Source organism: Papaver somniferum, chromosome 6 (genome assembly GCF_003573695.1).
Source record: "Papaver somniferum cultivar HN1 chromosome 6, ASM357369v1, whole genome shotgun sequence".
Taxonomy (NCBI): domain Eukaryota; kingdom Viridiplantae; phylum Streptophyta; class Magnoliopsida; order Ranunculales; family Papaveraceae; genus Papaver; species Papaver somniferum.
The window spans coordinates 104,545,644-104,617,732 of record NC_039363.1 but is presented as its reverse complement, the minus strand read 5'-3'; the positions used below and the strand labels follow the sequence as shown (position 1 = coordinate 104,617,732).

The 72,089-nt window shown below is 37.4% G+C and overlaps 1 protein-coding gene across 1 annotated transcript; it reads left to right on the top strand.

Annotated features, from left to right (window-relative positions):
• Window positions 1–49,007: 49,007 nt before the first annotated feature.
• LOC113288685 (bifunctional nuclease 1) lies at window positions 49,008–53,115 on the top strand. Its single transcript, XM_026537804.1, has 11 exons — window positions 49,008–49,303; window positions 49,547–49,869; window positions 50,058–50,228; window positions 50,345–50,394; window positions 50,518–50,574; window positions 50,719–50,784; window positions 50,882–50,956; window positions 51,479–51,597; window positions 51,822–51,913; window positions 52,745–52,805; window positions 52,889–53,115. The coding sequence occupies exons 2-10, from the start codon at window positions 49,566–49,568 to the stop codon at window positions 52,798–52,800; spliced, it is 990 nt and encodes a 329-aa protein (XP_026393589.1). The 5' UTR covers window positions 49,008–49,303; window positions 49,547–49,565; the 3' UTR covers window positions 52,801–52,805; window positions 52,889–53,115.
• Window positions 53,116–72,089: the final 18,974 nt, after the last annotated feature.

Below are 72,089 nucleotides of genomic sequence, written 5' to 3'. Positions count from 1 at the left end.
TAATACCAAAAATACCATCGTTGTTATCTGGAAGGAGGTCTGCAAACTCTTCGACATAAACACCAATGCCAGATTTTGCCATTTCTATAAAATCTGGCATAGACAGCTTTTCAATGTGTTCCAAAACTCGACATCATAGTAAACAAAGGTACATCCAGCAAATGGAACTCTTCCGCCGCCAATCCGGCGTTATACTCTGGAAATTTCTGCGAATTAACTACAACTGAAGACTTCGTTTCTAGCATAGTTGTAAGCAACTCCTTTGCTGCTTCCTGCCTAACTTCAAGTTGATCAACTTGCAAAAATCAATTGAAACTGTCAACAAAAACCTACTTAGCTTGAGTTTTTGCTATGTCTACCACCACAAGAATGTACTGTTACATATAAATATGTTCCACTACAAGAATGTACTGTTACATATCAATATGTAATGGTAGATACCACTATATATTGATAAGTAACAGATAGATATTGATATGTAACAGATAGATAGCGGTATACAAGAATGTACTGTTACATATCAATATGTAATGGTAGATACCACTACATATTGATATGTCACATATAGATATTAATATGCTACTTACCTGTGTGTTTTCTTTGCCCTTTTTCTCTTGTATCTCTTTGACTTTTTGCTCCAAATTAGATTTAGCCCAATTTTTAACCTCAGAACGCGGAACTTCAACATCATGGAACTTCAATACTAAAGTTGTTGACAATTCAACCTCAGAGGTGGCATTAACATGAGTTTGATCTTTCGGTGTTGACAAACCAACTTCAAGAATGTTGACATTAACATCTGTTTGATCTTCCGGAGAACCTTGCATTTTGTTCTCAACTATTTGGTCCACATTCAACTCTTCATTGGGGTTTCTTGGAGTAGGTGTACATCCCAAGCTAACATAATCTTCCTGGTTGGCTTCTCTCTGCAAAGGGAAAGCTTTCCGGTAAATATCATGCAACATGAACTCAAGCTTTGAAGCGTCAACCGGTTCGCCCTCTTGCTGCATTGTGTTGAATTCACTCCATTTGGAAGATATTGTATTCCTCAAATCATCGTATTTAATCTTCCAATCTTCTCCTCCCAATACTGAGTCCTCTTCTTCTTTCTCTTCTTCCGATTCGGAATTCTCATCTAAACAAAAAGCATCATCATTTGCTTCCTGTTGAATCCTTCTTGAAATACGATTAAGGATTTGTCTTTCTTCGTGTGTTATATCATCTTTGAAATCAACATGGAACTGGTACAAATCAAATAAATGTAAAAAAGCAACTACATATTAGATATTACCAACAAAAAAAACATGTCGTAGTTCTTTCTCTATTAGATACACAGGGAGAACTACATATTCATATGCTAATAACTACATATCAATATGTATCACCACAAATTGATATGCTAATAACTAATACATATTTATATGCTAATATGTAGTAGAATATTGATATGCTAATAACTACTACATATTGATATGCTAATAATTACATATCAATATGTCAAACTACGTGTACTTATCAATATATATTTTTATTATGACAAAATATGTACGGAAAGTTTACCTGATACTCAGAAAGATCAATATCCTTTAGGAACTCAGCACATATCTTTGTATGATTCCACCTAGCCACTCTTGGCACATACATTCCTGCAGGTTCTGTCACTATATCCTCGGGCGCCACCAAATGGGTATGCTCCGCAAACCATGGCTGCAAAATATTGATATGCGGTATTAGATATACTATCAAAATGTAGAAAACACATAAAACAAAAACATTTTGAAGTAGAATAAACAAATAAATAGATTCTTACCAACAAATAAATAGCACAACCATTTGTGCGTTCTACGGATTCCACGTTTTCATTCAGCTCTTTCTCTAAACGAGAATGGATGAGGTCAGGACATGAAATATTCTTAGCCTTCTCAAGATCAAGAACGAAACCAATATATTTTTCAGTCAAAGCGTTTGCATCACTTGTAGCGAAAAATAATGAAGTGCACATATACAAGCAGATAAGCCTAACAAGATCTTCAGCATCTTCCTCGCCTTCTTCAGAATCTTCATTTGATTGATCACCCACACTTTGCAGAGACTCTTCATCAGACTTCTTCTTTTTCAGATTAATCGGTGTTCGTTTAAGGATATTCAAGATTGCCTTCACAATCATTGGCCTAGTCACTTTATCACCAGCTTTCATATCAGTAGGAAAAGTCCTTTTGAAAAATTCTGTTTCACGCCATCCACTTTTTTTATTGACTTGTGTAAGCCTATAATCAAGATATTCCCTATCTGGAATTCTCGTCATCCCATAAATAAGTTCCATTTCTTCTGGTGTGGATACTAGCTCACTCGGTTGGCCATGCCTTTTAAAGACAAATCTAAGCTTGTTTGGATCTTGACCCCTAATGTAACAGCGTAACATTTTCGTCATTGCATCTTCAATCTTCAACCAATGTTCCAACTCAAATCTTGTGTACCAGAACATTAGGAACAGGTTACCGAATGATGCTTCAGAAATCATCTTCAGCTGCAACTCACTCAACTCAAGGTTTTCAGTGGACTTCGCAATAGCCTTCTTAGTGGTCCTAATAGTCTTCGCAAGCCCCCACAAGCCCCTGAAACCGCCACGGTATAAACTTCGTGGTTTTCCAGCTCCTTTCTTACGCTTATTAGCACCTACACAATAAAAAGAACCAAAAACTAATACAGTACATATCAATATGGTATATCAAATATGTATTTACATCATCAAATGTAGTTGTAATATCTACCAAGTCTTGAAACTACATATTATTAACAGTACATACGAGAATATAAGTATCTACCTCTACATATTGATATGTAAGATGTTATGAGAATATAAGTATTTACCTCTACATATTGATATATAATAGTAGATACCACTACGTATTATTTTAACTACATATCGATTTGTAATAGTACGTATGGCATATGTATCTGCTTTGATACAGTAAAAATGTAAAAACACTTAATACCAAAAACAAGCACAACAATGCATCATTACATACTCATAAACACATGTTATTAAGGATACATATTATTCATACGCTTTGTTCTTATATGTAGTTGTACTATATACCTTCTACATTTGCTTTCCCCCCTTTTGTTTTTGGTGAAGGAGCAGCAGCTCTCAAGGCAACTGCTTTCTTCCCCTTCTCTTTCCCTACACTAGTGGAAAATGAGGTTTCTAGGACCCACATCCGAGACCCTCAGTAACGGTAGTTGTACCCTTGACCAAACATAGCGGTCTCTGATATGATAAAAAAAATGGAAAAATTTCGAGATGACTAATAGCGGTCTCTGAATAATTACTATTTTGCCCTAAATATGCGGCCGATCCCGCGACCCATTAAAATCGATTCACATATGATAATATTTTATTACTTGATCGAGGATATCAATACCTCTTTCTCTCTCTCCCATTTCTCATCTCACTTTCTCTTTCTTCTTCTGCTCTCTCGGTCTCCTCCTCATGCGCCTCTCTAATCCATCTTCTTTATCCTCACCACCAAATCGAAACTGAAAAAAAAAACCATAAGAAATCAATTAAATCATTTCTCTTAAACCCAACCCGTTTCACCATCTTTTTCATCTCTTACAAAAAAATCATCGAATTCTCCAATAAAACTTGGAACCACAGACGTAAGCAAATAGGAAGAAAACAATTGTTCTTGAACCATCTTCTTCTTTTCATCTTTGTGTTAAGGTTGTAACTAACCGATCTACTTTTTTTTTGTTCGGTGGGTTTCGTTTTGTACAACTTTTATTCAGATTTGAAATGCAATTAGGGTTTCTATTTGAGAGTACTGTTAGGGTATCTATAAATTGTGTTTCTAGAACAATCCTGTCTATTTTCTTTAGCAATCGCTCTCTTTCTTCTTCTAATTGTTGTTTTTGATTTCAATTTTTAGTTATAAAGATGGAAGAATAATCCTGTTAAAAATGGGTGAGTTTTGTTGTTGAATATTGAAATGAGTTTGTGTATTGAAATGTCCCCTGTTTGGTTGTTTTAATCGACTTTGAATTGTTTTTGTTTTGTTTTCTGTTGATTGCAGTTGGGTCATTCTTAGATGCCATGGCAACAAACTTAAAGTGGATTGTTTTTAGGAGCTGTTGTTGTATCAATTTCAGGATCTGTTGTATTTGATTCATATTTAGATTCTCTCTAGGAAGTCTTTCGGGTAGGAGAGAAAATTTTCTGAGTCGCTCCAGCCATATATTATATGTCTTACAAATTAAGGTAAGTTCAAATTTTCATTGATACTAAAATTATGCTAATTGATTTTGTTTATGGAGTGGAATATTGAAATGAGTTTGTGTATTTTACAGGACTTAGGTTTGTGTAGTACTGGATACTAGTGTTGCTGAACATTTTCTCTGTAGTTTGCTTATGAAGATGCTAGAAGTTGAACATCCAGGTGCTAAGGTAATATCGATACATTAGGAATGCATACATTTTTTATTCTTTGGGTTTGTTTCTGTTCTTGAGAAGGATTAATTTTCAATTTTAGTTTGAGTTATATGCAAATGGATCCACTAAATGGTGATTGTAATGTCGCTTCAATTTATCGTACATTTATTGAGGAAGTTCCTTATGTGAATGAGATTAATCACAGGGTTTAAGCAGTGGCTCTTGCTATGTCACTTTCCTTGTCGAGGAGAAGGACGTCAGTATCTCAAACTTGTGGGAATGCAGGGCTATTCTGCGTAGAAGTGGTGTGGCTGAAGCTCTCACTACGAACCACAGTTCGAGGAGAAGATGAGTGGAACAAAGAACAAGGTAGTTATGTAGTAGATCACGAACTCCTTAAGAAGCAAAATTGTTGAGCTCTTGTAATGTTTTTGCCTTGTAGAATATGGAATGAAGTCACATGTATTAGAAAGCAATTAAATTCATGTCATATGTTTGTGTAGGTAATTTCTTTAGTCATTATACTATGTGGTTACTGTACTAGTTATGTGCTATAGGTTCATGTCGAATCATAACTATTCAATCATGTTGTTGGTTTCAGGGAGCACAATCTTAGGAAGGTGCTTCTGCGAAATTAATAACTTGAATTGTGTAAGCTCTTCTTCTCAAGCACCAAATATTGTCACTCGTGCTTGATACAAAGCCTAAAAGATATTAAAAAAAAAAGGTAATGTTCTCTATTGTTTTCTTTGATATATTTTAGAATTATTAACTTGAATTGTGTGTGCAGATGGTTTTTATGGAATCTTCTTGTCTTGGTTCCTTTTTCGAACTAACTTGAATGGCTTGGAAACATAGGCTAGTTTAGTTGCTTATATACATAGTTAGAGACACTTTTCTTATATGGTTTTATAGATGGTGTGATTTCTGAAACGCATTTTACTGTGTCTTATAATTGTTTGTTGAAATGTCACAAAGAATTACTATTAAAAGCATGATTGTATAAATGGGTTATCCTCATGTCATGGTGTCTTTAAACAAGTATAAAGGTTCCATCATGACATGGGTTAGCCTCAAATTGAACTAGATAGTTATAGGTAATTATCCAACAACTTTCGGAAGATATTTCTCGTCGATTTGGATGAGCGCCTAGGAAAATATACATGCTTTAGTATATGCAGTGAAAAGCAACAAAATGATTAATACCTACAATTGCGTGAACAAAATGATTCAGTACATTTTTATTGGGATTTTGTCAATGCTTTCTTCACGAGAAATGTTTATCTAGATCTCCTCTATAATCTGTTAAAACAGCATGATGTTTGGACTTAAATTAGAAGTTATAGCTTGAAACGTACATGTAGTCACAGTTGAGTTTTCCTGAAGGCAGCACCTGACACAGTCTTGTCTTGTGATTTTGAAGCATTGGCACTTTTAATTTGGCATGAGTTCCTTCTAGGAAGTTGTAAAGGGTTGTGAGAGCTTTCGGGAAAGGTGTAGCATGCTTGATTCAGGTCATTAATTTAGGAGTTATCGCATTGCAAAAACAGCATGTTGGTGCTGAAATTTCTGAAAAACGGCTCTGTTGGGATTTTCTCATGATACGTTCCCACATTTTGAACAACTTAGAGCATGAATTAGCTCGGGACTTAAACCAAGAACTTTTAGATATTTATGAGAAATTTTCCGTGAATAAAGTAATTAAGAGACTTTATATTGCATTAAGGTAGATGTTTTTAACATGTAAATGGCTCTTGATATACTGTGTGAGTAGGGAAGAAATTCCAAATAATTCTTATTTTGCAAGCATTTTATTTAGTCTAAGAAGATTATAAATCCTTGAGTTTGGTTTACTTTGCGTACCTGACTTATCCATTCTGAATTTGGTATGTATGTGTGTATGGTTGTCGTCTATGGTGGCACAGCCAGGTGAAATGTTAATAACTTGGTGTTTTTAATCTGATTATTGATTATAAAATGTTTCATGGAATTATATTTGAGTCATGAGATTGTCATTTATAAACAAGTGCTGGACACATAATACCTTTATCTGCATTCATAATAGGAGAAGACACTCGGACATTGTGGAGTGACAAGTGACAACAGACTACATAAGCAGCAGAAATCTCAATGATAAACAGTAAGTTCTGTCCCTAAAAGACCCTCTTCATCTTTACCTAGCTAGAGCCTTATTGGTGCTTACTTAGACTTGATCATCTTGTTAGTCAATGTAGCCTTATTCAACCCACCTGGTGCTCTAAATAGCACAAGTTTGGTGTATTCTATGAAGCATATTTTATTATATTAAAGTTTTGTGAGTTCATAATTCTGTTAGAATGCGAATCTTTAGTCCTTAGAGGTACCCGAGTGTTGGCATTTTTTCGATTGATAATTACTTACATGAGTTTCGTTGTGTGTTTGTCTTGCAATGGTTACTTTAGTGTTCATACTTAAATTCTGAACTTCATTATGAAATGTTTTCTTGGAAAATGTATTTCGATGCAACCTTTCTTGATAATATTACGCTTAACTTTTGATGTCATTGTGACATTCTATTTCTGTTTACATCACTGTATTTTTTAACCAAAGGAATACCAAACAGATAAGGCAGCCTTAGAATGGAAAAGTAGAGATGCCTCATGCACCTTATTCTTTGTCTAAGGCAGAAAGGGAAGTCATCTGTAAAACTCTTAGCACACTTAAAGTTCCAATTGGTTACAGTGCGAATTGGAAAAGGAAAGTATGCTTGAAAGACTTCCAATTGACCTGTTTCCTGTTGATACGAGCTTGAACATTATTCCCCTTTGACATTAGTATTTGCATACCAAAAGCATTCCACAAAAGTAATTCCCTTATAGTCCTTTTCTTTTCCATTCCCAGCTTTCTCCATTTATGTTTTCACTCTTGTGTTTTGATATGTAGGTTCTATTGATATCCTGGTTACTTTGGAGCTTACACCATAGTGAGAGGCATGGTATTCTCAAGGCATGTTTTATATGTTTCTTTTGGTTTGGAATTAGCTCTGCAGCTTTAAAATTTCGATTCTTGCCTATCACACATTGTCGGAACGTCGTCTATTAGTTGAGCATGTCGTTAGAACTTACTAGCTAGCTTGGACATGTGTTGTTCTGAACTAAGAATTTCATTCTTATGTGTAATTTAAACCCAATGAATGAAAGAATGAAAGTTGAATTCTCAATTGGAGTTTAAATTTGAGTTAAATTTGAATTTCAGTTTGACTTCGACTTGACTTTGCTGTGACTTTGACTTCCATTTGATTTGACTTTGACTTGAGTTCAATTTGACCTGACTTGACTTTGATGCAGTCAGATTTTTCAGATTTAGCCATTCAGCCATTTCAGCAAATCTGAATCTATATTTTTTTTATATTATAATTTAAATCTGAGACCCGCGGTTAAGGGTCTGTACCTCGTTACCATTAAAATACGTCGTTATTTTGAGACCCACGGCTTAAGGTCGTACGAGACAGCGACGCTTTATCAGAGACCCCAACAGAGACGGTTGGAAGTAGTCGTATAATACGTATATATGACTTGTTCTGACGGTCGCGGAACTTCTGTTTTCCACTAGTGCTACACCATATAAAATATGTAGTTAATGTATCTACCATGAACATGAAACAACTACATATCAAATACCACAACATACTGGTAATTTTATAACTACATACTGATAACTACATATGAACCACAATTTACGGGGGTCGAGGGGGCAGTGCCCCCTCGTTATTAAGAATTATCTTCAGTTTTAACATTACAAACCTTTTTTCAGGAGCTCTTTTGCTTTCCCCCTTTTTGCTTTTCCCTTTCCTTTTGGAGAAGGAGTAGCAGCTCTCAGGACAAGTGTTTTGTCCCCCTTTGCTGGTGGTGAAGGAGTATCAGCCGTTGTCGCTGTTTTTCCTTTTGCTTTAGTAGTTGCCGCTGCTGTTTTTCTTTTGCTTTTTGCTTCAGGAGCAGCAGCTGCTTTCTTTCCTTTGGTTTTTGCTGTTTTTGTAAACCAAAAGTTTTGTATACATTACATATTACAGGCAGATAATAATATGTAGCACACATATCAATTTGAGATGCTATCATTACATATCAATAACTACAAATTACAGACAACATATTGATATGTAGTACAAATATAAAACATATGAATCACACACTGCATGTCAATATGTTGTGTCTTACATACACAACAGATGAAAAACATGTAAAACATATGACTCACAGAGATGTTGTGTTTCTATTGAACAAAAAACATATGAATCGCACATTGCATGTCAATATGTTGTCTCAAATTACATATACAACATATGAAAACATGTATACCAGACACTACATACAAATATCTAGTGATTCCATTGAGCATAGAAACACACACTTCATGTCAATATGTAAGAGTAAATTGCATATACAACAGTTGAAAACATGTAAAACAAACACTACATACAGAGATGTAGTGATTCTATTGAGCATATGTAGGATATTAGTTGAACATCACTACATATCAACAATTTTTCATAAGCACTACATATTGATATGTATTGCATGTCAATATGAAATTCAACAACAGTTTTCTAAGTATTGCATGTCAATATGAAGTACAAAATTAGGCTTTACTTTCTTCTGATTTTTGCTTACCTTCTACCTGAGGAACATTTGTTCGTGACGGAGTACCAACTTTACTCATACTCCTTGTTGTCGGAGATTTAGCAGCAGGGGAGAATTGTTGGTAAATCATCAACATTTTTTCTTCTTCTTTTTACCTGGGTTTCTTCTACAATTTATTCTGTAATTGTCCGCTTGATAGTTCTAACCATTTTTTCTCTTCAATTGAATGAATAAAAATTAGGTTAGGAACTGATGATTTATGTAATTGATTAGGTCAGGAACTGATGATTTTTCTGTAATTAATGATTTCCGAAATCGTTTTTCAGATGAGTTTGATTGAGAAGAAAGAATAGATAGAAGCGATTGGCAAAGAAGAAATTGAAGGAGCGGTTCTGTAACTGAAGAAACAAGAGAGAGAGAATCGAAAATGAAACTGAAAATTACTTTTAACGTGTCTATGGGTAGATAGGTAATTTTAGGCAGGTTTAAACTTTATTGGACCAACCGATAAATGTGTTATCCCTCTGGACTAGCCAGTAACACGGGTCGGAATTACTGGACTAAATAAGAAATGTCTCAAACAAAATACTAAAGAAAAATTAAATTTGATTTATGTTTAGCAATGACATACAAATCTAGGGTTTTGGATTCCACTAGTTCTAATGTTTGTAAAGTCAATGATAATAACTTTGAACAATACTCCTAACTTACTCAAAGCAATTTTGAACTCAATCTCATGCTTTGTAGGATAAACGTTACAAGCTCTTTTTTTATGACTCTCATCGTTAATCTAAGGCTAATTTGCTTATAAAATATCAATAGTTTAAAACCATTCCGCACAATTAAAATGAAGCATATAAAAAAGACTTTTTAAAGAAAAAAATTAAAAGGAAAAAAATTAAGTAAATATGTCAAAGAAATTAATTATTGAAAATTACTCATCAAAAATAGCTTTCTTCCAAAACCCTAGAAAATAAATTTAGCTACTCATGAATCGAAAATTGGAGAAAAATTAATCAATCATTGTATTCAATGGTCCTTTTGTTAATTCCTATGGAAAATTTTACATCTTATTAGTTGTTGATTAAGTATCTAAGTGGGTTGAAGCAATAGCCACAAAGATAAACAATCACCATATTGTGATCAAGGTTGTTTAGATAATATTTTCTCTCGATTTGGTATGTCTAGAGAAGTCATTAGTGATGGAGGTTCCCAATTTTGTAACCGGTCTTTGGAAACACTCATGAAGAAATACTCCATTACCCATAAGGTTTGTACACCTTACTACCCATAAACTTGTGGCCAAGTAAAATTTTCTAATAGGAAAATCAAACAGATTTTAGAGAAGACCGTAAACCCTACCGGAAAGGATTGGTCTTTGCGCTTAGTAGAAGCTTTATGGGCTTACCAAACCAATTTTAAGACTTCATTATGAATGTCTCCGTATATAATTGTCTTTGGTAAAGCCTACCACTTTCCTGTAGAATTAGAACACCGAGCTTATTGGTCCATTAAACAGCTAAACTTTGACCTATATACTGCTGGTGATAACCATAGACTTCAACTCAATGAGTTAAAATAAATTCGCAATGATGCTTACCAGAGTGCGAAAATTTACAAGGATAAAACTAAATTTTTTCATGATAAATCGGTTATTCGAAAGACATTTGAACCAGGTCAAAAGGTTCTCCTTTACTTGTTCACATATTTTCCCTGGTAAATTAAGATATCGGTAGTCTGGAACATACTTTGTCAAAAAGAAATTTCCTCATGGGGAAGTTGAAGTTGGAAATCCGAAGAATGGAGAAAATTTCAAGGTTAACGGCCTAAGGTTGGGACCATTTTTGGAGTTACCCAATCATGCAATAGAAGAATCTGAACTGAAGGATCTTGTCTACAAGATTAATTTTATCAGGTATCGACATCTGGCTAAAGACACTAAACTTAGAGCTTTATGGGAGGAAACCCATACTTTTGGTGATAAAGTTCCTCTGGAGGACCCAATTGTTGTTGTAATTAGTAAGTTTTTGTTTTTATTTTATGTCTTATTTTCCAGCGAAGGATTGTTACACTTCATCCAGGTACTATATTTATGACTTTCCTCTTTATTCCTTTTGTTGCCTATATTTTTGGTATTGCACTTTAATTTGAAACATTGAGGACAATGTTAGATTTAAGTTTGGGGATAAGGGAGAAATTTTTTAAAGTCACGTAGTATCCGTTTAGCTAAGTTTGCATACTTTTTCTCACCGAAAAGATGGAATTTAAAATTTCTAGGGAATTGGACTTTCTAGAGAGGAAATAGAGAATTTGACATTATTGAGAGAACATAGAGAAATTGACATTTTGGAGAGGAAAATAACCATTGAGAGGGTCGTGATGGACCTAACCATCCATACTGGAGAGGCAATTAATCCATAAGGAAAATCCTGAATGACAGAGCAACCTCATCATGTAGTTTTTATTACTGGAATACGACTTCCTCTCAAGAGAAAACAATCATCATAAACAAGCGGAGCATCATCAAAATTTGTGAAGAAAGTTGAAAACGTCCAAGGTTTAAAAGAAACAACACAGGGAAGAGCATAATTCATAATCAAAGTTGAAGACTTAGTTATAAGAGCGAAGAAAATCAAAGGACATAAGTTGTTGAAATTAATTTAATTAATTTGAAAAGAAAAGAAAATAAACAAAAGACATATTTTCATTAAAATTTTGTAATTAGTTCAAATAAGGTGATGGAGAAGAAAAATCTATAAAGAAGTTTTAAGCAAGAATAAATTGAGAAGAAAGTTTAATATAATGTTAAAATTCTATGAAGTTTAAAAGTTTATCATCAACAGTTGAAGCCGGAGATGAGATTAAGCACTATAAGAAAGTCGAGGATAAATGCATAGTGGTTGCTCTGTTAGTCCTTTTTCCATCTGTCACTGGTTCAACTCGTCATAAATACTCTCTTTCTATCTATTGTTGGGTGGATAAGACCATCTGTTGAGTGGGTATCTCTCCTGATGTTAATGCACCATGGAGTGGGCATCTCTCCACTGTTGAGCGGTGAACTATCTCTTGTTGTTGTTCCAGTTGTTTAACGGAATCCCTCCCGCTATTTAGCAGATTCACTGATAGATGCTTTTCTCTTACACTCTAATTAATTGTCGAAAGGTTAAGAAAATTTATGTCCTCATACCTCTATGGATGCTTGTGACTAGTTAAGTTTTGTGGGTACACCTCTTGTAAACCCTCTCGAAATTATAACTCAGCCACTGGGCCCACCTAGGAGTTTAAAGGATTGTTGCACACTCTAAGTGCAATCGCGATGCCTGCTACAGTGAGTTAGAATTTTATTCTATAGATTAGATTTGTTCGAAGACTAGCAAATAATAAGTTTGGGGGTATTTGATATACACATTTTTGTGTCTGATTTGTGTCAATTCTATATTATTGTTAGTGCTCATTTTTGTACTTATTATGGTGTTTTATGTGAGTTTAGGTATTTTGGAAAAAAAGAAATTTTTTTTGAGAAATCGACTCGGAAAAGTACTAAAGACACCCCAACTTTGGATAAGGGCACCCCAGGAAATGTGTTAAAACACCCCAGAAGAGTTAACAATGGCACCCCATAAATTTTACTATTTACAGCCCAAAATTACATCTTTTAGACCATAAATTGTTGTTCGCACCCTAGGAATTTCTATTTGTATCCCAAATTGTTAAAGGGACACCAGAATTGGATTAGGGGATGTCATTTTTAACCTTTTGAATTCTGTTTTTGGCGGGAAAATATGCTTTTAAATAGCCATAATTAGGGTTTGTGATTTGGGTTAGTTAAAATAAGACTAAATCACTGAAATTAAATGAATTTGTTCTAATGGGATAGACAGGGCTAGTAAGGGTCTCTGTTTCGATTGAAATTGGATATATAATCAGGAACATGGATGGTAAGTCTTCAGTTTCAAAAAACAAGGAATTTTACGTGAGTTTACAGAGAACATGGGAGCACGCTTACGGATGGAGATATTCACGGGATTTGCACGAGTTGCGGAGAGTTACCGTGTGACTGCAGCGTGTTTCACGTTGTCTGAGTCATGAAAAATCATGCTGGAGTGTGTTAATTACCAGAAAACAACGTGAAAGAGGAAAAGAAGGAAATTATTCTCGTAAACGACAGAAAAATATTCTCGGATTAATGCAAGATCTTTTTGGAGTTATTACTTATTACGGTTTTGTTGGGTATAAAAGAGTTGCTTGGGGATGAGAAAGGGGATATCGAGAGTTTGGAAGAAAGTTTACAACTAAAATGTTTTCAGAAAGTTTACTTGTTGCTGATGAACCAAGAACACGAAGAACAAAGGTACCTCTGAACAATCGCAGAAACAGTTGTTATACAACCACGCTGTATCGTTTTCAGTTTCAGTTGCGGTAGACTTATAAAAACTAAACTGGGTTTTGGTAGCTGGATACTTTTAGCGTCTAATAATTGTTGTAAGCAAATTTTCACCTTTTTTCGAATACAATGATTAATCAATTTTTCTCCTTTTCGATTCATGAGTAGCTAAATTTATTTTCTAGGGTTTTGGAAGAAGCAATTTTTGATGAGTAATTTTCAATAATTAATTTTTTTGGCATATTTACTCTATTTTTGAGCTTTTAATATATTAAATTTTTCTCTTCTTTATGTGATTCGTTTTAATCGCACGAAACTATTGATATTTTATAAGCGAAGGAAAATTAGGATTAGATTAACGACGAGAGTCATAAAAAAGAGCTTGTAACTTTATATCCTCCAAAGCATGAGATTGAATTCAAAATTGCTTTGATTAAATTAGAAGTATTTTGTCAAAGTTATTATTATTGAGTTTACATGACATTAGAAGTAGTGGAATCCAAAACCCTATATTTATCTCTCCTTGGTGAACATAAATCAAATTTAGTTTATCTTTAGTATTTTTTTTTATTAGTCTGAAACAAAATATTTAGAAAAGGTCCGAGAATCGAATCGATTCTTACCACTGTAAAAAACTGCATCAGTAGCTTACAAACAAAGCTTAGTTCGTGAATTTGTTTCCATGTTTACGAATCATTTCGTTACCAGGAAAACTTAACTTCTTCATATCATGTGAGAAGTTTGTCTTGAATTGCAAAGATTAATGTTCAGCCGCATATTAGTCAAAATAAGAGTTGTGCACCAAGTGGCTAGCCTAAGAACAATGGTTAAGTTGTTCGTGGACCTTCAAGCATAAGTTGGAGTATAATAACTCTCAAGAAAAAAACAATTCGTGAACTATCCAAAATAGTTTTTGAACATATTTATCGTTCTGGAGTTCATGAACCTTTTGTATAGATAAGTTAGCAAACTGTCCAAAACAGTTTGTGTACCCAATTACAAAAAGTGTCCATGAACCTGTTAAAAACAAACATTTTGCAAACTGACAAAATCATTTCGTTTTAATTAAAAATATCTAGTAACATATCAAAATCAACCAGTTCGCAAACTGACCAACTCAGTTTGTGTACACGAGTTAATCAAAGAATAATTCATCAAGTTTCCAAGTTCGTGAATTAAGCAAATCAGTTTGGGAGCATAAAAACTAACTCGACGACTCCTTATGAACTTAATATGCAATTGTGATATGTCAAAAAATAAATTGATGTCAACATATTATGCGATCCGTTCGATATTGCTTGAATTCAAGATTCGAGTTTTACCAAGCAAGAGCTTGTACTCAAGATTTATTTTCTGCAATGTTCATCATAATATTAAAGTCACACGACATGTATCAGTAAATAAAATGGCATATAATTTGAATAAATAGGATAATCCGTCTTCTCAAACCTTTGTTGATGAAGTTTCCATAGATGTCTCCGTTGTTCTTCAGTCTTCAATCTTCAATCCTCAAGGTCGACTGGTGAATTCTTCTACTTAACTACCATGTATTATTCCAAGTTATTAACTGGCCTTAGAGGACTATAAATCAATATGTGTCTTTGATCAAATAAAATTGACAAAAAGCTTGACATACCAAAACTGGTGAGTTTGACCGAGCGATGTTCTAACACTTTTCACGAGGGATCGGTCTGAGACTGGTCCTTTCCATAGATCAGTCTTGAATTCAGATTTCTACTACAAAACAAGGATCTGAAACTACTTTCAAACATAATTCATGGTTTGAATTCATTCATAAGATTAACGAACTAAATAATAACGAGCTTGCAGTGCAATGTCTAAAACATGAAGTCCATATTTAAAATATACTTCATAACACTTATACTTAAGATGTAGAAATAATTAGTATATTATTCCTTCATTATACTTCGATCATAGTATAATAATAAAGTCACCAATACTGAAGTCATTATAGACAAGCTACACTTTGTATGTTATGTTCTCAATGTATATAGACTTGAAAGAACAAAAGATAAAAGTGGAACAAGTCAAGTCTGTAGTTACTAACCTCAAACTGAAGGATGATGTCTTTGTTAGAGCATTGCTCGGTCGAACTTGCATGCGTTGCTATCTCAAGCATGGTTGTCAATGTTAGTGATCAAAACTATAAGTCTTGATTTCTAGTCTACTATAGCTAAGTCTCGGACTAGGATAGAAAGTGTAGTTGAGCTCAAGGACTTCATGGCGATTCATCATACAAGTAGAACAACTACTCAAGGAACCGGTGGAACTTCACGACAAAAAGGTATGTGAAGACTTGAACTTATCTATCACTCAAAATTCTATCTACTCTATCTCCTACTCTTTGAGACAAGAAGTCGTATGCTATATATATAGACTTTGATTATACACATTTGGTATTTCGATTCGAGTATACCTCGCCTATCTATATCTCGAAATATGTGTTGGTAAACTGCTTCGATCAAGTTTATCTTTACCATGTGACGAAAGTCATGATATGTTTCAATCATCTTGAAAATTGCTTTGACGAGAAATGGTGTAACAACTATATACCGTCCTCTAAGAATGTTTCAATGATTGAAATGAGAGTTTAGATTACATAACCAATGGTTAACATAAGCATTATTGTGGAAAAACATTTATGTATAAGTCTTATTCCTTGAACCAAAGTTTGCGAACTTTGTTGATCAAGAGAACCGGAAGAATGGTGAGCCAAGTCCGCGAACTCAATCCGCAAACTGCTGAAGTTCTCAACCCGAGAATTTATGCTAGAGTTGACAAACTACTTGCATGAAGCTAAGTCCACTAACTCAATCCGCGAACCCAGTCCGCGAACCCAGTCCGCGAACCGGCGACGTTCTCATACCCGAGAATTTCTACTGGAGTTTGTAAACTCTGCCCGGTAACTTAAGTTCGCGAACCTAGTCTGCGAACTTGAGAAGGTTATATGTCTGAAGATGATTTCTGAACTTAAACTTAAAAAGACTAAGGAATGCAGTTTGCAAACCGTGGCTATAAAAGTTCATGAACCGATTCAAGTGAATCAAATCATCTTTGCTTCAATTGTGTCTTGTGTAGTACATAAGATTTTCTTGAAATTGAACAACTCTCTAACTAGTTCATTTGAAGTCATTTGAACTCGTTATGGTGAAGAAGAATGTGGTTGATATGAAATGCTCATATGGCTAACCTTTTGGTTAACTATTGTTGAACCAACAAGTGCATACGTTTGGGTATGGTTAACAAACCTAGAAGCGTGCATTGTCAAGTGTGCGTAACAAGCTAAGTTTTCGATCTAACGGTTGAGAAATATTATCTTGAATCTAAATGAGGTTTTCATCTAACGGTGAATATTGAATTCTTTGTTACTAAGATAACATTGATTGCAACCCTTATTTGAAAGACTATATAAAGGAGACATCTAGTATTGTGCAAAACTAATCCCCACACCTTACGTGTGATACTAGTTTGCGTGCTAGAGTCGATTCTCCTTTAACCTTTGGTTTTCTTCTTCTAAAACCAGGTTAACGACTTAAAGACTTCATTGGGATTGTGAAGCTAGACCGATACTACTTTTATCGTAGTTGTGTGATCTGATCTTGCATCTTATATCGTATGAGTACAATCAGATTGATTGGCTTGAGATTGGTATCTCTGATAGGCAAGATATAAAAATTAATCACAAACATCTTCGTCTCATTGTTTGTGATTCCGCAACATCTTGTTTCGCTACCATACGTTTAAGATTGTTGTAAGGTGATTGATAACTCTGGGATGTTCTTCGGGAATATAAGATCGGATTATCAATTGGTTCATGTTCACCTAGATTATTATCAAAACACGGAACAAAACCTTTAGGGTTTATCTGTGGGAGACAGATTGATCCTTTGATAGACTTGTCCGTTTGAGACAAATTTGTTTATTGTCAAAGCCTGTGATTTTGGGTCTTAGAAACTCTTAGTTGTGGGTGAGATCAGCTAAGGGAATCAAGTGCGTAGTATCATGCTGGTATCAAAGGTGTAGGAGCATAACTGTACCTTGGATCAGTGGGATATTGATTCGAGTTTAACTACAGTCCATTCTGAAGTTAGCTTGGAGTAGGCTAGTGTTTGTAGCGGCTTAATACAATGTGTGTTCAATCTGGACTAGGTCCCGGGGTTTTTCTGCATTTGCGGTTTCCTCGTTAACAAAATTACTGGTGTCTGTGTTATTTCAGTTTCCGCGTTATATTGTTTTATCTTTATAATTGAAATAATTCAGGTTGTGCGTTAGATCATCAATTAGAGTAATCCAACCTTTGGTTGTTGATTGTCATTGATTGATCCTTGGATATTGTTCTTTGGTACCATCCAAGTTATTCCTTGTGTTTGATTAAAGACTCGCTGATTTCTATTAGCTCGAGTAAATCAAAACAAGAGAGAGATATTAACTCCTTGATATACTTTAAGCTAGATTGAGTCTGACTGTCTAGTTGATTCTCTGGAAAAGTATATTGGATTTAGTCCATACAGATTGCTAAGAAAAATATTGGGTGGTGTTGTTAGACCCCCGCTATTTCAATTGGTATCAGAACAGTCAAACACGTTTAAGACCTCAGAAGTCTGTGTTTGTAGCAATCCGACTCTATGGATAAGAGCATCTCTGATAACGCAACATCAGTTCAGAGACTTTCAGATATGTTTCAAAGACCTGAAACTTCTGAGAAAATCCCTTACTCTCGTCCATCAACTGAATCTACATTCAACTGGGAAAAATCTCTTGATGAACGGTTGGATGATCTTTCAGAAGATAGTGATTCAGAAGAAGCACAGAGTATTTATGAGGAAGTCTCTCAATATATCAAGTTGTTTGACCGTGCTTTGAAAGAAAAAAAGTCGACAACTTACTTGAGAAAATACGTGGGTCCTCTTTGTCAAGAAAACAGGAAGTTGAGAAAACTCTTTAAAGGTTATGATGGTGGGTACAGGCTCTTACAATCTACCGTTAAATATCACAAAGGAGAAGTTTTCTCAAAAAGGATCGAATGTGATAACTGATGAGTGCCAAATATTGTATATATTTATCCCTTTTTGTTGGCAATTTAACTCATCTTTTATGCATTAATTCTACATTTTATCCCATATTCTGTATTTTCATTGTTTTCAAGAATAAATATTTTTCTTACTTAATTTTGCATTTTTAGGTAATAAATAAAGTTCGGATGAGTCGCGGAGCGAAAAGAGCAGAAAAGTAGTGAAAAGCCGTGAGAAATTACGCAAGGAAGCCGCGAAGAATGGTGCGCACAACCTCATTTTCTACACACAAAAGCGCCTCCGTTCTCAGCCGTCAGATCAGTTCTCAGAAGCATCCGACGGTCGCTCCTTCATAGAGCATCAAAATCTGAAGTCTCTGCCAAGCACCACAGCGCTGAAATTCCAAGCCTTCAGATTAGATGGTAGTTGAATCCAACGGTCGCTCCCTTGCTGTTCATCAACGTTTGATATCTCCGCCTTACACTACAACACCTAACCCCATCTAGAGCCGTTAACTTCGTTGTATCAAAAAATCTGACGGTCGTTACAAGCTTCACTTCACATCACCGTCCGATCTACCTACCAGCTTCGCATCCAGTGACTCAGAGTCACAGAACATCAAGACTCGGTAGATCCGCCTAACACCCTAGCGACCGAACCCATCCACCTAACCAAACACCCCCTTCTCTCCCAAACCATCGAGCCCCTCTTCCATCACCTCCCCTCTGCAACTGAACACCACCTGCTCCGCCACCCACTCCATCTGCCACCACCACCAGCTCAATACGAGCTCTCAAATCACTCAACAACCCTAACCCACATCATTACTTCCCCTTTCACCAACTCTATGTCCTCCTAATCACTCAATTTCACGCCTCTCCCATGTCAGGAACCCTAGAGGTGAAATTGACAAATTAGGTGAAATAGAGTTGCAATTGGAGGCGTGGATAACATCAGGAGAGTCAGAGGAAGGATGGGTCGACGTCAATTTGACGATTAGGTGAGCTAATTTCACTGTTGGAATTTGGGGATTTTTCTATAAACCCTAATTGTATAATTTAGGGATTTGGGGGTATAAATAGACTGTGGGGGTTGTGTTAGAAACTATGCTTGGAATAGCCAGCATCCAGGACTTTCATGTCCTGTTAATTGTTATGTTTGTGTTTATTGTTAATGTTTGTGTTAATTGTTATGTATGTTTGGATTAGCCTGCATCCAGAACTTCCAAGTTCTGTTAAAATGTTAATTTTCAATTTCAGCTCAGTTCAGTTTCATGTTCCTGTTATGCTTATGTTTATGTTATGCTTGTGTTGTCTCCTGTTAATTGTTTGTCTCCTGTTATTTATAGTTAATGCTCTGTTAATGCTCCTGTTATTTATGTTAATGTGATCATGTTCTGTTAATGCCATTTTCTCCTGTTGATGTTTGTAAATGTTCCTGTTGTGTTTAATTTGCTGTTACAATTGATGGAATGCTAGGCTAGATACATTAGAAGCATTGATGTGATTGTGCAATGGAAGAAATCAGTGCTCATAGCAAGCTGATTTTCTTGCCATTCTTGTTGTATGCTTAGGTTGCAGTGTTGATTGAGCATTGGGAGAAACTAGTGCTCACAGCAAGCTAGTTTTCTTCCCTTTCTATATGTTTGCCTGTATTCTGCCTTAGCCTTGCTCCATTGCAGTTTCTCCACATCCTTGCCCTTGGCCTTAGGCCTTGGTTCATCTTGTTTTGTTCTTTGCTTTTGCCATGTGTTGCCCTGTTTGTGTTTCCTTTTGTTTATTTTGTTAGCCATCTTCTTTATTGCATTATCTTTGCTTCACTGCCATCTTTGCTTCCACTGCCCTGCTACTCTTTTGCTTCTTTAGTTCACTGCCCTGCTGTTTAGTTTTTGCTTGCACTGCTCTGTGGCTTAGGTCTTTGCCACTGTGTTGTTTTCCTTTGGCTTGTTCTGCTGCAGTTGTTGTTGCTGTTTCTTTTGTGCTGCAGTCTTCTTTCTTTGCACTGCTGCAGCTGTTCTTGCTGCTACTTGCATTGCCTTGTGCTGCAGTACTGCTTTCTTTTCTTGGACCTGTGTACAGCTGCTGCATTGCCTTCTCTGCCACTTCTGCTGCAGCTGCTGTTGCTGTTGCCCTCTCTGTGTTGCCCCTGCCAAGCTGCTGCTGCTGCTGTGCAGCACTTGTGCTGCTGCTGCTGTTGTTGCTGCTGCTTCCTGCAGCCAAGCAAAGGCCAATCCAACTGAGCCCAAAGCTCAGCTCATTCCAAAAAGCTAAGGCCCAGTCCACAGTTACTAAGCCCAGATTTGAACCAAAAGTTGAAGCCCAGTTCATTAAAAATCAAAGCCCAATTCAACCAACCTGTGGGCTTAATCCATAAGCCTAAACTCAAAATCCCAAGACCAAACCAACTGAGTCCAAGGCTCAGTTCACTTCACAGGCCCAAGGCCTAAAGTATTTCATTGTTAAAAAAAAAACAAACCCATTAAGCCCAACAGTTCCAAAGGGTATTCAAAGCCCATTGATATTCAAGACCCCTTTGGTATTCAAAGCCCATTAGCAAATTTAGAACCCAAAATAGCTAGAAACTCCAAAACACACCCAGTCTCTGTGGATCGACCCGTACTTGCACGAGCTACAACCGACGACCGTGCACTTGCGGTATTACTGTAGGCCCGCGTTTCATTGCGCTTAATTTTATACATATCTCCGGGTCCACCAAGTTTTTGGCCGGGGATAATTTTTTACACCTTTTAGAGGCCTGCCAATAACCTTCTTCGAAGTCTCTTCATGTTGAAAGAAAGACTTGCAGAAACTGAAGCAAGATGTGAATCTCAACAAAAAAATTTTAACGACAAAGAACGCAGTCTTCTTACCAAAGAAAAATCCTTGGAGACTAAACTGGCAGCTGCCCTTAATAAAGTGAATTCACTAGAAGAGATTCTGGAAAAATTCAATTCTAGCTCCACAAAATTATCCTCTATGCTTGGAGAATGTAAAGAACATCGTGATACACGTGGTCTGGGCTATAAAGGAATAAACGCTCCAAAAACTGGTAAGATCAATTTTGTTAAAGCTTGTGATAATTCTTCATGTGAAAAACCCTTGGCAGTCTGCAATGATTCTAAAAAACAGGATTCTACTCCTTCTAAACCTTCTCGCAAGAGAACAGTTAAAATTAATTCCTTTAACTGCTATTATTGTGAAAATAAAGGACACTCTGAGCAAAGATGTCGTTATCGGTTGAGGAGTGAAAAACTTCATAACATTCTTGCATGGATGTCTAAGGAAGTTATTAAACCGGTTTCCCACATTGTTGGAGTAAAAGGAATTTTGAACAATCGAAGAATGCACTGTGATAAGTCCCTTCTTAATTCCATGTTCAAAACGAAAAATGCTTACAATAATAGAAGAAAGTGTGGCAAAAGAATGACTGATCAGGTAAATCACCCTGACAAAAGAAAAAGGCATAGGAGAAGAAAAGAAAAGTTAAGTTCCTCCTCACTCCCTGAAGGAAGCTGCAAATCCAAGACTTATGCTCCAGACTTCATTCATATCAATAATTGCGTCTCAGAACTGAAAATCAGCGTAAATCGACTCAAACGGAACATCAAAAAAACATGGAAAATTGTCGACTCAGGTACTCATATCTCTTCTCTTGATAACACTTCTTTTGATATGACACGTAAGTTTTCTCTAAACACCCTTGAAAAGGAAAAAGAAGAATAAGTGAATATTGATGAGCAAGATGCTCATCTTATTACACCATGACTGCTTTAGACTGCATCCCTCTTTTTATTTTAAAGAAGGATGCTCATGAGTCTAAAGAAAGTTGTCTTGAGAAAGCTGTCAAAGTTGTTATGTGTTCTTTGTCAAAGGTCTTTTTCTTTTCTTTTAGGATTTCTTGTTCCTATTGTCTGCCTCTCGGAATTTCAATCTCGAAATTGTTTCGTGCAATTTGGCTTCTACGGTCTCACATAGGCTTTGACCTAAAAGTACACGTACCAAACCCACACATACTTGACGGTCTCCAGGGTTTGTTTGGGATACCTTAAACATTGTGTTCCATAAGATGAAAAGATTCTATTGAATTCTTTTGGCGTGTGCACAATGGATAGAAGCAACAATATTGATGAAGACGAGAAGGGCAAAACTAATGAGTTGATTCCAGTTTCCATAACATGCTTTCATGTTGTTGATCATGAAAACAAACTACCAGTTCAGATATCATCACAGCTGGTAGGAAACCTTCTTCGAGACTTTGAAGTAGTTCGTGAACAACTCGGGATTGCAACAAGGAATCTTGATTTTCTGAAGAACAAATTAAAGAAAGCAACTGATGAAATCGTCCATGTTCAATCTCTAGTTGCTGACAGGATTTAGGGTGTTTCAAATCTTGTTTCTTGGTTCTTTTTGTTACCTAGTAAGTCTTCTTTTTGGCTTAGTTGGAAGAATAACCAGTGCTTTGAATAACAACGATTGTGACTACACATAGCTATTATGTTTCATCTTTTTTTTTTAGGTTTATTGGTTTAAATTCTAAAAATATTTGGAGGATGATGTTTTTGCAGTATTAATATTTATGATTTTATATATTGCAATTTGATATGGGCTTTTGGTGTTTACGTCCATGAACTATATTTGTCCCATACTTTGTCAAAAGTAAAGTCGTTCGTGTTCGGTATTCACATACTAGTAAAAGAATGAATAGAATTTTGACAAATACAAAAGTTAAGCCTATATTGTCAAACATTTGATGGAAGGTAGGTTAAAATCTTTTGTTTTCAAGGATTATGTCTATTAATTGTCGTTATGCAAATAATGATTGAAGATAGAATGAATCCTTGTGTATTCCGCAGTATTGATCATCCTTGATCCATATTTTATGTAGTACTGTGAGGCTCCGTAATGTATCTTATGTTGAGCACTATACAACCAAGTTTATCTTTTATCTTAGTTGGTGTTCCGTGAGATATGTTATGTCGAGCATATTGAACTAAATTAATCATCTTGCTTGATTATTTAGTTATTGCTCCGTAAGTTTTCTTATGTTGAGCAAAACAAATGACAATTAAATTGATTATTTTTGTGATTAGTTTGGTTGTGTATTCCAATTAGATTAATTATGGGTTCTCTTGTAATTAATCTAGTTGAGTATTTTCGTGTCTCCATAAGTTATCTTATGTTGAGCATAATCAATTGAATTGATCACTTCTTGTGTTTAATTGTATTGTGTATTCCGATTAAATTAATCATGGGATTACTTGTGATTAATTTTATTGAGTTTTTTGGATATAGAAAATCGTTCTCATGGTTTTTCGTGTCCAATAAAATTCTTCTTTTCTTTTGAAATTAAGGTCGCTTTTGTTGTTCTTTCGGGAATGACATCTAATGGGGGAGAGTTCTTTTGAACTTGTGCTTAATGGTCATATCTTGAGGGGTGTGCGGCTGTGGAATTTAGAGGGGTTATCTTGTATCTTTAAACTCCTTGATGAATGCATTTATCTTCGGCTTTATGATTGCATCTAAATTAGTTGGTATGTATTTTTTTTTCTTTTGTCATGAAATGTCTGTCTCGGAAATTTCATTATGATCCCGTTCTTGTACCTTTGCCAATTTTATTGACAAAAAGGGAGAGAATTAATATGTAGTTCATACTACAAATACATATGGTTTTCGGATCATTATGTAAGGGGGAGTGGTTTCCATGTGAGATAGAGTATTGACTAAGGAGAAGTGATACATATCACCATAGTATTATTGTTGAAGTTGTGATACAATTGAACTTTGACGTTGTGTAATAATACTATGACATTGTATATAAATGATCGAGAACTATGTTTTCCCATTGTTATAGCTACGGATCTTCAACAGCGGTGATGCTAAACTGACAACCTTTGGGATCATTGGAGTACTTGGAAGTGACGAAGATTTCGAGGAATGTTGAAGATTAGACATGTGGAATAGGAGCTACTAAAGTTTCTTTATCTTTTTTGTATTCCATATATATTGATAGTTTTGTCACTAAAATTGACAAAAGAGTAGATTGTTAGAGCATTGCTGGGTCGAACTCGCATACGTTTCTATCTCAAGCATGTTTGTCAATGTTAGTGATCAAAACTATAAGTCTTGATTTATAGTCTATTATAGCTAAGTCTCGGACTAGGATAGAAAGTGTAGTTGAGCTCAAGGACTTCATGGCGATTCATCATACAAGTAGAAGAACTACTCAAGGAACCGGTGGAAATTCTCGACAAAAACGTATGTGAAGACTTGAACTTATCTATCACTCAAAAGTCTATCTACTCTATCTCCTACTCTTTGAGATAAGAAGTCGTATGTTATATATATAGACTTTGATTATACACATTTGGTATTTCGAGTCGAGTATACCTCGCCTATCTATATCTCGAAATATGTGTTAGTAAGCTTTTCGCTTTGATCAAGTTTATCTTTACCATGTGACGAAAGTCATGATATGTTTCAATCATCTTGAAAATTTCTTTGACGAGAAATGGTGTAACAACTATATACCGTCCTCTAAGAATGTTTCAATGATTGAAATGATAGTTTAGATTACATAACCAATGGTGAACATAAGAATTTTTGTGGAAAAACATTTATGTATAAGTCTTATTCCTTGAACCAAAGTTTGCGAACTTTGTTGATCAAGAGAACCGGAAGAATGGCGTGAGCCAAGTCCGCGAACTCAATCCGCAAACTGCTGAAGTTCTCAACCCGAGAATTTATGCTAGAGTTGACAAACTACTTGCATGAATCTAAGTCCGCTAACTCAATCCGCGAACCCAGTCCGCGAACCGGCGAAGTTCTCATACCCGAGAATTTCTACTGGAGTTTGTAAACTCTGCCCGGTAACTTAAGTTCGCGAACCTAGTCTGCGAACTTGAGAAGGTTATATATCTGAAGATGATTTCTGAACTTAAACTTAAAAATACTAAGGAATGCAGTTTGCAAACCGTGGCTATAAAAGTTCATGAACCGATTCAAGTGAATCAAATCATCTTTGCTTCAATTGTGTCTTGTGTAGTACATAAGATTTTCTTGCAATTGAACAACTCTCTAACTAGTTCATTTGAAGTCATTTGAACTAGTTATGGTGAAGAAGAACGTGTTTGATATGAAATGCTCATATGGCTAACCTTTTGGTTAACTATTGTTGAACCAACAAGTGCATACGTTTGGGTACGGTTAACAAACCTAGAATCGTGCATTGTCAAGTGTGTGTAACAAGCTAAGTTTTCGATCTAACGGTTGAGAAATATTAGCTTGAATCTAAATCAGGTTTTCATCTAACGGTGAATATTGAATGCTTTGTTACTAAGCTAACATTGATTGCAAACCCTGATTTGAAAGACTATATAAAGGAGACATCTAGTATTGTGCAAAACTAATCTCCACACTTTATGTGTGATACTAGTTTGTGTTCTAGAGTCGATTCTCCTTTAACCTTTGGTTTTCTTCTTCTAAAACCAGGTTAACGACTTAAAGACTTCATTGGGATTGTGAAGCCATACCGATACTACTTTTATAGTAGTTGTGTGATCTGAACTTGCATCTTCTATCGTACGAGTACAATCAGATTGATTGGCTTGAGTTTGATATCTCCGATAGGCAAGATATGAAAAGTAATCACAAACATCTTCGTCTCATTGTTTTTGATTCCGCAACATCTTGTTTCGCTACCATACGATTAAGATTGTTATGAGGTGATTGACAACTCTAGGCTGTTCTTAGGGAATATAAGACCGGATTATCAATTGGTTCCTGTTCACCTTGATTATTATCAAAAGACGGAACAAAACCTTTAGGGTTTATCTGTAGGAGACAGATTGATCCTTTGATAGACTTGTTTGTGTGAGACAGATTTGTTTATTGTCAAAGCCTGCGATTTTCGGTCGTAGCAACTCTTAGTTGTGGCTGAGATCAGCTAAGGGAATCAAGTGCGTAGTATCCTGCTGGGATCAGAGATGTAGGAGCATATTTGTACCTTGGATCAGTGGGAGATTGATTGGGGTTCAACTACAGTCCAGTCCGAAGTTAGCTTGGAGTAGGCTAGTGTCTGTATCGGCTTAATACAGTGTGTGTTCAATCTGGACTAGGTCCCGGGGTTTTTCTTCATTAGTGGTTTCCTCGTTAACAAAATTTCTGGTGTCTGTATTATTTCAATTTCCGCATTATACTGTTTTATCTTTATAATTGAAATAATACAGGTTGTGCGTTAGATCATCAATTAGAGTAATCCAACCTTTGGTTGTTGATTATCATTGATTGATCCTTGGATATTGGTCTTTGGTACCATCCAAGTTATTCCTTGTGTTTGATTAAAGACTCGCTGATTTCTATTAGCTCGAGTAAATCAAAACAAGAGAGAGATATTAACTCCTTGATATACTTTAAGCTAGATTGAGTCTGACTGTCTAGTTGATTCTCTGGAAAAGTATATTGGAGTTAGTCCATACAGATTGCTAAGCGAAATATTGGGTGGTGTTGTTAGACCCCCGCTTTTTCAGTCTTCGGTACGTCGTCAACTCTTCATGAGTAAACAGAGCAAGTCTCAACATTTTTATGTTTCTAGTCTTACATAACGAAGTTGACTTTAGTAATCAAATCAAGTGACTTCGAGTCTTGGAACTAAATTTGACAACCAAATTTGACACACCAATGTTTGGTGGGTTTAACCGAGCAATGCTCTAACAATGATTTTTTTAGAGTAGGTAGTCCTATAGAAGCTGAGGGAAAAACATATCTTTCAGGAGTTCAAAGAACAACCCGGTATTGGATAGAATTAATGACAAAATGGTACCAAACATTTAAGCGGTTCCAGACTAAACACTTAAAATATGGATTTAAGTTCTTTTTCCCTATTGTTTCATGGAAAAATATAACATGATTGTATGATTTGAATAAATTAAAAAATTTAATTTAAAATAACTATGTAAAAATAATGATCCTTTTACATATATGTCTTTTTATTATGTTAAATTAAAATAACTAGTATCAGGTTTGGTAACAAATATGTATTTTTAATCTAATAAGTATCATCTGAAACTATTATATAATATCTAATAACATAAAAAATTTATATTGTGTTAAGTGATATAAATATGATGTCACATATATGTATAATATATAATTCACATTTCTATGTATTTTCAAAATTAAAATTATTTAGTTTTATTTACTTTACGAACTTTTAAACATGAAACGTAAAGAATGCAATTCTTTTCATACCACAGGAGCTTACTGAGTCGTGCAAGCTTCAACGGTTCTTGCACATTAAAAAAAACAACAACATTATATACAGGTAAATGTCAATTTTATATCATATATGCAGTAATAAAGTAAAATAAATGGTTCTCACATATTTGGAGGGGCCGTCATCTGGGGGACCTAGGTTATACCCCTAATACGGGTCTATCACCTGGAATTTGAATTTTGATATGAATATCCCCCACCCCACCAACAAATACTAGGGTTCCAAGACATTTGCAGATCCCATGTATTGTGAGTTTAGAGTTTCTTAGTTGCAAGAAGCACTAATTATACTTGCAATTAATGTATTTGGTAGGGGCCTAGGGCCATAAAAAAAACTGAAGAAGAAGCTCAGAAATGTGATTCCTAGGCTAAGACGTGTACTCACCGCCTTAGTATCGTAGGAGTAGCTTACCTTTCCTTGTGCCTGCAGACTTGTTCCAAGTCCGGCTAGGCCTAACGGCATGTGGTTCCCCTAGGGACACCCGATGAGCAGGTTTGTTTGGGCACTAGTAGGTGTAGGGGGTTACTTTTTTTATCATACCTGGTGTCTTTGGTTTGTGTTTGCATCGTTTATTGGTGTCACAGTAAGTACTGCATTACAATATAACGTGGATGGAACGGAAGGATGTGACACCAACCCAACAGAAGTTAGAAACATGATTAGTGAATGGAACATTTCTCTTATTGCTTTTATTTTTGCCTTTTTTTTTTTTTTTGTTATATATTTGGAACTAATGTATTTGTTAGGGATATAAAAAGAAAAGCTAAGAAAAACCTCAGAATTATGATTTTTTGGCTAGGACTTGTACTCACCGCCTTAGCTAGTACTATATGAGTTTTTTTTACCTTTTCTTGTGCCTAGACGACTTGTTCCAAGTTCGTCTAGACCTAAGGGCATGTGGTTCCATAGGGAAAACAAAATGAGCATTTTATTTGGCACTAGGAGGTATAGGGGGTTACTTTTTTTTATCGTATATGTGTCTTTGGTTGGTTTTTGCATCGTTTATTGGTGACACGGTAACTGTCGTACTACAATATAGCGTGGATAGAAAGGAAGGATGTGACACCAGCCCAACAAACATAAGAAACATGATTGGTAGAGGGGCGATTTCGTTTACGGCTTTTACTTTTGCAGTTTTTTTTATATAACTGGTAACATATATTGGTAATCCATATTTTATTCAAGGCCAGAAGGATTCAAGAATATGAATGCATACAACATCAGGCGACTTGGTAACTAAATCCTGTTATGAAGCCAAAATGTGACAAGTAGAACCGAATTTGCAAGCGCAGATAGAGTTTGGACCAAGACAGTCTTACCAAGGTTTCATTCTTTATATGAGCAACTTTATGGGATGTTCTCCCAACTCTAAGAAATTTGGTGAGAAAGGGAATCCAGTTGGTGCATTTTTACCAATATTCTATACGTAAGAGCCAAGACGATTCGACCGAGAATATTCTAATTTATTGTGATTACACCAACCAGATTTGATCTTACTTCATAAACTATTATGAGGTTATCTAAACCATATGCCAGTAGCCAAAAGGTTGTAGTATTTCCTGGAGAAGGCACATACCTAATGAGATACACAATTTTTTTTATCTCGAACCATTTATACTCTGCGATATAGCGAAAGATACAGTTGGAATTTGGTCAAAGTATTTTATACCGCACATAATTTTTATGTTTGCTACTCGATGGTTTGGTAGAAGCATGGGGTTCCAAATCTATCACATGTAACTCGTGTTCAAGTCATATTAATTTCACTAATTTTTTTAATAATATTAACAAACTTACTTTACCAAAATAATATCGTAAAATATTGCAAAAATTTATCACCTGTAACTCATGTTTAAGTCATAAACTTTCAATCGGTTTCGATGAAATTAATGGAGATTAATTCCACTTAAAATCCTTCTGGATTAAGGTTTTACATGTACGTTTACGCATATGCCCGATCAGTAGGGAAAGTGGTCGATCATAAGACCTCGACCTCAAAATCAAAATCCTTAACAATAAAAAGATTATTTTTAATAAATATACTCCAATATTAGGTGTTGAATTTAGTGCTACAGTATGCACGTTATTCTCGTTATGTTGTTGTTATTTGTTTTGTTAATGTATCTGAATAAGACAAAACATAATCTTCCTAAAAACTCTTTAATCTGCATAACTGATTTCTAATATACCACCGAATATATATGTTATGATCATATATGATAATAGAGATATATATGCATTACGCTCTAACACCACATTATGGAATTCATTCTCTACAACAAATGGAACTCCTGAAAGATATGTTTTTTCCCCAGCTTCCAGGGGACTACTCACTCTAAAAACATCATTTCAACAAGCTTTGATCTAAGCCAAATGGTTTCTGCCAGTAACTCAACAAGTTGTTGCTATCAAATAAAAGCCTCATCTACGCTTCTTTTAGTATTCTCTGTAGGAAACGTACACTAGTTAACATTCCCCAGCTTCCATAAGACTACCCGCTCTCAAGACATCAGTTCATCAAGATTTAATCTGGGCCAAATGGTTTATGCCAATAACTTCAAAAAAAAAAATGGTGTTAAAGAAAAAACCTCATCTACGCTTCTTTTAGTATTTACTGTAGGAAGCGTACACTGGTTAACATTCGTTGTTGCTTGAGGCGTACTGAGGTCTTATGTTGCTTTTTTTTTCTTTTCAAAATGGGCATAACAATAGTATCATCATCTTTGGGTCTAGTGGAGGTTCCTAACCACTTCCCAGCCTTCAAAATCGTGGCCTAAGGCCACTCTTCCTGCAGGAATTCGTTGTTGCTTGGGAATCTCTATGGGAAGAGATAGCAGACGGAGAACCGTTTTTAGTTTTCAAAAAGTGTAAAATGGATAATGGTTGGCCTTTCCTATTAGCCAATTCCATTAATTTTAAATCGGCCAACCATTAGCCGTTTCTTGAGCTTTTTCTATTTACACTTGACTTACACCGATCTTTATTTTGGACTTCATTTAACACCCGTAATGACACTCCTTTTACACTGGTCTGGGTCAAATAAAAACAGCGTTCCATGTAGACTTAAAAATATCAAGGTCATTGTTAGAGTCACCTACATTAAAATAACCATGAAAAACCATTTACCTTACGAAGCAACCTCCTTAAGAACACAAGTGGGATATTTTTTCATACCCATGTATATTCCTTCCTCGTCCATTGGAGAAATCCTCAAACCCCGGTGCATATAGTCGAGCCTACCAAGCATTCATGGAAATCTTAGGGATGCGTTTTCCTTCGTCAACCACTTAGTAACATTAATATAACAATAGATGTGGGATGCAGCCATACAGGCATAGTCATATTTAAGTTATCAATGGGAATATCTTTGTAAATACACTTCATTATGGCATACATTTTCGTGTATGGGCCATGTCTTACAATTCTTGTATCATCTCTTCTTTTTAGAAAGTCGGGATCAACTTCATGGATCTTATGAAAAATCCTAAAAAAGAGTGGTCGATACATACCTAAACGACCATGAAATCTTTTTGGTCCCCAAGTACAACCATCGTTAAAATAATCCTGCATCATTCTTGCATATGCATCCTCACGACCTATGTAATCAATCCTTTTTGCGTTACTTCTTTTATGACTGGTTAATGTAAACCGTGTGAAGCTTGTTGCATCACCCGATAAAGGATGAGAAGATTCCCATTTATCTCTTCATCATAAGAATTATCCCAAATGGAACTTTGTACTTAATTGACATATATCTTCTTAAATCCATGTTACAACTAACAACGATAGCAAAATTCCAATCAAATAGTAGATAAACAAATCAATTTAACAAAAGGGGGTTGGTGGTCAGCTTGTTGCTAGGTTACCAACTAAAAGTCTGTACGACTCTGTCGAATAATTGTAATGATCAATTTCTTTCTGAATGAATAATATTACCAAAATATTTAACAAAAATAGATAAATTAAGGTTTAGGTTTATTAAAACTTACCTTTGATTCTCGAGCTGATGGAACTCCTCAAACTTTTGGACTAATAAGTAAAACCCTCAAGAACAAACTCAATGAAGAAATCACAAGAAGTAGTAGTATGCAACTTGATTTACGAATTCATTTTGCTTTCACTCCACTGAAGAACAAACACAGGAAAGCTTGAAGAAAAGAAACTATGGTATACCTATTCATAAAACGGCCAACTATTGACCGCGTTTTTCGTGATTGACCGGTCAAGATAAGAGAAACAGGCAATGATTGGTCGTTTCTTCCAAAACGGGTAATGGTCGACCATTTATGTATAATGACTCATGGTTCGTAAAGAATATCTCACCTTTCCTCTCTCCCACTCCTTCTTCTTCTCCAACAAAACTATCAACAACAACCGTTCTCTTCTCAGATCTGGTTCACTTCGGACCGGATCTGAGCAAATTTCTTCACTATTTCTTGTTTTTTTAGGTTAGTTAGTAGTTTTAGCTTAATTTTTATTATGTTTTCTACTTATCTACACTATTATGGTGGTTTTATTTACTCCATGAGTTTTATATTCGCTTTAGTGGTGGTTCTTGATTATCGGGTTGGGTTCTAAGATCGATAGTGATGCTCTCCAACGACGAAATCTTCATCTTCATCGGTGATTTCTTTGACAACGGAAGCTTCATCACTAGTTATAAGAGATCTGAGCAAATCACTCTTATTTTGGGAGCATGTCTATCTAAAGAAGAAAAACAAACTAAATGGTTAGGATTTACTTCCATAAAAACCATTCTTCCTCCAATTTAATCGGATTTATCCATACTTATATTTGTGTTATTCCGGTAATCCTTCTCTTTTTCTTGTCGGATTTCTCGATATTGTACTTTTACGGTAGGTTCTTGTTACTTTGTATTCTCTTATTTTCGATCTTAAACTCACTGTAATCTCAAATTTCTACTAATTAGGTTCCTTGTTTAAATATAATCAGCTGATAACAACACCAACCTTTTAAATTCAGTTTTATTCAAGAGGCAAATTTGAACAACAAACTAACCAACACGGCTCTTGATTATTTAAAAGACCGTGGGTGTGTTAGAAAATCCACTGTCGGGAAACCAAAAAACGAATGACCTTCTAGAAGTGATATTGTTTTTCCTATAAAGAATGATTTTGCTTTTCTTTCTCTCTTTACTATAACAACAACGTTGCGTAATCAAATGAAAAGGAATTGCAACGGAATGCCGTTCTGTTGTGTGCATATATTCTGTAAGAATTGATCTTATTGCTTATGCTTTTTTGCAAGTTAGAAACCCCTTCTAGAGTCTTTGAAATAACTCCTTCTCTTGCACGCTAAATCTACTTAACGATACAACTAGCTTAACAAAATTTTGTTTAGACTCATTTTCTTGGTGATCTCGATTCAGCATTACCATTTGTTTCGTCTAAATCTCTTGCATCAGGCATTTAATTAGACATAGCAGTGATGGCGCCCTGATGCAACTAGGGTCATTTAGAGTTTAGAGGAATGTAAGTAGAACAATGGTGGTAGGACTGTTGATATTAGACTTTGAATCCAATGCAAACCAGTGAAATTAAAGAGGATATTTTCCTTCTTCTTTGGATCAACAGACGACAACTGCATTTAAAACCCAAACGAAATGAAGAAAGAATTTCATAAAACCATTGATTGTGAAGTTTTCAACATTGCTTCCAAAGTTGGCCAGGTCCACCAAACAGCAACTAGGGATGGACCCTGGATATTTTACTTTTCTGGACAATCCTACCACTTAATATAATCAATTAGAGTGATTTAACGTCTTAACCATAAATTATACTAACAGTGTATTAGTAGTGTATTAACTATACTTTTTTCTAAAACTCTCAAACAAGTTTTAAAATCCAAATTGCATACATGATATCATCAAGTAAGTTATTTAGGAACAAAAGACCATTTAAGAAAGGTCACTTTATTATAAAAATTATACTAATGTTTTCGAATTTTAGATCTATTATTGCTTTGACATAAAATTTAACTCAGATTACGTTATAAAAATGACCTCCTTTTTCTTTGAACGGTAAGTGATGCATTGGTACCAGCGATTTTACCATTATACTGCAGTAACATCACCACATATATTACGGTAATATCCGGTGTACCTGTGTGTACATATTTCATCATCAAACACGTGTATGTAGGAAGACACTTGGAGAGCATGCGGGCCAAGTCATCAAAACATGATGACACACGCCCACAGCCAAGAAGCCCATCCCGTCGACGTCGGATCTTTGTCCGAACAAATCCAAGGGCAGAAGTTAAAAGATGTACCAAAAGCACGTGTACTGCGGAGCACCAAATAACTCCCGAAGAGTTACTTTATCTCATCCCCAAAAGAAGCCGAGATCAACGATGAAGAGAAGGGTGACTGACATGGACGTGACAGGGGCAGAAGACACTTGTCTGACACGAGCATGCGTCTCAACTACCCGCATTAAACACTCTGAGCAGTGTACGTGTCGATCAACCCATGGAATGAACGAGGATGACTCTGCGTGATCAAGCAATGAACGAAGACCTCTGCGTGATGGACACAAAGCACAAGAAGATAAGGTTCCAACGGCCCTCAGAAACGGGTCCCACACTCTAACCCTATAAATACTCCCTCTCCACCAAGAGAGAAGGGAGGAGAAAAAGAAAAGGAAAAGGAGAGAGGTTTAGAGAGAAGTAGAGAGAGAAGAATAGTGAGTGTAAGTTTACCTTTTACAATTCGCAGACCTATGCAAACTCCAAAGTCATTCGACTACTTCTGTAATTATCAAAATGCATAGTGAAAACAACAACCCCGCGGATGTAGGCCTTAGTGCTGAACCACGTAAATCCCAGTCTTATTTACATTTCAGCACTTTACATTCATTCCATACTCCACGAGTTTTACTTTTATACTTCGTTTTCTTTATCTTCCTCTATGTGAACGCCTCTGGTGATGATATTAGATGAGGCTATGATAAACCCGAAGGTTTTGAGCCAAGGAATCAATGCAATTGTCTCATCAGTACGAGCATGTATATAGAGTGCGAACATTGTTTGTGAACATATAGATGCCTTCGTGATTTACGTGTTCACAATTTGGCGCTAGAAACAGGGACTTCGTCCCGGTAAAAGATTTATCTTATCCTGTGATTTCATCTTAAACTAGCATATGATTGCTCTGCTTCATTAGCTCTGACAGTATTTATCTTTTGTTAACTTTACCAAATTCAAAAACGCACCCGTTATCTTCGATAGCTCCGGCAGTATCTATCGAAGCAGTTTAAACTAGTTAAAAGATTTACTGCTTAGATCCATGGATTTACATTTTTTATATCTCGTACGGACCTGTCTTTCCGGTGGGTTTTCGTAAATTTTCAAAGGATCTACATGCATTTTCAAAGGGATCTTCTCGCGTTTCCACGTACTTTCAATGAATCCACACTTTTAATAAGACTTTAACCCATGTATTTTAACTCATATGTTTTAATCAAATGAGCCTCCCTAAAAGTTTTCTCTGTGGCCCTCGGGCAGTTTTTCCCTGTCTTGGGGTAAGGTATTTCGCAAACTAACCCGATCCGCACGGACATTTCTGTTTCTCGCTGTTTGAAATTCCCTTGTGCAGAAAGAAAGCGACAAAAGGACCCACGATGGAAAAGATGCAGGAAGCAGGAAAATCCAAAGCCTCGTCAAAGTAAGCACCAAGGACAACCCCGGTCATCACCCGAAGCAAGCAGAAAGGAGACAAAGCCAAAATGACTAGTCAGAGACAGGATACTGCGGAAATCACTTCGCCTATGAACGCTAACTCCGTTGCAGCCGCGGCTCTCAGAGCAGCGGCGACAAAGTACAGTACGGCGGCAGCCCCGAAGGCTGCAGAAGCCAGCAAAACTTTTGCTACGAATCAATTTTATCAACCAAAAGAAAGGGTGGATGAATCCAGAACACATCAACCCGCGCACCCGCCAACCTTCGGAATGCCATCAACAAACGATCAGAATCAAACTGTGCCGGCGGCTCTAACACCGCAGATAGGCACTCAGCCCGATTTGGAAATGCCAACAATCGAAGCTGGACCTCTACCACCTTTAGTGCAAACCGTAGAAGAAGGAGGCACCATGGCCGTAGTAGCACGAGCTGGGACTCCCAATCAGGGGTCAAACCAATCACATCGATTGATGGCTGAGCTTGAAGAATTGAAGAAGAGCCAGCAGGTTTACGCAGATGTTGTAGCTCTGCTGGCCAAAGAAAACCAAGATTTAAAAGACCGGATTGCCCTAAGCACGAAGACCAGACAACAACTTGATGAAGAAAATTCAAATGCACCAGAACCTAATCGAGACCGAAGAGTCATTGTAGCAGCTAATGGAGACGCGGCTAGGGGAAATAGCGCATCCGACCCGGATTATAATGACGGGGAGTCAGACTATCACGAGCAGAAGAGCGTAGGGCACCACCGCGCGATGGAAGAGCTGCGTGATGAAATGATGGCCGAGATCAGGCAGTTAAAAACTAGAGAAGGCGGGGGAAGGTTAGAAGAGGTCATGAGAGAGGCTAACTCCACGCCCGTAACTCATCGCCTGGCCAACACCCCTATTCCGCTAAAGTGCCCTGTCCCTACCTTCGAATGCTATGACGGATCCAATGATCCCGCTGCACATATTCGGTATTATAACCGTGTCTTAGCCAGATGGAGTCAGAACGACGTCGTACTCTGTAGATACTTCCCATCAAGCCTGAAGGGATCGGCATTGTCTTGGTTTAATAATTTTCTGCCGGACTCCATCCACTCGTACGACCAACTCGTAGAAAAGTTCTTAAGAACTTACATGTACAACAAGGCTGTTAACACCGGAATGGATAAGCTCTTTTCGCTGGCAATTGGCTACAAGGAAACCACGAGGGAATACACTAACATATGGCACAAGATCTGCCAAGCCATAGGAAGTGTGGACCCAGTGGTAAGTATCAACTGCTACAAGTGGGGATTAGACCGAATGAGTCCACTATTTGTTGAGATTCATGGAAGCGTGCCTAAGACAGAGGGAGATCTTCGAATAATTATTGAAAAGCACGCTCGTCTTAAAGAAATCCAGCGTGAAAACCCGAGGGCGTACCCACAGAGGTCTCACCGTACCAATGCCGCAGAACAAACCAATGGGGCCAAAAGGAATAGCTCAGTGGAACGGCCTCACGAAGATAGGAAGGAACGAAGGGATGAACGACGAAAAGACGACCGAAAATTCGAAGATCAAGTTTACACGAAGCTCAATGCTAGCTATGCTCGGATCTTGCGAGAGATCAAAGGAAGGGAAAATTTGGAGTGGCCATGGTCTAAAGGAAAACAGCCCCCAAGAACCGAGAAGTCTAAAGATTACTGTGAATATCACTGCTTCAACGGACACCAGACCGAGAAATGTAAAAACCTCAAAATAATGATCCAAAAACTGATTGATGTTGGCGAACTCCAACATTACATACGAAAGGAGGTCGCCGAGGATAGATCCAAACGGACCAAGCCAGTCCAACTTCCAGAGGGAAACCGCAAAATCAACACCATCTCGTGTTCTGAAGCCGCAAGGCCCTCACTTACAGCACAGATAGGAAACAGGCTACGGAAGCAGTTCGAGGACCGCTGCGAATTGTATAAGATTGATGATGTAGAGGTGGACGAGCACGAAGAGTGTATGGACTCACCTATTATCTTCGATGCTGAAGATATCGAAGAAGATATGGAAGACCATAACGACCCCCTGGTCCTAACACTACCAGTGGCTGGATGTAACCTCAAAAAGATCCTCATAGACGGGGGAAACTCGGTAAACGTTCTATTCTACGATGCATTCAAACGAATGAAGCTCCATGAAGAACAGCTAATGACCTCTTATTATACCATCTACTGATTCAATGGAGCACCCACGAAGCCATTGGGAGACATCGTGTTGCAGGTTAACGCCGGACCCATGAAAGTAGAAACACGATTCAGCGTGGTTGACGCCCCATCCCCCTACAACTCCATTATTGGACGAAATTGGTTACCTAAACTCAAGGGAGTGGCGGAAACTTACTACCAATATCTCAGATTCCCTACACCTGAGGGAGTGATGGAAATCAAGGGAGATCGGGTCTCTGCAAGAGAGTGCCAAGCCACTCAGGATCGTATCAACAACGAACAAGAAGAGCAGTGAAAAACCCGAAGAATTAAAAATAAAGAAGCCGCGAAAGAAAAGTCCATACACCTGTTCCTCAAGGAAACCACAGGGAGGGGTTTGACAAAGGATGATAATGTCCTAAACACAGAAACAGGTACTTCAGCAGCCAACAAAGGACAGAAACATACCAAATAGCAATCAAAGAACGTCCCAGTCCTCGGGGATCCGAAGCCGGTGTTCACACCAGTAGAGCCCGTGAAAGAAATCAACATAGGAACAGAAGAAAACCCGAAGATGATCAAAGTAGGGACCATAATGGACGAAAGAAGAGAAGATTCCTTAACCAAATTACTTAAAGAATACGCGGATGTATTCGCCTGGAAGATAGGAGATATGCCGGGGATTGACCCGAAAATAATCCAACACGAGCTGCGCATCAAACCATGCACGCCACCTTTCAGGCAGAAAGTAAGAAAAGTTGCACCGAAGTACCATAAGGCAGTGGAAAAAGAACTTCGGAAACTACTAGAAGCGGGGTTCATCAAAGAAGTCAAGTACCCTACATGGATCTCCAACATGGTCGTCGTTCCTAAGAAAAATAGAGGGGTTAGGATATGCATCGATTTTACTAACCTCAACAAGGCATGTCCAAAGGACAGCTATCCCCTGCCAAGCATAGATCATATGGTTGAAGCAGTAGAAGGATACGAAGAGATGTCTTTCATGGATGGATATTCTGGTTACAACCAAGTAGCCCTGGCAGAAGAAGATCAACTACACACAACATTCTACACCCCACATGGCCTTTATTGCTATACTAGAATGCCCTTTGGACTTCGAAACGCAGGGGCAACATACCAAAGAATGGTCGATGCTATCTTCAGGCCATGGATTGGTAGTACCTTAGAAGTCTACGTTGATGACATGCTCGTCAAAAGTAAGCCGCGTAAAGATCACCATCAGGATCTGAGAAATATTTTCGAAGCAATGAGGAAGCATCACATGAAAGTAAACCCAGAGAAATGCACCTTCGGTGTCACCTCAGGGAAATTCCTCGGATATCTGGTAACAAAAAGGGGCATTGAGGTAGACCCAGCGAAGATTCAATCCATAGTAGAAATGCCATCTCCGAAGAATTTAAAAGAGGTGCAGAAGCTCAATGGGTCCATAGCAGCCTTGGGCATATTTATTTCCCGATCCTCGGACAAATGCAAACATTTTTTAAATATTCTCAAAAAAGGGAGTAAGTTTGAATGGACCGCAGAATGCGAAGAAGCCTTCCAGAAAATCAAAGAACACCTGGCTTCAATTCCAATCCTGCAGAAGCCTGATCCTGATGAGGTTTTGGCATTGTACATAGCAGCGACGGAGGACGCAGTTAGCGCAGTGTTGGTCAAAACCAATACGAAGATAGAACAGCCTATCTATTATGTCAGTAAGACCCTCAATTCTGCGGAAAGGAACTACACGAAGATCGAACAACTTATCATAGAATTGGTATGGGCTACTCAAAAGCTGAGAACCTACTTCCTAACTCACTTCATCCGGGTCCCATGCAAAGCACCACTGGAAGCAGTCCTCAAAAGCGCAGGAAAAGTGGGCAGAATAGCCAAGTGGAACAACCACCTGGAACAATTCAACATCATTCAGGAAATTCAACATTCCCGAAAATCCCAAGTTTTGGCAGATTTCTTAGCAGACCTCCCCCTGGACAACGACGAAGAGATTAAGGGAATACCAGAACCCGAGGAAGAAAGCAAGGATCCAATGGATATACTCAAACCCGCGAGTCAAAGACAATGGGAAGTCTTCGTTGATGGTTCCAAAAATAAGGAAGGAGCAGGAATAGGCATCGTCATCACCACCCCAACCGGAGAAAGGATCGTACAGGCACTCAGGTTAGAATTCAAAGAGCATACTAACAACATCGTCGAATACGAGGCAGTCGTACATGCCCTCCGTTTAATAATAGAGATGGGGGTAACCGATGTAAGACTGACAAGTGATTCGCAGCTTGTCATACGGCAAATAGGGCTCGAGTACAATGTGTACGACGACACCCTCTCAGCTTACATGGCCTTGGTCCAAACATTGGCATCACAAATTCCAAACATCAAGTTCCGGCACTTATGCAGAAGGGATCTCAGGTAGGCCTGTCAATATTTGTCCGATATCCGGTATCCGTTTCCGAGTATTCGAGATCCTATAGGATTTTATCCGTTTTATCGGATATCGGATCGGATATTTTATCGGATATTTCTTCCTTAACATATCGGAAACGGATTAGACCCCATCCGAAATGTTAATATCCGATAGTATAGGAACTTATTTATAATTTATCCTAATTTCGAGTCTAGTATCGGATATTGTCGGATAAATATCCCATAAGTGTCAATTATGAAAATGTTTTACAAAGGTTTTTAAGCTTTTTTGTTATAACCGGATACTATCGGATATTTATCGGATATCCGACAGCTTAGCCTATCGGAATCGATATCTGATTTTGATATCCTATAGGATATTATCGGATATCGAATATCCAGTAGTGCTTAACATGTCGGATATCGGATTTCTAAATATCCGACGGATATTCTTCCATTGACAGGCCTAATCTCAGGCACGCGAATGCACTAGCATATATATCATCCATGCTGAAGGATAAAAGCGTCGAAGATATTAAAATAACAAGGGTATACGAGCCTTCGATTGCATCTCAATTCTCCTTCGCTACCAATCAAGATACAGTGGAAGAAAATATCGAAGACCATGTAGGAGAAGACATCCATAACGATTTTGACGAAGAATATATCCTGTCAAGAGCAAATCAAGACAAAGATTTCAGCAACGAAGATGATTGGAGAATGGTGATCCATGCGTTTCTCGAAGAAGGAACCTTACCCGCGGATCATAAACAAGCCAGGAAAATACTCTCCAAAGTAGGAAGATATGATCTTCGGGATAGGGTCATGTACAAGAAATCCTTCCTCGGACCGTTACTACGTTGCTTGTCCAGTAAAGAGGGGCATCGAATTCTAAACGACATCCATTATGGTAACGCAGGGAATCATAGCGTCATGAGATCACTAGCCGACAAAGCAAAAATGCACGGATATTACTGGCCCACAATGATACAGGATGCCGCAAGAATGTCCCGACGATGTGAAGAATGTCAGCGTTTCGCCAAAAATATACACGCGCCGGCAACAACGTTAAATTCTGTAGATAGCCCGTGGACATTTGCAAAATGGGGCATAGATATCGTCGGGCCTTTCGTCGAAGGATCAGGGAAAAGGAGATTTTTGATAGTAGCCACGGACTACTTCAGTAAATGGGTGGAAGCTAAAGCCTTAGCCAGGATCAGTTACGTGGATTTGTTTACTTTCATATTCCAGAACATCATTTGCAGGTTCGGCATACCAGCGGAAATCGTGTCCGATAATGGTAAGCAATTACAGGGGGAAAACATAGACATGCTCTTCGATACTTTCAAAATAAGGAAGAACAAATCCACCCCCATATACCCTCAAAGCAATGGACAAGCGGAAGCCACTAACAATACCCTCGCCCTTATCCTCAAAAAGCAATTAGACGAACATAAGGGGCGTGGTGTGAATAGTTGCACAATGTGTTATGGGCATACAGGACAACACGAAGATCTGCCACTGGGGAATACCCTTTTCTCCTCACTTATGGAGCTGAATCAGTCATCCCAACAGAGATCATCATGCCAACCACAAAGACCGAAGAATGGGAGAAAAATCTCACAACAGACATGATGTTAGAGAGATTGGACGACCTGGAAGGAAGAAGGGAAGCAGCATTGCAGAAGATGGAAAATTATTAACGAAGAGTAGCAAGGGAGTACAACAAAAAGGTAAAGCTTCGAAATTTTGTAGAGGGGCAGTATGTGATAAGAACAATCCCACAGTATCAACGAGAAAAGAAATGGGGAAAGTTAGCACCTACATGGGGAGGACCTTTTATAATACACGACATTGCGGGAAACGGTTCCTACTATCTTCGCAATCTGAAAGGAGAGGTCCTCCGGCATCCTTGGAATGCTAAGTGGCTCAAACCGTACTACCCATAGGAGCAACGCAGCTTTGCATCTGCGTGAAGAATACCAGAAGAAGAAGGCAGCGTAACCGCTCTACATGTTTCTATCTCTGGACGAGGAGTAGAAGGCCTCAACCTATCAATCACACAAGCTTTCTGAAACTCAAGTAAACAAAACTTATCAACAATATTGGGGAAACTAGTTAATCTACAATCTCTCAGGGCTCCCCCATCAGTGTCCATGAGTGTAATACCATGGGGAAGGCACCCAGCAGAAAGAGATACCCAACCAATCTTAAGGCAACGGGTCGACGGAATGGGTGTATGTAAATATTTTAACCCCATATCCTAGAACGTTGCCTCGGCCCCCACCGTATGGGAATCCTCTGGCCCAGGGTTCGCCAGCGGGGTGACAGGTCTCAAGACGATCACGAAGGTACCTCCCTTCGGTATCACACCCAAACACTTAAAACACTCTTCTTTTGTTTTTAATGTCCTTCCTCACAATGCTTAAAATAAACAACAAACTGATATTGCAGGTATATCAAAAGAAGGATCCATTTCATAAAGGTTGGTTACAAAAAGCGGCAAGGCCAATTCAAGGAAAAACACACATCAAAAATATTCTTTTTACAAAATACTAGAAAAATCTAACTGAAGGCTAATGTCGTGGTTTCTACTTGGAAGATGCCGCCCCATCAGCAGGGTTGTTCCGAAGAGTTGAAGGGACGCTCCCACCAGAAGAGGGTCCCGAGGAGCCAGGCAAGGAGGCAGGTACAGGACGACGCAGATAGCTCTTGACGAGGCCATGCTCGGTCTTAAGGCCAAGCTCAATCTTCTCCAGCATCTTGTTTGTCTCCTCCGCCAATTGACACCGAGCCTTATGCATAATAACTGTGGTCCGCTGGTGGGCTTGAGATAACAACGATGATAGACGATTCATTTCTTTAGAAGCAGCACCAACGGCCTCCTCGCGGGATGCCGCCAGACTCTTAAAATAATTAGTCTGTCCTTCCTGCTGCGCTAAGGAAGATTGAGCCTTATCAAATTTTTCATTTGCAGCGCGGAGTTGTCCCTCGAGCTCTGAAAAATACAACACAAGGGAGTTAGCACAGAAAAGACACAATCACACTCGACGAAATAAGGTTATACCTTCGACACAAGCCGAAGCCTCTTCATACTCATTAACAAACGCATCTCGCGCTTCGTCAAGATAGTCATATTCCTCGGATAATTTCTTATAATCTAGTTGAAGGTTGGTGAGAGTAAATTGACTGGCATATAATTCTAGATTCTTCATCGAATCCATGTGACGAAGGTGGTTGACTTCGTTGTTTATCTCTGTTACCCCTTTGCTAAGTCTGTACATACATACTTCGAGATTCCTCTCAGACTCAGCCTGGCGGGCTATTTCAGCGCGAGACGCAGCAAGGGCTTTGCTGAGAGCTCCAACTTCGGCTCTGGCATCGTCCCTTTTTCTGGTAAGACATAGCATACTCTCCTTAATTCCCGGAAAAGGAAGGGAGCGAGCCTTTCGTAATTCCTCTTCCAGAAGATGTATTCTAGACTCTAACAACGAAGTACGCTCACGGGATTCCCGCAGATTCTCACGTATCCACAGCAGCGCACCATTAAACAAAGTACGGTCATGGTTATACAGATTCTGCATATCAACCATCTGAACATGCCTTGTGCGCCATCCCTCATCCCGAGCGTCCCACTTTTCGGCTTTGCTCTTAATTTTTTCGAACAGCTCTTTGATACGAGATTTTTGCCGTGCCCTTTCTTTTCGAAGCCATATCAACTCGGGGACGCCACCCACTGAAGATAGGGTGGGGAGACTCAGACAGAACAACAAAGTAGTATAAAGGAATTACGAGGGATAAAAGATGAAGAAGAACCAAACCTGTGAAAGCTGAAACTTTGCCGCGAGTTTGCTCTAACTCAGCGCGAACGGCGGGAAGCTCTGAACGAAGACCAGTCTCCGCTTCACCCAGCCTTTATTTCTCTTTAAGGCTATTCTTCAGTTCTTCTATCTCCACCTCAGTCGCAGATAATGCCTTTTCTCTGTGAAGAAGCTTAGCCTCCAGCTTCAAAGATTTCTCTTTAAAGAATTGATACAGCACATGGTTACAATGCTCACTCCTCATCATCTACACATCAAACGGCAAACATTATTACACCGAAGGATTCAATTGTCACGGAGAGATATGTACGAGGACTTACCTCCAAGACACGCTGCTGGGGAAAACCATATTGGTACCCATCGGCTATGGCCATCATTTCAGCAACAGAAGAGGGAGGGTCCGATACGAGGGTAGCCTCTGGAACACTCAAGCTTTTTCCCCACATCTCAGCAACACGCGCCTCGGAAGATAGTTCCATCATCCGACGGGTATAAGCATCGGAATCTTTCTCACCAGCGACCACCGGGGCAGATGGGGAACAAACAACAGACTCTTTTTCTTGAGCCAATCCATTATGGCATCCTCACCCTCAAACATCAGCGAATGAGGGAAATCCTCGGAAGGCGAGTCAACCACATACTTCCCCTTTGCTGACATTGCCCCATCGGCACAAGTTTCGGCATCACCACGCGCATTGTGATCATCCGCGCCCTCATTGTGAACAGCGGCATCTTTCTTACCAGAACCCCCGAGCACATCCCAATCATCATTGGGGGAAAGCAAAGAAAAGTCTTCGGGAAAATCGAGGGCATCATCAAAGAGTTCCCCTGCGGAATATATCCTGTCAAAGGAGAACTCTTGAGAAATGGTGGGGAGAGTTTCCGCAGCCTCACCAGCAGGAGCAGATATGTCCGCGATAACACTTCCGTCAGCCACCGCGTTATTATTTCTCCCTTCAACACCTTCACAAACCGCACCAACCTCTTCCTCGACATCAGGAGGGGAAGTATCAGTGCGTTCTTCCCCATCAGACATTTCCTCATCCTTGGCAAACTCTTCGTTCACTGGACTGGTAACTTCTTCATGAACCTCAGCCTCACCCGTCACAATGGTAGAAGACTGCTTGGGCCCAATCTTTTTCTTTTTCGACACCTACAAACCAATACACGTTCCACAAAAAGAGTTATTTCCTCATACACAGCTTGATTATCAAAAAAAAAAAAAAAGGGGGAGGGGCGGGGCGGGGCGCTACCAGAATCTGCAATAACCATACCTTGGCAGTAGCGACACTCTTCGGTGGAAGTATAGCACCAGAACCTTCCTCCTCGTCTCCTTCAACAACGTCGAGAGCATAAGGAAAGTTCATGCCTTCGAAATTTAAACGCCAGGGACAGAAATCTCCATAACGAGCAGGAGGAGATTCACGAGGCCTGCTACTCTCAGAAGGACGCCAACCGCGCGGACCGGGAATCCAACCATACACCCAAGGACCAACAATTTTAATAACAGTGGCGTGCCACTCATAATCATGGTCACGCTTGATCCTTTCGCGAGCGGGAAAAAGTTTCCGCTGACCCGACCCCTCGGTGCCTGGAACGTATTTCAGTTTGGCATCGCTCACCTCACTTAAGAGACGAATTTCTCCCCGAGGAGCAGCGAGGTTATGAACGCTAACACTCCACGGTTTACGGTTCCTACTATTGACATAATCCCCAAAGGAGTTGTTGAAGTTTTCAGGAGTATACCATTCCCTCTCAGCGGGATTTGGAACGTAACATGTCATCGTCGTCTCCCCCTTACTCCACAGATAACATTCCCTCAGTGCACGGAAATAGTTCCCCGATAATTGCGACACGGAACGACTGTGAGTATTGGTGGAAGAGCCTTCACGACCAGCCAGCACATCATAATAAAAGGAATCACCAGACTTATACAACGACAGCATAAGACCCGCCTCGAAGGCTCCAACCGTAGTCAACAGGTGAAACTCATCAAACTGATACTTCGAGATGAGCTCGTAAGTAATATCATCCTCAGGGGCATAGAAACGAACCTCGAAGGCTTGAAGCTCATGCTTTTCCTTGAAAACTTCAAGGTCAATGTGCTTAAACGTGACTTTCTTCTTGCTGACCGAAACACTGCGTATCACCGGGGCAGCCTCATCCTCTTCCGCGGGATCGGACGAACCAACAAAATCTTCGGAAGCTTTTCTTTTCAAAGGAGGTATCTTAGACGATTCAGCTCTCGGCACACCACCTTTGAAGTTCTTCCCTTTGAAAGAAAGTACTGGAGGCGGCGGCAGAGGGTTCTGCATGGGCACTATAGAACGAAGAGGGGGAATATCGAAGGCGCCACCACGAGAAGGTGTCTGCGTACACCTAGAGTCATCACGAGGACGAGAAGCAGCACGGACGGCAGCGTATCGAGACCCGGAATGACCCTTCGATGGATCCCCTTTCCTAGGAGGAGAGGCCTTCGTCCCAGAAGAAGACGAAACTTTACTACCGCGGGGATCCATTTGCGACAATTTAGAGAGATCTCCCCCAGGTGGATATGTATCAGACTCTCTACGTGGAGGGGATCTCGGTAGACTGGAAGCCGGAGTTTGATAAGGAAGCCGCGGACGGTCAGACATGGCTGCGAGGAGGTACAACAAAAACAAGTTAGAATCAAACACGAGGGCATCACCAAAGATCAAAAAACCACAAAATTAGCAGTTCATCTCAACATAGCCCAGAAACCCTAAAACTAGCATACATGCATGTATACCCAAAAACCCTAAACTTAAAAGTTCAATCAATACAATTGAAACAATGGCCTCCTCGACTTGAGAAGAAGAACAGGGGCAAACTAGCATACATGCATCAAAAGATGTTCTTCATCACAAACAAGGTACGACAGCAGCAGGAAATTTACAATCAACACAATCAACACAAAACTTAAAACAACAGAAACGAAGAAAAGAAACCTTTCCACCACAAACAAAATCCCAAAAGAAGACAACAAACCAGAAACAAAGAAGAAACGAACGTGATTAATGCTAGGGCAGAGAGAATTTAATGGTTGAAGAACAAAGAATGAAGACTGACAGGGAGAATGAAATTAATTTTCAAGGAGAATGAAATCAATTTTTCTCCTCTCCTTAATATACTCGAAAGAAAGAGAAGTTAATGGAGGAATGGAAACGTGCCCATTAAATGAGCAGTTAATGCACGAGTAAGAAACGTGCCCAAGTATCTAGTAGAAGTTATTAGGAGAGAGGAAGAATATGTAACGTCTGTTTTCTTCAATGCTCCCACTAAACACTCAAGCCCGAAGAAAAGGGGCAAATTGTGTGTACATATTTCATCATCAAACACGTGTATGTAGGAAGATACTTGGAGAGCATGCGGGCCAAGTCATCAAAACATGATGACACACGCCCACAGCCAAGAATCCCATCCCGTCGACGTCGGATCTTTGCCCGAACAAATCCAAGGGCAGAAGTTAAAAGATGTACCAAAAGCACGGTGTACTGCGGAACACCAAATAACTCCCGAAGAGTTACTTTATCTCATCCCCAAAAGAAGCCGAGATCAACGGTGAAGAGAAGGGTGACTGACATGGACGTGACAGGGGCAGAAGACACTTGTCTGACACGAACATGCGTGTCAACTACCCGCATTAAACACTCTGAGCAGTGTACGTGTCGATTAACCCATGGAACGAACGAGGATGACTCCGCGTGATCAAGCAATGAACGAAGACCTCTGCGTGATGGACACAAAGCACAAGAAGGTAAGGTTCCAACGGCCCTCAGAAGCGGGTCTCACACTCTAACCCTATAAATACTCCCTCTCCACCAAGAGAGAAGGGAGGAGAAAAAGAAAAGGAAAAGGAGAGAGGTTTAGAGAGAAGTAGAGAGAGAAGAATAGTGAGTGTAAGTTTACCTTTTACAATTCGCAGACCTATGCAAACTCCAAAGTCATCCGACTACTTCTGTAATCATCAAAATGCATAGTGAAAACAACAACCCCGCGGATGTAGGCCTTAGTGCTGAACCACATAAATTCCAGTCTTATTTACATTTCAGCACTTTACATTCATTCCATACTCCACGAGTTTTACTTTTATACTTCGTTTTCTTTATCTTCCTCTATGTGAACGCCTCTGGTGATGATATTAGATGAGGTTATGGTAAACCCGAAGGTTTTGAGCCAAGGAATCAATGCAAATGTCTCATCAATACGAGCATGTATATAATGCGAACATTGTTTGTGAACATATAGATACCTTCGTGATTTACGTGTTCACAGTACCCAAACTTTTTAATCTGATGTTTAAAAATCTAAGCTGTGTGTCACTGAAAAGCAGGTAATTAGAGACAATGCAGTCAGTGATGTACTTGATTACCATTTACACTGAGAAGCAATGTAATGTGATAAGATAATGGGTAATCGAGAGGCTTATAAGTTAAATCACACATTTGACAATTTGGCCAAACTTGGATGGTGACAATAATAGAGCTTGATTGATGACGAAGAAGGAGAAACAAAGATATTTAAATCTGATATAATAAAACCAACAAACACAAAGATAAAAACCTTATCCAGGAATCATCCTTGGCTTCTCTAACACGTGTCTTTCACTTGGAGGCTTAAGGCGCCGGCTAACACCATCAAATGTCGTATAGCTCACCTTTCTTCCTTCTCATTTATCACGGATGTCGCTAAATGTCCGAAACACCCTTTATCACATTGCAAGTGTATGAGAAGTAGAAAAGTTTTATAAGGGTATATAATATATAGGTAAAAAATGTGTAACGAATTTTTCCAGTCTGACGTCCTTAAACTGTCAGAGATAAATACGGCTAGATAACGATGTCACCGGCACGGCCACTTATGTAAACTACGGTTCAGTCCTCATAACATTTATCCATTAACCGCCTGAATGGTCTAAGATTCTTGAAGATACTCCGGAATTATGGTAGAACATCAAGGGTTTATTTGGATTTCTAAAATTCTGTTTTTATCCAATTATCTTATCTTTATTTAATGGTTTCTAATACCTTCTAGTAATAACTTTTACTGAAAGTCTTATTAAAATAAATTTAATTTTTACTTGAATTAAATTTTACTCTTTGGTTTTTAAAATTTTCTCTATAAAAGAAAATGGCCTTCATTCATTTATTTCCCCTCTCTCTCTCCCTCGAGAAGAAGAATTAGTAAATTTCTTTCTTTGATTCTTTGCTTCCACTTGAAGATATCTCTGTGTGTGGTTGGTTTTAGGATCATGTTTTTGATTCAATATTGACATGATCGCATGAAAAATAGAATTGAATCTGCTGAATATTGATAAATAGTAAGAAAAATCTTTAATTAGGAATTAAAATTGAGCTCAGAATAGTTGTTTATAGTGATTTGAAGTGAATCTTCTGTAAAGGAGCTGAGGATTATCGATTACGATCGTGTGATTTCGTTTCAGGTAATTTGACATAATCTGATTTCTGCTTTTATGTTATTTTGTTGTATTTTGCTGCTATTAATCTGCTGAAATCACTAAGTTAGCTTCTGATTTTATGTTAATGTAAGAATTTCGTTGTTAGTTTTGAAATCCATAAAAAAATTTAAGTGTTAGTTATAGTTCTTTGATTTACAACAAATTTACTGGTGTCACAGTAGTTGTGATGCTGATCAAGGGGAAATTTTGTTTTTTTTTTATGTGAAGGATCTTGAAGTGGGTGAATATGGCAAGTCTACAAGGACCAGTAATTTGCCCAGCTGTACGTGCAAAACAATCAGGAGGAGCATATACTTTACCATTAAATGGACCTGTAATGAGATCAAAAACTTTGACAAATGGTTTTCTTGGATTTAAAGGGAATAATAGATGTGGGATTAAGTTACAGCCTGTTCCCCATCAAGTTCGTTTAAGGAAATGTATGACGGTTCGATGTACTTTCAGTTCATCGTCAGATGGTAATGGTAGTACTGCAGAGAACTTTAATGAGAATGATGGTGAATATGTCAACTCCAGTGTAATGGAAGCTGGTATGATGCTTGTCAAACCGAATCAGATAACTCTTGTAACTTTTTTAGGCCACTGTTGTTATTGATTTTACTTGTATCATTTTCAGTTGCTAACTAGTTATAATTGTTCATATTGTTTTCTTATGTACTTATATGTGAGTTGATTAATGGAACTGATGTCTGATGTTTTTGTGTGTTTTTGTATGTAGTTGAGGTGAAAAGTGGAGCAGATGGTTTCATGATCAAAATGCGAGATGGTAGGAATATGAGATGTGTTCACAACAATCCTCAGGGTGGTCAACTGCCAGATTATGCTCCACATCCTGCAATTGTACTCAAGATGGAAGACGGAAGTGATCTTTTACTTCCAATTATTGTTTGTATGTGTCCACTTTTCTCAGTGCTGTTTTCTTATATTCCCCTGTTAAACGAAGAGGTGTTTGGCACTACTTTAATGTTTGATAGCTAACAGTTCGTGGTCTGATTATGTTTGCAGTGGAAATGCCGAGCATGTTGCTTATGGCTGCTGTCCGCAATGTTCAAATTGTATGTTTGACTACTTCACTTCTTTTCTTTGTTAATGGTGAAATTTACTCTTCCGTGAGTTGTTGATCATACCTTTCAAGTTTTGTCGTACATTGAATTTTGAATATGTTGATATTTGTGCAGGCAAGGCCAACTGTATATCAAATAATTAAGGAAATGATTGACAAAATGGGTTATGTGGTAAGTTTTCCCCCACTCTGATCCATGTGACAGTTTTATCTTTGTAGTTAATTTTGCTGTTACTTTCTCTTAATATTAACCTTCCATGCATTGGTTGGAATACGAAAACTCAAAACATGTTTTTTGGTGCTTCTCATCTTGCAGGTGAAACTCGTTCGAGTGACTAAAAGAGTACATGAAGCATACTTCGCTCAGTTATACCTTGTTAAGGTAATTCTTTGGTCATATCTGCTATTGCTTAATTATTTGTAATCAGCGGCGAGTTGTATTAGCAAATGATACGCTGACATCTGGGACACTCTTACAGGCTGATAATGAAACAGAAAGAATCAGTTTTGATCTCCGACCTTCTGATGCTATTAACATTGCAGTCAGATGCAAGGTACTGCTTTCCTTGATTGAACTTCACATTAAAAAGTCTTTTGTGGTGTATTTAGAGTTAAGACATGCATGATCATCGAAAGCCATCTGTTTGAGCGAATGAGGATTCAGAATGAATGTGCTCTTCTCTTCCTCATCCTGTAAGAAAATAGATATGCTTGTTGGTTACTGTTCACTGTCCAATTTTTCTAACCGGCCAGCATAATGTACAGATTTCTCAGCAGATATGCAATGCAACTATTAGTAATTGTCATTTGATCCACTATATGTAGCCAGTTGCTCATTATACATTTGTTGCAGCACATTTCGGCTTGGTACAAACCCATATTCCCTAGCTTCTAGTGTGCAATTTAAATGTGATGTTGGAATATGTTCATGGAAGTTGCTTGTTGGGATCATTTGTTAATATTCTTCTATTGTCATTCCTCAGTTTTCTTAATTGTCCTTTCTGCCTTGATCTTCCACCTTTCTTCCCACGGGCATAGGTTGTGTTGAGGTGTTAATTGTTTTTTATCATGTGCAGGTGCCTATACAAGTTAACAAGTACTTGGCATATAGTGATGGAATGAAAGTTGTCGAAGCTTCTAAGCTGGCTGCTCAGGCTCCTCTTTCAGATGGCTTGCTGTTCACTGAACTTGATAGGTACGTATAAGTTGTATCTCTTGTCCAGAGCTTACAAGTCGGTGTCATACACTACTCGAGTATGGGTGTTCATATTTAAGTTGTGATCTCTCAACTGTGGGCATTACTAATATTAGATGAAGCATACAGTGATTCAGTGTACTTCAGTGAGAACATTTTAGTCTTTATATTCTTCATGGCGCTGGAGAAAATAATTGTTTTTTGTCTCTTTGTTGCTGTTGTAGGCCAAATGGTCAGCCTTGTGTTGAAGCCAAAGAGTTCGATCTTATCCGCAACATGCTAATTGCGGCAGTTGAAGAACGCTATAGAGATGCAGGTTTGTTTTCTTCTGTTGGGTGTTCTTTTTGGAACGCAAACTCTTGCAACCTTTTCCCCTTTACTTTATCCTCAATACACAAGCAGAAATAGACACGTAAATGAGAATTTTGCCGTTGGGTGTTAATGGTCCTCTATCGTGAGCCGTGCTGTTATTAGTTGTGCTCAATTGCAGAATGTTCCTCGCATGACAGACATGATATCTCATGTATTAAGATCTTCGCCACATAGTTTTAGATTTTTTTGTGGAGCATTAGAAATAATGCGAAAAGAGCTGTCCGAATTATAAACAGCTGGCTGAAATTCTCTCTCTCTGAACACACAATGAAACAAGAAGGTGAAATGTGTCTCTCCAGCATTGAAAGTTACGCAGGAGAAATCTTCCCCGTAAACATTCACATCCTTGCCAGCCATCTAACAGATGTACAAGCTATATTTAGATGACTTAAATTTAAACGGTATAAACGGTCAATTACAAACTATGACAGCCTGAGTTTGGGTCAAGCTAAAACCAGCAGACCACTCGTCCAGGCTGTGGCGAGGTCCTCCCTTTGGATGGCTTGTTTATTGTTGATACTTCCCCGTCTAGAATTTGCCAGGGAGTATAGCAGAGAAAATATCATGACAGTAGTACATGCGGTTGTGTTTTGGTTAGTTATTTATCGCAACTTCTGTTATAGACCTGTTTGGCAATGTCATGAACAGACGAACTTTGTATGCATATGCAGTGGTAGGCATCCATCCTACTTAAAAATACATGCATGTTGGCCTTGCTGTCACTTGACTTGGTTACGTTCTTGTTTTCTTATATGTTTATCTTATGGATGCACAGCTCAATGGCGAGATAAGCTTAGCCAACTTCGTTCCAAGAAGCAGAAGTGGGTCTGACGCAGGTACATTTCATCCTCAATTTTGCCACCATTTTTATCATTTAAATATAGGCCTTTTCTAAGAAAATCCGTTCTCTATGTTTCAGAGTGTTATCATGTTTGTACATAACAACCATCTATCAGTGCGGACAAGATTCTAGGCATCTCTCTGGTGGAAGTAGTAGTAGTCATATCTCTGTGGTCCCATGTATGTAATATAATAATTTGTGAATATCTGTATAGGTCTATGGAAGTTACTCCCTGATTTGATAACTTTCTTCTGCATGGGATAATGTTCGAAATTTATGCTTAATCTTCTTAAGTTTGGCAACTATGTCTTGGCCTGTAAATCCTAATATGTGACGCCATGCCCTAAAGAATGTGCTTCACAAGTTGTTAGGCATAACACGAGCGCCTTCCTTGTTATAAATGATCTGTTCACGGGAATTGGGGCTATATGCACTGCATTTAGTTAAGAGGTATGGTCCCTGCCTCTTCTTAAATTGGTCGGAGAAGATATTATGGGGATGGCACTAGTAATTACGATTCTGTCTAGGGAGTAGGGAATGTAGAGCAGAACTAGTGTCGGTGCAGTGTGCAAGTGTGCAACTGTGTCTGTTTCCTCCGTCAAGTTCTTTAAGTTCACCAGATGGGCCACAAAGGCCCATCTGGCACTTAGAAGGGGCTCCTTGAAGTTTTTAACGCACCCACCATTTTTTCTTTTTTTGAATCACATATTTTTTATTCAATTGAATAGCAAAACGATTACAACTGTTTAGTTACAAAATAAAATAAAAGAAGCAGAAGTGAAACTTACAGTACAACCTTAAAGACTAAAGAGAAGCAACAAAACAAACAGGGGAATAACTATTTTTACTAACAAGCTATTCTTGAGCTCAAATTGAAAAAAGATATTATATGGGAATCATAGTTATATGCCCATTCTTTACCTTTCATCCTCACACCTCCTTCATGCATCACCCGAAGAATTTTTCTTTTAAACTTATGAATGTTGACCTTCCCATCATTAAAAAGAATTGAGTTATTTTGGAACCATAATTCCTTCATAGTAGCACATGTTGCTGTAAATCAGATCTCTTTAACTAATGAACTATGATGACTTGCAGCATTACATACATTTGTAAATGATTCTGGTGTGGGAAAGGCAAAGACAGAACATAGCCAATTCCAGATCTGAGTATTAAAATCACATTGCCATAAAGTATGTTGCATATTATCTTGTTTTGACTCACACACACAGCATCTAGAAGGCATTTCATAACTTTTATTCCTCATTGTGTCATCATCTATATATACACCTTGTAAGAGTTTCCATACATTGCAGGCAATACTGGGATGTAAGAAGGATTTCCAAAGGAAAGAAGACCATACCTGTTGCTGTTCTTTGAATCTTAGTTTTTCCACTGCCACTGCAGTAGTAAATTTACCATCTGAACATCCATTCCAAATCATTCTATCAATTCCTCCACCAATTCCAGGCATGTTATTAAGCTCAAAAATAGATTGCAATTCAATGGGAATTTTCCATTTATTGCCCTTTATCAATTTCTGCACTTTCATCTGCATATTATTGTTAACAAAATCAGTGTACCCTATTTGAGAGATTATTGGAGAAGCATCATACCAAGAGTCAAACCATACTGAGATATCAGTACCATCACCAACCCTCCATTTAATGTCTTCTTTTAATGCAGACCAAGCCCATTTCAGACCAGAATAAACAAAAGATTTCTTCCAGATTTCAAACCACTGACCTTGTTTATTTTTAAATTTAGCAGCTTAAAATAAAGCCCATTCATCTTGAGAGTGCACCATCTTCCACATTTTCTTCATGAGGAAAGCTTTGTTGATGATATCCGATCTTTTAATACCAAGACCTCCCTCATTATATGGTGTATAAACCTTTTTCCATGAAAATGTTTTATACTTTCTCACTTCACTATCACCAGATCATAAGAAATTTCTAATCAACTTTTCACGGATTTTAATGACAGATGAAGGCCATTTATAAACTGTCATATTATATAGAGGGATACTGCATAACACAGATTTGACAAGCACCAATTTATCAGCAAAAGATAATAGTTTACCCTTCCATTTAGCTAATCTGTGTTGAATCATTTCTACCACAGGCCAGACCATAGCTGAAGTTACTCTTCCAGGAGCTAAGATTACACCTAAATACTTATCAGGAAATTTAGATAATTCCATATTAACCATATCACAAATTTGTTGTTTCCTGAGTGAAGTAACACCATCTATGAAGCACTTATTTTTCTTCCTATTTATCAACTGATCTGAGCTAGCTTGATATTCATCAAGTAAGGTTCAAATATTTCTTAGCTCCATTGCAGAATATAAAAACATCATCTGCAAAGAAATGTGAGTTGGATGAACACCATTTTTAACCACCATTGGAAATATTTTACCTTGTTCAACTAGATGAGAGAAGTTTCTACTGAGTACATCTTCCATTAGCACAAAAAGTATTGGTGATAATGGATCACCCTGCTTTAAACTTCTACCCATTGAAAAAAATCCACAAGGTCCACCATTTACCATAACAGACATTTTTGCTGATTCAAATAATGTTAGCAGCCAATTGCACCATGAAGTAGAAAATCCATATTTTTTCAAGACTTGAAAAAGAAATCTCTAGCTGACAGAATCATAAGCTTGAGATATATCCATTTTGAAAGCAACATTACCTCCTCTTCTTTTCCTCTTCATTTCATTCACCATCTCTGAAGCAAGCAAAACTTGTTCATGGATACTCCTGCCTTTGATGTAAGATGCTTGTTGAGGAGATATCAATTTCACCATTAGATTATTCATCCTTGTAGTGAAGATTTTGAATAACACATTACTCAATCCAATGGGTCTGAACTGATTTGCTTTTTTTTGCTCCTTGACATTTTGGAAGAAGAACTAAGAAATTGGAATTGAGCCCTTTTGGAATGAATTTTCTCTCCCAACAAAATTGAATTGCTGCTACTAGATCATTGCAGATGATTTCCCAGCAAGTTCTATAGAAAATACCAGAAAAACTATCAGGAGCAGGAGCACTCTCTGGATCCATTTCAAAAATGATGTTTTTAATCTCTGCACTACTTGGTACTGCATCCAACATTACTTGATCTGAAGTGGTATCTGATGAAGGGATAACATCTAACAATTTATCTGCAATATGAACTTCTTGAAACTCAAATTTTTGTTGAAAGTGATGAACTAATAAATCAGCAATAAGGGCATGATCAGTGATGATATTTCCTTGAGCATCTTCAATTTCAGTAATTAAGTTTGTAGCTTGTCTTATCTTCATCTTGGTATGAAAATAATGAGTGTTGGTTGCACCTTCTTGAACCCATTTCTCTCTTGATTTTTGCCTTAATAGAGTATTAGCTTGTATTTCTCTAGTAGCATGTTCATTCTGAGTTGTCACAAGGTTGTGTAAAGCTTCTTCATCAAAGGGATTGTTATCTGAATGCTGCAATGCTATTTTGACTTTTTCTTCTGCTTCTTTAATTTTAACCTGGACATTACCAAAACCACTCCAGTTCCAGTCATTTAAACTTGTTTTTGAACTTTTAACTTCTGCGTAAAGACATAAGCAGGATCACCATCTATGTGTTGAGACCAACACTCTTTAACTACTGATAAGAACTCTAGGTGATAAATCCACATCTTTTGAAATCTTCTAGGAATATTATGTGGCTTATGAATATTAGAGAAACCTCCTAATAATGGAGCATGATCGGAAACAATTCTGAACCCAAATTTATAGCCCCAATCTCCATATTTTTGCAACCATTGTTGATTAAACACAACTCTATCAAGTGTGCACAGGATTCTGTTCTTTCCTTGTTGACAATTATACCATGAGAATTGTAATCCAGTTTTAGGAGCTTGAATTAGTTCACAATTTTCTAAACAATTTGAGAAATATAACATTGAAGCTCTATTTGGAGACTTACCACCCATTTTTTCATCTTGTGAAATGACTGCATTAAAATCACCTAAAGCAATCCAAGGTTTTTTAAGATCACTAATTATCTCCATCTCATACCATACGAATCTTCTTTGAACTTTCTTGACATGAGCATGAATTCCAGATACAAGAACATCTCCAACACTAACTGTGATCATTTGACTAGAAACTGAAATTACTTGGGGAGTTGTAATATTTTTATTCCAGAATAACCATATGTTACCTTTATTATTTGAAGAGGAGTTATGAATCACCATACTTTGCATTCCAGCTAAGTTTAAGTTTTCACAAAAAGAAGCATTGCATTTTACTTTTGGTTCTGCAATCCACACTAAAGAAGGACTAAACTGATGCACCAAAGACCTTAGTTTATCCTAAGCCATAGGTCTTCGCAGGCCCCTGATATTCCAGTATATTATCTTCATTTAACAGGAAGAGGAGGATTTTTGGTACCTCCTTTTCCTTGATTTTTCCTGAAATTATACTTGCTATTGGTTGGAATTTGTTTTGTTACCTTTACTGGATCAGATGGACTTGTAGTTGTTGATGAAGATGCAGTATTAGAAATCATTTCCTTTTCAACTATTTTAGACCAAGAGGTCACTTTAACAGTTTCATTGGATACTTGACTAGTTTTCCCATCTATAAACTTGACAGTTGTGTTTTCTAAATTATTTAGAACCCAGCACTCAGAGGGAGCTTATTTAGAACCCTGTTTTAGGGCATACATGAAAATGAAAATTTCAGGGCATACAAACCAGTAGTACCATCTAGGGTGACCTTATAAGGGGTATCTAGTGAGTAGTTCAATTGCCTATACATCCTCATACTGTTTAAATTACTAATCCACCCTTACCCTTAATATAAAAATCTAAAATCAGTAAAAAAAAAATTAAAAAAAATCAGTTTCTCTTTGAACTTCTCTTATTCTTCCTCCTCTGTCTGAACACGAAGAAAAAAACTTCAGCGCCGTAATTAATTGTCGATTCGTGTAAATTTGATCGTTGATTAAACTCAACTACATAATGGTTCGTACAAAGAAGCTAGCAATAAATAGAATTTTTAAATCGTCTTCTAATTCGTAAATGAAGGAGAAGAACCAATTGAAGTTGAAGGTGTACAAACTGAAATTGAACCACAAATCGAACTAGAAATTCAATCAAGTGAAGCGGTAGCTCTTGAAATGAGGATAAAAAAAATAAATTCTACAAACTCATCTCTTTATTTGTTGTTTTTCATCGATTTAATAGGTTTAATTCCTCAAAAACTAGGGTTTTTGACGGTTACGGTAGTGGGTTCGGCTCAAAATGGAGTTGTGTTTTGAGCTGAACTGTTCTTGATAATTTCAGCCTTAAAGTTTATATGAACAGTTCGGTTTATAATTTCATCTGATTTTACGCTGAACCTAGTCACAGATAGGAGGTGCATTTGTTGTTCGACGTATTCGATAATCTTAAATTTAAGTCGAATATATATTTTTTACATTTTCATAAATCGTATAAGTTATAGAAGTTCGACTTGAAAGAATTTTGGAATTATAAGCCGAACAACTCACTGTGTTTATGAATCAACTGATAGTTGTTGAGTACGTCTTAGTATTATAGAATCGGGCTAATGTTTTTATATATTGATATATAATAACTTTGCTTAGTATTGTGCATTTTCTTCGTATTTTTCCATGACAAGCATGAAGAAAATGCACGACACTAAACAAAAACTATTACATTTCAATCGATATCACTTACAGCCCTAGACTAGAGTTAATTCACCATTTTTCTATTTTGTTCAAAGTATTAATCAAGTTTTTTACTTGTTTTAGTAATAATGAAGTTAAAAAAAGGAAGAAGATGGAGGTTACACCTTCTAAGTATAAGACTCTCGATCCTCGAGGAGGAGGTCACAAAAAATTGGGAGCAGGAGGCAGAGGAACTGACAAAAATATCGTATTAGAAATTGATGAACCACTACCAGAGATACAAAGAGAAGAAGAAGGAAGAAATATTGATGGTGGTGACGGTGATGGTGATGAAGAAAAAGTTGATGATAACGAAGAACCTCAATATTAACCAAAACCCTGCAAAGAGAAGAAGCTTGTTGAACCACGGGTTACAGGTTTGCACATTCCTCATAAGGATAACGTAGTCCGAGCTCGAGGTGATGGTTTTCCCCAAGGTCTTCCGGAAGATGGGGGAAGGGTGTTGATCGGTTACGCCGAATCTTGGGAAAAGAGAAAATATGAGATTTCTGATCACAACGATGCAGTCCGAGTATTGAGACACCAGATGGCAACGGAATGGAAATTGTCTGAAGAGGTTCCTGAGGAGGTTGCTTACGTATAATCATATGCTTTATGGCCTGTGATTCAACATGAACATCAGGAATGTGACAGAGTGATTATCTCCGCCTTCTCCGAGCGATTTTGTAAAGAGACTTATACATTTCAGTTACCCTTTAGCGAGATGACAATCACTGCTGATGAGGCGAACAAGATTACATGGCTTAAAGTGAGGGGTAGAAGCGTGGATGCTGACTATTATGATATGAGTTGGGAGGATCTATATAAGTTGTTCATTGAATGTCTTGGTTGGGATGATTACCGGACTGAACTAGAGTTTTTTCGTTCCGTTTAAATGTAAATTTTGTTCAGGAGAACGGTATGAGAAATAAGAAGCTTAAGAAGGTGAAGCTTACTAATTTGAAAAAGGAATTTGAGAAGACAAAGGAGAAAGTAGTGAATAGGGAGTTGGTAATGGACGATATCAAAGTGAAGCAAACCGAAACCGGATACTTGCTTTATACTCTTGGCAGAGATATCGTTCTCGACTGTTAGAGCATTGCTCGGTCAAACTCGCATGTTTTGCTATCTCAAGCATGTTTTTCAATGTTAGTGATCAAAACTATAAGTCTTGATTTCTAGTCTATTACACCTAAGGTCTCTGACTAGGATAAAAAATGTAGTTGAGCTCAAGAACTCCATGGCAATCATCATACAAGACGAAGGACTACTCAAGGAACTGGTGGATCTTCATAGACTAAAAGGTATGTAGAGACTTGAACTTATCTATCACTCAAAAGTATATTTATCTCCTATCTTGAGACAAAAGTCGTTTTTCTATATAGACTTAGATTATACACATTTGGTATTTCGAGCCAAGTTTACCTCGCCTATCTATTTCTCAAAATATGTGTTGGTAAAGCTTTCGCTTTATCTAAGTTCATCTTTACCTAGTGACGAAAGTCATGTTATGTTTCAATCAATTTAAAAATTGCTCTGACGAAAAAATGGTTTGTGAATAACAACTATATAACCTCCTCTGAGAAGGTTTGAATGATTGAAATGAGAGTTTAGACTATATAACCACTTGGAGGATATAAGCATTGTTGTGGAAACACATATATGTATAAGTCCTTATTGCTTGAACCGAAGTTTGCGAACTTTGTTGATCAAGTGAACCGGAGTAGTGCGTAAGCTAAGTCCGCGAACTGGCGAAGTTCTCAAACCCGAGAATTTTTGCTGGAGTTTGTGAACTCCATCCGGGAACTTAAGTCCGCGAACCCAGTCCGCGAACTTGAGTAGGTTATGTCTAAAAACGATGTTTAGTGAACTTATCTTTATAAACTAAGAAATGCAATTGCAAACCGTGGATATAGATTTCATGAACCGATTCATATGAATCAAATCGTTTTTGCTTTAATTGTGTCTTGTGTAGTACATGAGATTTCCTTGAAATTGAACAACTCTCTGACTAGTTCATTTGAGTCATTTGAACTAGTTATGGTGCAGAAGAATATGATTGATATGAAAGTGATCATATGGCTAACCATTTGGTTAACTATTGTTGAACCAACTAATGTACAAGTTTGGGTACGGTTATACAAGCCCAGGAACGTGCGTTTCATTCGTGTATAACAAGCTATGTTTTCGATCTAACGGTTGATATATATTAGCTTGAATCTAATCAGTTTTTCATCTAAGGTGAATATTGAATGCTTTGTTACTAAGCTAACATTGATTTCAAACCCTGATTTGAAAGACTATATAAGGGAGAACTCTAGCAACTGGGAAACCTAATCCCCACACATTCTGTGTGATCGTAGTTGTGCTAAGCTAGAGTCGATTCTCCTTTAACCTTTGGTTTCTTATTCTAAACCATGTTAACGACTTAAAGACTTCATTGGGATTGTGAAGCCAGACCGATACTACTTTTCTTGTAGTTGTGTGATCTGATCTTGCTGTTTCTATCGTACGAGTACAATTGTAATAATTGGCTTGAGATTTCTATCTCCGATGGGCAAGATAAAAAGTAATCACAAACATTTTCGTCTCATCATTTGTGATTACACAATATCTTTTTTAGCTGCGTCGATTAAGACTGTTGTGAGGTGATTGATAATACTAGGTTGTTCTTCAGGAATATAAGTCCGGTTTATCAATTGGTTCTTGTTCACCTTGATTTATCAAAAGACGGAACAAAACTCGCAGGTATATTCGTGAGACACGGATTTATCTATTATCGTAGACTTTTCTGTGTGATACAGATTTTTTTATTAAAGTCTTCGACTTTGGGTTGTAGCAACTCTTAGTTGTGGGTGAGATCAGCTAAGGGAATCAAGTACGTAGTATCCTGCTGGGATCAGAGACGTAGGAGCATAACTGTACCTTGGATCAGTATGAGCTTGGTTGGGGTTCAACTACAGTCCAGACCGAAGTTAGTTTGGAGTAGGCTAGTGTCTGTAGCGGCTTAATACAGTGTGTGTTCAATCTGGACTAGGTCCCGGGGTTTTCTGCATTTGCGGTTTCCTCGTTAACAAAATTTCTGGTGTCTGTGTTATTTCTTTTCCGCATTATATTTGTTTATATAATTGAAATAATACAGGTTGTGCTTTGTTCAATCAATTATAATATACAACCTTTTGGTTGTTGATTTAAATTGATTGACACTTGGATATTGGTCTTTGGTATCGTCTAAGTTTATCTCTCTGGTATCTAATCGAGACTCGCAGTTTGCTTGAGTAAGAATTAAATCGAGAGATAGATATTTAAACTCTTTGATATACTTTTCTATTGATTGAGTCTAACTGTCTAGTTGATTCTCTAGAAAGTATATTGGAGTTTGTCCATACAGATTGCTAAGCGAAATATTGGGTGTGGTTGTTAGACCCCCGCTTTTTCAATTGGTATCAGAGCAGGCAAACACGTTTAAGACCTTACAAGTATGTGTTTGTAGCGATCTGACTCTATGGACTGAGGTGCTATCTCTATTAACGTACCACCAGTCTTCGATGGCTCTAATTACTTATGTTGGAAAATTTATATGCGAGCTTTTCTTCAAGCGCGTGATTTTTTCAATCATGGGTATATGTTGTTAATGGCTATGATCCTCCCGTTGTGGCGGTTGGAGTTGTAAACGTTCCCAAGAACATTGGTGAATACAAACCTGCCGAGATACTTGCTGCAAAGCAAAACTCCGACAGTTTGAACGCTATCATACATGCCATTACCCCAAATCTTCAGCACCATGTGTCTAATTGCACTAATTCACGGGAAGCTTGGGAAATCTTAGATCCGTTTTTGAAGGTAATGCCAGTGAGAAGGAAGCTAGGCTTCAAAACCTTAATTCCGATTGGGAAAACCTTCGTATGGCAGATGAAGAAACACTTGATGAGTTTAATCACAAAGTGTCTGAAATTGTTAATGTATCTTTTGCATTGGGTAAGACTAGTCCTGAAAAGGACATTGTGATGAAAATTCTCAGATCACTGCCATCTAGATACGATTCTAAGAAGCATGCCATCGTTGAGGGAAATAACCTTGATAATCTCTCCATAAATACGCTGGTTGGAAAGCTTAAGATCTTTGATCATGAACATTCATCCAAATCTAAGGATGTTGCGTTCAAAGCACTAAAAGACACTAAATTACTTGATAAAAGTAAAAAAGTGTATATCTCTGAAGATGATCACTCTGAGACATATTCATAAGATGAAGATCTTGACAAATCAGTCTCGATGATCACAAGACAGTTTAGGGATCTTCTGCTGAACAGAAGTAAACGGTTCTCCAGAGATAAGCCTAAGGCATCAGTCAAACCTCATAATCGTGTTCCTCCTAAAAATAGGGATACTGATGAAACTGATGACGAGGATATGCCTCGGTGCTTTAAGTGTAAGGGATTTGGTCATTTTGCAAACGAGTGCACAAATCGTAGAAAATACACTGGGAACAAAGGTCTTGCTGCGACTCTTGATGAAATGTCTGACATCTATGATTCTAATGAAGACGAGAAATCAAGTGTTGCACTTCTTGGTGAAAATATTGATTTTTATTACTGTAGCAATACATATATCAATCTTGATATTCTTTCAGAATATAATCCAACTATTATAGAAGATAAAGTTGACCCATCCTTTGGAAACTCTGTTTGTAGTGTTTCAGGTTCCACCATATGCCTAGATGCTTGCACATCTCAAAAGCCTTATTTTTATCCTAACTTGACGTGTTCTTATTGTTCGTTAAAGGGTCATGAACTTTCAAGGTGTTACAAGTACAAACACCAACGAAAGCACGTCAACAAACTTCAATGAAGAGCAAATCATTTAGCAAGAAATCTTAAACTTGCTCAGAAGACCGCTGAGGTATGTAGGATTTTATCTTCGTCCAAGAAGTTAGTTTCTAAGGATAAACCAAGACCATTAGAAAAGAAAACATGGTCGAGTCGTTTCGATAGACAAAGGTCTGTAGATTCCTATCAAGAGGAAAATGGTGGACAAATTGTTGTTCACCACAACGCAACTTGATTTTATTGTGTTCTGAAATCTTGTCTCATGTGCCTGATCAAAAGAGACAATGATTTTGTACCTCTCAGGCTTTAGGAAAAGTTTTTTTTCTTCTTCTTTTCTTAGATTTTCTTTCTTTTTGTCTATCAAACAAAAGAAAGGGTATTATCGATAATTTTCTCTTCATAGAGTTGAGAGTTGGTCGTGTACGAACCTGTTAAAAAGGTTTGAAACCCTACATTCCTTTCTCCTTATCTGAAACCTCTTTTTATCTCAAGACTACTTGTTGAGCAAATTGTGATTTCCTCTCACAAACCCATACGTTTATGGATACTCCAAGCATGATGTCTTCTGATGGAAAAGATGTTAATATGATTGTTAAGCCATCAATCATGAAGTAAAAATAAAAATCTCCATTATCTCCAACATTGAAAAGAAAAAGAAGGAATGTGAGGAAGCCAATAGTCGTTCCTTCAAATTCTCAGAAGTTTTCTGATGTTCTTGAAGTGTTGAAGGAGATGCGAAAGGAGATTCAACAAATAAAGGCTTTTGTGTATAAGAGTCATGAGATTCAGAAGGCCCTGGTTCGACAACATCATCCAAGAAGGTTTATTGATATAAACTCCCACGTCAATGAACCTTATGTTCCAATGGCAGTTGACGACAAGGAGTTCGAGGACGATAAAGAATTCTTTAAAGGTCTTATTGCCTAGTAAATCTTCTATTTTTCTTGTTTTGCTTAGAAGAATAACTAGAGTTTGGAATAGCCATTATTGTGATTACACATAGCTATGTCCAACGTTTTCATCTTCATGTTTTTAGATTTATTGGTTTAAATTCTAAATTTGTTTGGAAGATGATTTTTGCAGCATTAATCTTTATGGTTTTATATATTGCAATATTGTTATGGGATATGTGTGTTTACGTCCGTGAACTTGAGTGTCCCATATCTTGTCAAAAGTAAAGTCGTTCGTGAGTTGATATGTATGTATTGATGAAAGAATGAATTGACTTTTGACAAATACAAAAGTTAAGCCTATTATGTCAATTTTTGATGGAAGATAGGTTAAAATATTTTGTGTTCAAGGATTATGTCTATTGGATGTCATTGTGCAAATGGTGATGGAAAATAGAATGAGTCCTTGATTATTCCATGGTATTAGGTCAATCTCCGATCCACAAATTGTGTACATACTGTGTTGTTCCATAAGGTGTCTTATGTTGAGCTCTATCGACTGAGTCATTGTTTTGGCATGGTTGTTGTTCCATGAGATACTTTGTGTCGATCATGACCAATTAAATTGGTTACTTTTGTGATTAGTTTGGTTGTTTATTTCGATTAGATTAATTATGGGTTTTCTTGTGATTAATCTAATTGAGTGTTTTTAAGTCTCCACAAGTTTACTTGTGTTGAGCATTTCCGATTAAGTTAATCATGGGTTCTCTTATGATTAACTTAATTGAGTATTTTGGATTCAAATTCATACTTGTATGTGATTTGTTATGTCCAAATAAATCCTTTTTTTCTTTTTGAAATTAAGGTCGCTCTTGTTGTTCTTTCGGGAATGACATATTATGGGGGAGAGTTCTTAATTGAACTTGTGCTTAATTGCCAAATCTTTGTGGGGAGTGCGGCTGTGGAGTATTATGGGTTATCTTGTATCTTAATAGACTCCTTGATGAATGCATTTAGCTTCGGCTTTATGATTGCATCTAAATAAGATGATATATGCTTTCTTTTGGTCATGAAATGTCTCTTTTGGAAATTTCATTAGGATCTCGTTCTTGTACCTTTGCCAATTTTATTGACAAAAAGGGGGAGAATTCATATGTATTTCACACTACAAATACATATGGTTTTCGGATCATTATGTAAGGGGGAGTGGTTTCCATGTGAGATGGAGTATTGACTAAGGGGTAGTGACATATCACCATAGTATTGTTGTTAAAGTTGTGATACAATTGAACTTTGACGTTGTGTAATGATACTATGACACCGTATAACAATGATTGAGAACTCTTGTTTTCTCGTTGTTATAGCTACAGATTTTAAACAATGATGATGCTAAACTTACAACCTTTGGGATCATTGGAGTACTTGGAAGTGACGAAGATTTCAAGTAATGTTGAAGATTAGGCATGTGGAATAGGAGCTACAAAAGTTTATTTATATATTTTTTTTGTGTTCCATATGTAATGATAGTTTTGTCACTAAAGTTGACAAAGGGGGAGATTGTTAGATCATTACTCGGTCAAACTCGCATGCGTTGCTATCTCAAGCATGTTTGTCAATGGTAGTGATCAAAACTATAAGTCTTGATTTCTAGTCTACTATAGATAAGGTCTCAGACTATGATAGAAAGTGTAGTTGAGCTCAAGAACTCCATGGAAATCATCATACAAGACGAAGGACTACTCAAGGAACTGGTGGATCTTCATCGACTAAAAGGTATGTGGAGACTTGAAATTATCTATCACTCAAAAGTCTATTCATCTCCTATCTTGAGACAAAAGTCGTTTTGCTATATAGACTTAGATTATACACATTTGGTATTTCGAGCCGAGTTTACCTCGCCTATCTATTTCTCGAAATATGTGTTGGTAAAGCTTTCGCTTTAGCCAAGTTCATATTTACCTAGTGACGAAAGTCATGTTATGTTTCAATCACTTTGAAAATTGCTCTGACGAAAAATGATTTCTGAATAACAACTATATAACCTCCTCTGAGAATGTTTCAATGATTGAAATGAGAGTTTAGACTATATAACCATTTGGAGGATATAAACACTGTTGTGGAAACACATATATGTATAAGTCCTTATTGCTTGAACCAAAGTTTGTGAACTTTGTTGATCAAGTGAACCGGAGTAGTGCGTGAGCTAAGTCCGCGAACTCAGTCCGCGAACTGGCGAAGTTCTCAAACCCGAGAATTTGTGCTAGAGTTTGTGAACTCCATCCGGGAACTTAAGTTCGCAAACTTGAGTAGGTTATGTCTAAAAACGATGTTTAGTGAACTTATCTTTATAAACTAAGGAATGCAATTGCAAACCGTGGATATAGAGTTCATGAACCTATTCATGTGATTCAAATCGCTTTTTCTTCAATTGTGTCTTGTGTAGTACATGAGATTTCCTTGTAATTGAACAACTCTCTAACTAGTTCATTTGAGTCATTTGAACTAGTTATGGTGAAGAAGAATATGGTTGATATGAAAGTGATCATATGGATAACCATTTGGTTAACTATTGTTGAATCAACTAATGTACAAGTTTGGGTACGGTTATACAAGCCCAGGAACGTGCATTTCATTCGTGTATAACAAGCTATGTTTTCGATCTAACGGTTGATAAATATTATCTTGAATCTAATCAGGTTTTCATCTAACGGTGAATATTGAATGCTTTGTTACTAAGCTAACATTGATTGCAAACCCTGATTTGAAAGACTATATAATGGAAAACTCTAGCAACTGGGAAACCTAATCCCCAAACATTCTGTGTGATAGTAGTTGTGCTAAGATAGAGTCGATTCTCCTTTAACCTTTGGTTTCTTCTTCTAAACCAGGTTAACGACTTAAAGACTTCATTGGGATTGTGAAGCCAGGCCGATACTAGTTTTCTTGTAGTTGTGTGATCTAATATTGTTGTTTCTATCGTACGAGTACAACTATAATAATTGGATTGAGATTCTATCTCCGATAGGAAAGATAAAAAAGTAATCACAAACATCTTCGTCTCATCGTTTGTGATTACACAATATCTTTTTTCGCTGCGTCGATTAAGACTATTGTGAGGTGATTGATATTACTAGGCTGTTCTTCGGGAATATAATTCTGATTTATCAATTGGTTTCTGTTTACCTTGATTTATCAAAAGACGGAACAAAACTCGTAGGTATATTCGTGGGAGACGGATTTATCTATTATCGTAAACTTTTCTGTGTGATACAGATTTGTTTATTAAAGTATTCGACTTTGGGTCGTAGCAACTCTTAGTTTTTGGTGAGATCAGCTAAAGGAATCAAGTACGTAGTATCCTACTGGGATCAGAGACGTATGAGCGTAACTGTACCTTGGATCAGTGTGAGATTGGTTGGGGTTCAACTACAGTCCAGACTGAAGTTAGTTTGGAGTAGGCTAGTGTCTGTAGCGGCTTAATACAATGTGTGTTCAATCTGGACTAGGTCCCGGGGTTTTTCTGCATTTGTTGTTTCCTCGTTAACAAAATTTCTGGTGTTTGTTTTATTTCTTTTCCGCATTATATTTGTTTATATAATTAAAATAATACAGGTTGTGCGTTGTTCAATCAATTAAAATATCCGACCTTTTGGTTATTGATTTAAATTGATTGACACTTGGATAATGGTCTTTGGTACCGTCCAAGTTTATCTCTCTTGTATTTAATCGAGACTCGCAGTTTGCTTGAGTAAGAATTAAATCGAGAGATAGAGATTTAAAGTCTTTGATATACTTTTCTATTGATTGAGTCTAACTATCTAGTTGATTCTCTAGAAAGTATATTGGTGTTTGTCCATACAGATTGCTAAGCGAAATATTGGGTGTGGTTGTTAGACCCCCGCTTTTTCATCGACCTTACTGGAAACAAGATGAATGCCAATTATCCTCTATTGGTAAAGGATCTTTCAACTGTTAACAAGTATGCTTGGGGAACGGCTGCGCTAGCTTACCTTCTCGAACATCTTGCGAATGCCTCTAGGTTGACAAGTACAAACATTGGAGGGAACTTCACTATGCTTCAGGTAATTCTCGAGGATCCAATATCCTTTTTTTCCCCAAAATCAGTAAATGGTTCGTCTAATTGATGATAGCCTTTTTATCCCGAACTCTCTACTGATACTTCAACTTTGATGAGTTCGGCTTGTTGGTGTTATCAAGTTCAGCCGAACACTCTACTGAGAGATCAAATTTGATACGTTCGGCTTATTTATGATATCCTTTTAATCCGAACCTAACATGTTCCAGATTTACTTTCCTTTTCATCTTGTCACTTCATTTCCTATTTTTATTTTGGATATGGGTGTGGGTATATAACCATATCTCGATTTTGGAATTGTCAAAACAACTTGAAAAGGATGTAGAGTTGGTTGATAGACTTCCAACGGCGACATGGTACCAGTTTGATGACAAGATGAAAAGGAATAAAGAGCAGTTGGTGGCAAATGTGAGAGAGAAGTTATACTCTTTGGAGATGCATGACGTCGATTTTGATCCATATTCGAAAGAGGATGAATAATATGAAGTTGTTGAAGATGAATAAATACCGGTGGGTATGTACTATGGACCATTGTTTTATCCCGATGGTTGTATAATATATGATCCTTGGCGAGTACTCCATCAATTAGGAACCATCCAAAAGGTCCCCTTATTTGACGAGAAATTCAAGTTGATACGAAAGGGTGGTAATGTAACTAAGAGCACCACTTCTTTGTGGACTCTAAAGTATGATCCCGGACCTAGCATTGGAAGAAGTTAGAAGACAAAAAATTAAATATGGTTGTTTTAGAACCTTTGCGTGATGATCCTCGTGAAGTTGATCCGGGCTACATGGATTGGTAAAACCAAGTTTCTAACCCCTTGATTATCAATAAGAAAAGTCAGAAGATAGTTGATAAGTCGAAGTCGAAGGAAGTAGCAACCATCATCTCCAAAAAGTCTACTCATGAATAACTATCGAAAGCTTTCAAGACAATGGTAATAATTGCATCAATTTATACTCTTGAATTTATTATAACATAAATATAAAATAATATAAGTTACTCATAATTAGAAGTTGTTGACAATTGAAATTAGGTTGCGGCGAGTAAGGAGATGTTGAAGAAAATGAAGAAGAAACTTAGTTGCAAAACACCGTTGATGGTTGATGAACAAAAAAATCTCATCAACGAGTAGGATGCTATTATAAACAAAGGACAAGGACCGCAGGAACCCACAAAAAGGCCAGCAAAAAAGAGGGATCGACAAGCTGGTGAAGGAACAAGCGGAGGTGGTAGTAGAGGCCCAACCGGTGATGACGACGTGGCGGAAGATGAACGTCAAGGTGGCAGAAGAGGAGGCCATGGAAGTGGTCATGGAACCGGCAAGAGGGGCCATGGTCAATGTAATTTTATGTTTGCAAGTTCATTTTAATGTTTTATTATGTATAATTTAATCTTGGTTTGTGAACCTTGACTTCTATGTTTTATTCGTGTTATCGACAACTTAACTTTTCCGTTTTAATCGTGTTATGGATACCTTGAATTTTCGGTTTTAATCGTGTTATAAACAAGATCAATGTATAGATTTATCTGGTTAGGCTAGTTCTACAAATCTCCATATATGCCGAACCTGGAAAGTTCAATATCTAGAACTGTCAGGTTCGCCTTGTCCTGTAACTATCCATACAAGTCGAACCTAACAGGTTCCAGATTGCTGGATTTTACCAGGTTCGGCTAGTTCTATAATTTTCAGTATGAGCCAAACCTTCATATTTACAAATGAAATTTCCTCAACGGCTAGTTTTTTTTAAAAAAAAAAAATTGATCAGTTAGGGAATTTCTATATATAGTTTTGGCCCTCTCTAACAATTTTTTAACTAAACTTAGTGTTGTTCCTCCAAACCAAATTTTATTTTGCATTTCTACTCAAAATTGGAACCATTCAACGTTGAACATGATAAAATTCTTGTCAGAGCTTTCATTCGAACTTATGATGAATGACCTGATGAACAATATTCGATGTTTTGGAAAAGAGTTAAAGAATTTCAGTTTGAGTTAGATAGGAATCCAAAACGTCGGAAGTGGATGGAATTAGCTGAAATATTTGAGAGTATCCGTTATAGTATGCGAGATTGCTTCAGAATATTAAGATGGGTCAATCAATATGATCTCAGTAATACTAATGAAGATAAGGTGAGTATTCCAAATTCCACCGCGCTTATGTTAAGAAATAAGGTACACTTTTGTTTCAAAACTAACTTGCGAATTCTTATTTTTTAAGGATGCTAGAATTTAAAGTCTTTGGGAAATACGCCATGGAGGAAGATACGAGCTTGGGATGTGTTATACATGGTTGAGGAGAAGAATGCCGAGATTTATTAGTGAACTAGCCGCTGAGTTTTGTTAGGGATATATCCGTCGAGATCCATGGAACTATTATGTAAAACGAGATTAGTAGTGTGCGTTCAAAGTTTCTATTTAAGATTTTCATTAAGCTAAAGCAATATAATCGTGATACTTTACGTTTAAATGAGTGTTGGCACTGAACATAGGATGTGGTTCGGCTTGTAAGTGAAATTTTTAATACGCCGAATTTATATGATTTTTCAAACTTTTGAAAAATATAGACGTTACTTAAGCAAGTTCGGCTTGTATTATAATCATATTTCAAGTCGAACCTGTACATTTTACACGACTTTCTAGGAACGCCTTTTTTTCAAAAATATAGTCGTTGTAAACATATTTTATATATATACCTACCTATTGTTTCACATTAGAAAGCACATCTCCTCAAAAAATGGAACCCCCTAGTCCCAAGTTTACTCTAGATGTAGATTTGTCCATTTGCACAAACTACGTAGCATAGTATCCTAAAAAAGGTGAAGAACGACGAGTGAAGGGTCTGATGAGTATGTACTACTTCGTTCAAATCATGAAGCTTTCTTCACCTAAATAGGCAATCCTCATAACCGGTATCATGCATCCTTGTTTTGCAGATTTGAATCAATAAAAAGAAAAGTTACATACTTTATAGCTTTAGTACAGGTTGTCAATCAATATCAACTAAAGGGTGATACAACCTCTGACATTGAAGTGCAAGCTTTAGAGGTATACAGAAGATGGAAAGGAAAGAATTTCAAATACGAAGCTCACTACCACATCCTTAAAAAGTTTCTTATAACCCATTTGGGATAATAGATAGTTTTTTGTAATGCTACCATGTTCCTATGTAATGGGGATGTAATTTGGAATGTAATCCTTTATTGTATGAATGAAGAAAACTTTAATAATGAGGAAAATTATTACTTTATTCGTCTTTTACTGTAGTTTTATTATTTGCCGAACCTGACTAGTAAACCTGGGTTTAAAAAATTCGCAAGGTTCGTCTTATAAGTAAGTTCTACTATCTTCCGAAACTGACTGGTAAACCTGGGTTTTAAAAATTCTGTCAGGTTCGACTTGTAAGTATTTTATTTTAATAGCTGAACTTGATAGAACCATGATATATTATTGGGTTCGGTTGGGAAGAATTTAGCTGAACCATATCCCGTGTTTTCAAATATGGTCTTTAAAAGTGGCTCGGCTTATAAGACAGATTATGGGACATCCGGACTTCAATTTGTTTTAACACTTGTACAGAACTAAAACAAATTTACAACAAATAAATAAGTCATTCAAATATTAGTATGTCGAGGGTACATTTAATGGAATTTCTGATGTTATATAATACTTATCATCCGCAAATAGCAAAAAAAAAAAAGACAAAATGGATTGAATGCACCCTTACAGACCAAACAACACCTTCATTT

Bases quoted from the DNA above. Each gene is read 5' to 3' on its own strand.
- LOC113288685 (XM_026537804.1), top strand. From the start codon at position 49,566: ATGGCAAGTCTACAAGGACCAGTAATTTGCCCAGCTGTACGTGCAAAA. The intron at 49,870-50,057 runs GTATGATGCTTG...TTTTGTATGTAG, and splicing joins CTCCAGTGTAATGGAAGCTG to TTGAGGTGAAAAGTGGAGCA. The intron at 50,395-50,517 runs GTATGTTTGACT...ATATTTGTGCAG, and splicing joins CTGTCCGCAATGTTCAAATT to GCAAGGCCAACTGTATATCA.